Source organism: Thamnophis elegans, chromosome 1 (genome assembly GCF_009769535.1).
Source record: "Thamnophis elegans isolate rThaEle1 chromosome 1, rThaEle1.pri, whole genome shotgun sequence".
Classification (NCBI taxonomy): Eukaryota; Metazoa; Chordata; class Lepidosauria; order Squamata; family Colubridae; genus Thamnophis; species Thamnophis elegans.
The window spans coordinates 166790249-166851196 of record NC_045541.1 but is presented as its reverse complement, the minus strand read 5'-3'; the positions used below and the strand labels follow the sequence as shown (position 1 = coordinate 166851196).

Sequence of the window (60948 nt, the reverse complement as noted above, 5' to 3'; positions counted from 1 at the left end):
GTCCCTTCCAGCTCTTATTATTCTATTCTATTCACAGGGCTCACTTCTTCCGCTCCCGAGAGTATCTTTTAATTGTCCCAGGATCCACGGAGAAATTTAGCTAATAGTTTTTAGGTTTTGTCCGGAGTTGTAGCAGGCTTTGATTCCTTGCATGTTGTCGTCTTTGGATGCTTTTTTTTTTTTTTGCGTTAACTACTGTAGGAAGTTATCATCACCCAGCCCTCTCCCAGAAAAATGAAATATCCTAGGAAATATTGAAAAGGCAGAATATTTCTCTGGATGTGAAAAGGAAGAAACATGTTTTAAAAGACAGAATAGCTGCCTGCAGCTTCCTGCCTTTGTCAATGAGCCATTAAAGCCTGAGCTAGTCCACTTTACATAATAAAGAGTTCTCCCCTTCAGCTCCAGAGTAATGGGATTAAGGCATGATAATATTGGCCCTTTACCCAACTCGCCACATGGCATCTGAGAACTCAACCAAACCTGGATTCAAAACGCAGCCTAGAGAGTTGCCCCTGCATGGGCCCATGGGAGTCTGGCAACCAATCAGAATACAAAATCAAGATCAAAGGCCAGAGAGGGCATAAAACCAGGGTCTCAGCTTCTCTTCCTCCCTTCCCTTCCCTTCTCTCCACCAACATTGAAGCATGTGATCACCTTTTTCTGTTCAGGACTCAAGCCATGCGGCCCTGTCCACCAATAAACCATCTTTCCAAGCAGCCTCCATGTCTCCAGTGTCTTTTTCCCCACTTGGAGCCGAACAAAGAAGGACATTTCTTCCGACACTACTAAGTGTGAAATAATATAATGCTAGTCTAATAATAATTGAACAATTTGCCCTGAGGTTGCTAACTCCTGACCTCCTTGTGGTCTCTTGGGTTTCCCCCCCTTTTCCCCGAAGTTTACATTGCTGCCCTGAAATAGCTGAGGTTGTTGTTAGTTGCGAAGTTGTGTCCCACCCATCGCGACCCCATGGACAACGTTCCTCCAGGCCCTTCTGTCCTCTATCATCCTCTGGAGTCCATTTAAGCTCACACCTCTTCTCACCTTACCCGAGATTAAGTTTATATAATGTTTTCTCCTGGTTCAACCATAAACAAAGGGTTGATTTTGCGGTTCCACCACAAAAGCGCGTAGGATAAAATCGCGCTCGACAAAAGCGCGCTGTGACGTCATCACAGCGCGACGAAAAAGTTCGAAAAATGTAAAAATAAAGCGAAAACCTTACCCTAAGCCCCCCAAACCTAACCCTAACCCTAACCCTAACCCTTAACCTAACCCTAAACCTAACCCTAAACCTAACCGTTAAAGTAACGAAAAACGTAACGCTAACCCTTAACCTAACCCTAACGCTAACGCGAACGCTCTAAAGCTAACCCTAACCCTTAACCTAACCCTAACCCTAAACCTAAACCTAACCCTTACCTTTATGTGAATCGGCTTGCTTTAATTTAATTTTTATTAATTTTTATTTGAATTTTTCGATCTTTTTCGTCGCGCTGTGATGACGTCAAAGGCGCGATTTTGTCGATCGCGCTTTTGTCGTCCGCGCTTTTGACGGGTCACGGATTTTGCTCTCATTGCGAAACGGTGTTTCTCAAACTTAGCAACTTTTAGATATGTGGACTTAAATCCTAGAATTGGCTGGGAAATTCTGGGAGTTAAAAGTCCACCTGCCTTAAATTTTTAAAAATATTTTTATCCCTCCTTTATTTTTTTATAGATATATCAAGGTGGCAAAAATTACTCCCTCCTCTTTTCCCCTGTGTAGGGCTGAGTTAGTGCGACTGTGCCAAAATCACAGTTAGCTGCCATGCCTAAGGCAGCTTTAGAATTCACAGCCTTCTGGTTATTAGCCTGGTGCCTTAACACCTGACCAAATTGACTCTTTTGCTAACAAGTTTGAGAAAGGTTGGGCTAAAATGTGGGGTAGTTAATTTGTAGCACACTGTTTAAGCCACAAACTAGTTAATTTGTCATGCAAAGTCAGCCATGAGGTTCATTTATGATTCAGGGTGAGATTCAGGGTGTCCTGTGAACACAGGCAATGAGCTGCCAACAAGCCAATTACATTACACTCACTACGTGCAAACCATTTATAGTAGTCTGTTGTACAAACCCACAGTGGGTGAGTAAACCAGGATGAAGCAAGCTATTCCATTGATTACTTGCTCTGGGAGAAAATTTCTCCTTGCTTTTAGGTTGTATATATCTGACAAGCTTCTACCCATTACTTTTTATTCTACCCCTGGGTGTCCTAGAGCAGTGGTCTATGCTGGCTGAGGAACTCTGGGAGTTGAAGTTCACAGGTCTTAAAGTTGCCAAGGTTGGAGACCACTGTCCTAGAGAATAAGACAATTCCCTCTTCTTTTGATGGTCCCTCAAGTACTGAAAGAACTAACAAGTCCCCTCCTTTATCCTTCTCTTTCATAGACTAGACCAGGGGTCAGCAACCCGCCGCTCTGAAGCAACATGTGGCTCTTTGATCCCTCTGCTGTGGCTCTCTGTCGCTTCAAATATGCATCACAACCGCCAATGTGCGACACCCACTGGCATGCAATTTATTGAGCTTTTCGACCCCGGTAGGTCAACCATGGATAAATCCAAGAAAAAGAAAAGTTTAATTTAACTACATATGCTAGTTTTGTGGCCATTCAGGAAATAGTCAGCCATGGGAAGGGTTTTGTGGCTCCCGGTGTTTTCTGTGGAAAATGGGTCCAAATGGCTCTTTTGAGTGTTTAAGATTGCTGACCCTTGGACTAGACAAACCTAGGTCCCTCAACTGTTCAACATAACAATTTTAGCCTCCAGACCCTTTATCAACTTTGTTGCTTTTCTTTGCACATTTTCCAGTGTTTCAATGTCTTTTTTGTTTCGTGCTGACCAGAACATGGGTAAACGTACTGTGCAGACATCTGCTTTTTTCCCCTGACCAAAAGGTGTGCTGTGCTTAATTTTTTCCTGCACCAAAGCAAGGTGTTTCAATTGGCAAAGAGTTAAACTGAATCAGGGGCAGGATCCTTTTGCAAAGAGGCCCCTGCTGGAACCTGACCTCAATGTGGGGGAGGGAGAGCAGTGCCCTCCACCCATCAGGCCAAGAGCCCATTCCAAGCTAGCAATGTCCACTCAAGGCAGTGAAAAACCTGCTACTGCCACAGCTGGCCTTGCTTTCCATTTAATTCTTTCCATTGCACGAATCATTGTTTTTAAGCTGCTAAAGTTACAATTTTAGGAAGGTGGTTGTCTTTGGCTGGGCATTGGCAGCTTTCATAGCTGCGGAACAGACAAAATACGAAGCCCAATAGCTAAAGGGACCTACCCTAACTTGGACTGGTGCCCGTTAAAAAGCAGAAGATCTCACAGTGAGAAGAAAGTCTGGAACTTGGGATCAGTCCATTCACAGGCGGCTAAAAGTGAATGGCAATAAAAGGTGACATGATTGGTCTTGCCCTTTAACAGGCCTGTGACTTGGCAACCTAAGCTGATGGATGGAGGGGGGGGGGTATTCAGGAGCCAAGGAAGGGCAGTGAGAAGCAATGTGGCTTCCACAAACAACTCTATGCCCTCCCTCCTTTCAGCAGTCGATTGAAACAGCATAGTAACTCAAGACTTTTGTTTAACCGTGGTGTATTAATTAATCCACAAGGGCTTTGTTTCTTAGAAGATACCAAGCCAATGTTTCTTATCTCAGCAACTTAAAGAGATGCGGACTTCAACTCCCAGAATTCCTCAGCCAGCCTTGGAATTCTGGGGATTGAAGTCTACATATCATAAATTAGCCAAGGCTGATAAACACTGCAGGCTGTATTAACTAGTTAGAATGCATTGATTCATATATAGTGATGCTTTAGTATTCATTGTTAATTGGTTAATAGGCAAAATGAGTACCCCAAAAGATGTGTACCATACACATTTTTTCCATAAGCAATAATAGTGAGTCACAAGGTAGCCAACACCGACAAGTTCTAGCTTTTGTGCATTGAGTACCAAACAAATGATGAGTGCTAGGATAAATTTTACATATCAAGATGCATTGAGTACCAAATTTAATGAGTTTCAAAGCAGTTGGGTACCAAGGTATCACTGTAACGTGCTAAGCCAACAGAAAACAAGGCACAAATGTCCACTCCTAACCACAATTTTACATGTAGATCAGAGGTGGCATTCTGCCACTTCGGACCAGTTTTAGAAATTGCTCTATTTTGTCCTATTTACGGATGTTTTTTGAGTAAAGTGCATGTGCTGAATGCCAGGCGCATGTGTGAATGCGCGCGCACACATTTGCGAATCAGTAGGGAAGGTAACTGAAAACCACCTGTGATGTAGATGCCCCCTTACACTCTTCCCATACCTTTAGCACAACATCTAAAGAAAACTGATTCTTTAAAAAAAAAAAAGCCTACATCTAGCATTAGCCAGTAAGATTCCTGCAACAGTATGTTGCTGTGTGTGTGCACATGAAACTATTTCATTGCAAATCCAACCACGACTTTATCTTGTCCAGAACTGTTTGTTCTGATGGGCAGAGATTGGTCAGCCATTGAGGGAGGCAAAACTTCCCATCTTCCACATGAGATGTTTTTAACAAAGGTTCGAGCATGGGAACTTGTGCCTGCCAAGCATGTGGTGATCGCAGGGCATTTATGCTGTTGCTCACCCAAACACATGTGCTAGCACACAGATCTCACTGCCGCTGTTCCTGTGTAGGAGGAGGAAGAGAGAAATTTTCCCCACTGAAAAGAACATGTGGTCTGAGTTTGGGGGAAATACAAAATCTCCTGGGGTTGAGTGGGTGGGTAGAGGGGGACGGGTGAATTTCCTGAAACCAGAGGTTCTCCAAATGCCACCTAATTGCACAACATAATTTCGCATCTAAACAGATCCTCCAGAAACATTCTCAGTGAAACTGAGCTACAGGATGAAGGAACACGGCAGAATATAATCTTCAGCATGCTGTATTTTTTTAGGTTATCTCTCTAGATTTTGGTTGGTTTGAATTAAGAAATATTCAAAAAGACATCCAAAACAGAAACATATATATTCTCTGGATGCCCACCCTGATTTCTTCCAAGGTAAGTAATCCTATCAATTTTTTTTCTCAGCAAGACTGTCCATGGTGCTAGAGACTGCTGCTCTTTGTCTCTGGACAAAAGCAATCAGTCCAGGATATCTTCTAATCAGTTCCATATGGGGCACCTGGTTTAAGCCTCCCCCCCTCCATCTACCAAATGTCATGTCTCTGCATGCTTCTGCCTTTTCTTTGTCTCAGCCAGGCATCTCCTGGTCTAAAGGGGAGCAGATGGTCCAGAAGAGAGGAGTTAGCGTCAAATGGGCCTACACAGATCATTTCTGTCCTTGTCTACTAGGCAAATTAAGGCAGTTTGAAAAACAGTCCTCCCAGTTTGTGGAATTCCACACCAAAAAAAAAAAGTTGCCAGAAACCATTTGACTCAATTGCTTTTAAAATAAAGGCTGGTTATGTTTGAACATATTTCTAGATCTGTGTTTAATTGGATGCATATTTAAAGGCAGGAAATTCAAGGTTTCATTTAAAAATGAAGTATCTAGTCCTGAAGAATGCAAAAACCAGTTCTACCAAGCACATCAAAATAATGTGTTGGAAGAATTATGATGAGCTGAGTAAGACCAATGCCAATTTTGAAGAAAAAGAATTAACTAGCAACCCAACCCCCTAGATAGAATCAGCAACAAGTTAACCACCTGTTCTGGAGTTTCTCTTTACAGCCCTAGTTCCCCTTTAAACCGTACCACTAAGTGTCAGTCACACTGGGTCTAGCTATTTTATTAATGTATTAGGTTTTTATTCCACTTTTATATAAATAACTCAAGATGGTGAACATTCTTAATACCCTTTAAGGTGAGAAACATGTTAAACACAGTTTAAATCCATTGATTTAAATGGCAAAAATATTTTTTTTCAAATAAAACAATGAAAATATGCCCATTTTGCATTGGCTCTCTCCAGCTTTCATCCAATTTAGTAAAGCTTCCAACTACTAAAAGGATGCCTACCCCCGTGATATCAATATTCTGCTTTCCAACAACCATCAGCTGATAACCTGGCAGTCCTGCCTCCCTCAGATGATAACGCTGGACTGAAACTCAGCAAATTTCTTGATTTAATATGAAGCAGGCTCTAGGAAACCTTTGGAGTTATTTTTAAACCGGAATGCAGTTTAGATATGGGACAATTTGACAAAAGTTTGTGTTGCTAGAGAGAAGAAAAACTTTTACCATTTCTTCCTACTTGCCAAAGTGCCATTTCTTAGTCTTCAACAAAATTGGGACAAAGGACGAAGATGCTAGGACAGTGATGGCGAACCTTCTTGGCACCAAGTGCCCACACTGCAATGTGTGTGATGTAGCCCTGGAAACTTGAAGACCAGCTGGCTGGCACATGCATGCGCACCGGCCAGGTGGTCTTTTGGTGTCTAGCATGCACTTGTGCATTGGCCAGCTGATAGTCATGAATGCTGGAGCCCTGGACCAGCTGAAGACGAGCTGGCCGGTGCGCATGCGTGTTCCAGTAGCTGGTCTTCAAGTTTCCAGGGCTCCAGCATGTGGGAAGATCAACTGGCCAGCCACATGCATGCACCGGAAACCAGAAGAGCAACTGGCAACGGAGTGCATGCCCACAGAGATGGCTCTGCATGCCACCTCTGGCACATGTGCCATAGGTTGGCCATCATGGTGGTAGGAGATACTATACAGAATTGGGGTTATAGGTATATAAAGAATGGAGGGGTATTTGCTTTCCCTATACCAATTTACCTACATTTTAAACCAGAAGTACTATCTTCACTACACGCCAGGGGTGGGTTCCTGCCAGTTCTAACCTCTTCTCTAGAAGAGGTTCCACAAATCTACAGTGCCGTTTACAACCAGTTCCAGCTCCCTCCACCCGCCCGTCCGGACATCATCAAGATGAAGAGCGAGAGGAGGAATTCTGGGAGTTGAAGTCCACAAGTCTTAAAGCTGTCAAGTTTGAACACAAGTTTTTTTTCTAAAGGGTTAGGGGTGCAAGGGTCTTGTAACTTGACAGCTTTACAACGTGTGTGCTTCAAATGCCAGTTTCTGAGCCAACATTTTGGTTGCTAAGCAAGAGCGTTTTTAAGTGAGTTTCACCACATTTTACAAGTTGGCCACACCCATCCAATCACATGGCCGGCAAGCCACTCCCACCTGGGCACATGGCTGGCAAGCCATTCCCACAAAGCAGGCCGCACCTACAGAAGAGGTTCTAAAAAATTTTGAAACCCACCACTGCTACACGCATGCTGTTATAGTAGTTATAGGGAAGGAATATGAGTAGTCCTTGTCACAATTTATGAGAATTTGGGGCACCTGCTACTTGTTTTAGCATGTTTCCTTCCATTCAGGCCAATCCTTCTTGGAAAGACCAAAAGCAGAGTTCCCCATTAATCCAACACTATCAGGTTATCTGAGCTGGTAGTCCTCAACATACCGTGTAGAACGGGATTCCATTAATGAATGATGCACTGTAAGGGAAAGTATACTTTTGTTTTCTGCTTTGAATTTTCTGCCAATTTAATCTGGTGATCTAAATTCTGTTGTTTTGAAAATGGCCATTAATGGTTACCTTGAGCCGTGATGTCTCAACCATGCAAAACGTTATAAACCACAATCTTTTGTCCCATGCTCAGGAAACATTCCACACCTCCCCAATAAAACTGGAAGATTTTCTCCAATGCGGGGAAGATGAGTTCTTCATTCCAAGTTGATCCATGAATTTCTTTGGACTCCAGGACACTGGGACAAATGGCATTTTAAATTCTGAACCTCTGGTGCAGTTGAGTGCGAGTGATTCACGTCTTCCTCTGGGGACAGTTCTAAAGTTTGTTTGGAGACGAGTGTTTTTCTACAATTCCCCACAAGACCTGGAGTTCTAGGAAAAGAAAACAGCCTGACATTAGGCAACTCTATTAACCCCTCTGGCCCCATCTATTTACTCAGAGCAGAACTGGGAGCCAATGTCTTATACGCCAGATAAAGCAGGATGACTCTCATCATTTATCCATAGGCTGAAATCCAGCAGAAGCCATTTTCTTCTCTGCCCCACAGAGAAGGAGCAAAGGAGCCAGCTTTTTTCTCCATCATACGGAACTAATTGTACCAGGACTGTTTTCCTTTCTGTGCTTTTGCCTAATGAATTCATAGCACAGAAGGGCTGACAGCTTTGACTCAAATTGCAAAAAAATGGGATCTCAGCCAAATGCTCACATCTGCTATGGGTTAACCCTCGCCTCCCCCCACCCACCCTACATCATTCAAGCCTTCCCAAGGGAACCCCTCCCTCTATACTGCTGGCCCTTCAGGGGTGGGGAAAATTGACTCCTCCAGTCTCTGTGATTTGTTTTCCACTTTCCCTTCTTAGTTTACATCTGACCCAACGTTAAATTTTTATGCTTTTCGTTAGCTAGCCTGAGAGGAGTATAGGCTGAAAATGTGGAATATTTAACTGCACTGAGGAGAATTTTCGATATTTTCCTAGTTTCTTACTTCTGCCTTAATTTAAATTTCTTTAAATCTAAAAAATGGCTTGCCATAAAGAGGTATCTGTTATTTTTAAGGATGTTTCTGGGCACCATGTGCATTCTAAGAAAATGGCAGGTGCTTTGTTAGAAACAGTCTTCTTTGCCAAGAAAAAAGAAGAAAGTAAAGCTGGCATCTTGAAGGGCTAAAGAGAGAGCTAGTTTAGTCTAATGGTTAAGGTGCTGGCCTAAAAAACAAGAGTCGTGAGTTCTAGTTCATCTTAGGTGATTATGGACCAATCTCTCTCTCTCTCTCTGACCAGCCCACTTCACAGGGTTGTTGTTGTGAAGAAAATAGGAGGAAGGGATAATGTATGTTTGCTGGCTTGAGTTACTTATAAATTTTATAAAGACAGGATAAAAATCTAATAAATAAGATTAGGCAGTCGCTAGGTGCTTTCACCTGCCATCTAGAGGATGTTCAGGTTATTGTAATCCAGATTTGGACCTCTACCATTCAATGGGCAGAGACCACCATTGTGTGAACAAGCAGACTGTCAGCCATTTTGTCACCCGGTTTTCAAAATTCCTAATGTGACCCTAAAGGATTGGGGACTCTTGTCTTGGGATCTGCTGTACTGATGAATCCTATTGACCTTCAAGAGCTAAAAATATAGACATCAAATATAGACTTTCTCCAGAGATGTTCATGGGCATTCATGCTTCCGTACCCCTAAAAGCACAGGGAACACCAGATATTTTTCAAGAACCAATTTAAATTAGGGCAATTCCAGTGAACTTTTGACTCTTCGTTTGGTTTTGATGACCACCCCTGGTAGCCAAGTGTTAGGGATATCAAAATTTTCAAAATGGGAGTTCACAATTGCAGAGTTCATTTTTGAGCCTTCCTCCAATAATGCTCCTGATTTTTACTACTTACGTAGTTGTTTTATTGAATACTGCAACACTGTGTTTGGTGAAGTGGTTAAGGCACCAGGCTAGTAAGAGAATCCGAGTTCAAGTTCCGTCTTGGCCAAGAAAGCCACTTAACAACAAAAGGTCCAATCCTAATTTTGGTTGTAATCCTGTAAAATTAGACAGACTTTGGTCATCCACCAATGAACACCTCCCACCTCTCCATATTTTATCTTGTTTTGTTTATATTTTGCTTTTATTTTTGATGTTTGTTTGCAATTTGAGTTAGGGACGATAATAAAAATTTCACTGTGAGTAGCCTGGAGCATACTGACCGGAGTAATGCTAAATATAAATTTGTGAAACAAAACAAGAAGAAGGAAGGGCGGAGGGGGAATAGCTGGAGCAGCAGAGGAAGGATGTTACAGGTCAAAGGGCATCAAGAATGGATGTGGGTTAAGGCCGTACAGCAACCTTTCCCCCTTCTGCCCTTCTCAACATGCTGGCTAGGAATTACAGTAGCCTAGCGTTGTCGCTGTGAAGAAAATAAGAGGAGAAAGAAGTATTGGGTGTGTTCATAGCCCTGCATTATTTATAAAGATAATAAAAATAAATAAATGGTTAAAGCAAAAAGCACCGTTCATGAAAAGTTGTGGTGGGAATAATGGTGTCTGTGTACTAATACTGCCCAATTTATGGCATGCTGTGGCACACCAATCTATCTTCTTGGGGTCTGATCTGATGAGATAGTATGTATGAGGTAAAGTAAAGGTTCCCCTTACACATCTGTGCTAGTTGTTCCCAACTCTAGGGGGCGGTGCGCATCTGTTTCAAAGCCGAAGAGCCAGTGCTGTTCAAAGACGTATCTGTGGTCATGTGGCCAGCATGACTAAACTTCAAAGGCACATGGAAGTTACCTTCCCATCAAAGGTGGTTCCTATTTTTTCTACTTGCATTTTACATACATTCAAACTGCTAGGTTGGCAGAAGCTCACTCCATTATACAGCGCTAGGGATTCGAACCGCCAAACTGCGGGCCTTTCTGATCAACACTGAGCCACCTTAATATGTATAAGCCACCCAATCCAAACGAACTTTGGATGACATCCATTTGTTGTTTATTTATATTTGCCTAACTCAAATAACTCAAAGTGGCAAACATATCACACAACTTCCTCCTCCTTATTTTCCCCACAACCACCACACCGTGAGTTGAGAGGGGGAGAGAGAGAGGGAAAGAGAGAGAGGCCCAGTCACCCAGTCCTTGGTCAAGGCGGAACTAGCCGTAAGTGTGAGCACCGGTCATAAATCTTTTTTTTCCAGCCATCTTAACTTTGAACATCACTAAACCAATAGATTCACGTCAAAGACTCCCTGTAACAAAATTCAGCTACTCAAGGAAACTGAATCATACTGATCTGAGAACAACCGTACCTAAAAAAAAAAGATCAGGAGTTATAAAGGCAAACTCCCCCCCCCCCACTCTCATACGCAAAGAAGGGGGGAATCAGCACTCGTGATATGCATATATGTAGCAATTCAAACATCCCAAGGGGAAGAGACAGAGAAACTGTGCTTTCGACGGTTACTCTTTTCTGTTTCTTGCGGTTATGAGTTTCGGTTTGCAAGTCTCTGCGGCTAGGGAACCTCTCTCCCCCTCCCCCCCACTCCTTTCTCTTCCTCCGTTCGTGCAGCTGCAAGAAAGCCGATCTGCATGGAGCTTGCAAAATTCACTTTCCAACCGAAAGGCCGAGGAGCAGAATCGCCGCACGAGCTCCCCCTTCTCCTTCCCCACCTCGAAGCAAGCGCCGCGTGCGTGGCCGGCCTCACGATGACATCAGCCCAAGAGGCCGCGCGCTGTTGTATGCAGTTTACGGGGCCGGTCGCCTCGGAGACGGGGCCTGCCAGGAGAGACGGAGGAGAGAAAAAAAGAGTGGGGGGGAGGAGGAGGCGGCGGCGGCTGGACGCAGTTCCACATACGCTCCACCCCTTCATGCAAAACAGCTATCCCAGACGTCATCTGCAGCCAATGGGAAGCGGTTACGGTGAGCTCATCGGGCCGGCGGAAACTATAAAGGGACCTCCCCGAGGAAGGCGAGCGTCTTGAATCCGCGCGGGGAGGAAGGTGGAGAGTGTCGGCTGTCGGTGGCGTCGTCTAACAAAGCGCCGTCCGGGAAGAAACCTGACGCTCCTCCTCTCACGTCGGGCGCGCAACTGGGGGCCCGTCCCACATTCCCCGAGCGCTGCGCTGCGGAGACCATAGGCGGCTACCTCCCCTCCGCGGCCTGCGGGGGGGAAGAGGATGGAAATACCTTTCTACCATGACGATGTGTTGATCGCTCTGGCGGCCTCGACGACAGCGCCTTCCTCTCGAAGAAGCAGCGACTTCCAGCAGCCTTTTTTCGACGGCACCATGATGAAAAAAGACGGCTTGGCCTTGGCCCTGAGCGATCAGGTGGTGTCAGGCCTGAAGGCGCCCTCCGGCCATGCCGCCCCTTCCGCGCAGCACCAGCACCAGCCGCCGCCGCCGCCAGGGGAAAACCAGACGCTTCTGGCTTCCCCGGATCTGGGCCTTCTTAAGTTGGCCTCGCCGGAGCTGGAGCGTCTGATCATCCAGTCGAACGGCTTGGTGACGACGACGCCGACCAGCGGCGGCACCCAGTTCCACTTTCCCAAAGCCGGCGGCGGAGGCGCCCCCGACGAGCAGGAGTTCGCTGCCGGCTTCGTGAAAGCCTTGGAGGACCTGCACAACCAGAACCAGCTGGGGAGCGCGGGCCCGGTCGTCGGGGAGCTGCCGCCCACGGCCAGCCTGGCCCAGCAGCAGCAGCAGCCACCGCCCGTGGAGCCTCCGGTCTACGCCAACCTGAGCACGTTCTCCGGCGCGGCCGCCTTTTCGTCCGAGGCGGCTTACCAGGCTCACCAGGCTCACCCTCGGCTGCAGCCGCCGCCGCCGCTCAAGGACGAGCCTCAGATCGTGCCGGAGGTGGCGAGCTTCGGCGACAGCCCGCCGCTGTCGCCCATCGACATGGACACGCAGGAGCGCATCAAGGCCGAGCGCAAGCGGCTGCGCAACCGCATCGCGGCCTCCAAGTGTCGGCGGCGGAAGCTGGAGCGCATCTCCCGCCTGGAAGAGAAAGTCAAGAGCCTCAAGAACCAGAACACCGAGCTGGCCTCGACGGCCAACCTCCTCCGGGAGCAGGTGGCGCAGCTCAAGCAGAAAGTGCTCAGCCACGTCAACAGCGGTTGCCAGCTCCTACCGCAGCAGCAGCAGCAGCCCCACCAGGTCCCGGCCTACTGAAGGGCCCCTCGGCAGGGAAAGGAGTGCGCTCCGGCCACTCGGGCACCCGAGGCCCTCCGCCGCCGACCCGCCAGAGGGAGGCACACACACCGCCGTCCTCGGCAGGCGCGCTCTCCGTGCTGGGGAGGCGTAGCGAACCGAGGAGACGCGTGGGAACTCCCCCTCCCCCGCGCCCTTTTGCTTCCACCCCGAAGTGCAACCTGCGAACTGCCGCTTCGAGGGGAATGTGCTCCGGTGCCTCTCGCGGGCTTCTCTCTCCACCTCCCTTCCGCTCCGGCACTCTCACATTGGACAGGAACTTCATGCGAGTTCGAGGGAAGGGAAAAGAAGGACGCTCCGGGGAGCCTTTTCACGGCCCTCCCAAGCTGGGCGCAGCAGCCTATATGGACGCAGGCCTAGTATCGCTCCTAGGACTTCCTGGGCTACGAAGGGAAGAAAGAATCGGGGTCTGAAAGGGGGCGGGGCATCGCTAGTCTTGTGCCTTTGAACTCTGGATACCCTTCCTTTATGGGAATTGTTTTTTTTTAAGTGACAGGATCTCCGAGGTGGAGTGGTTGGAGAGCCTAGACTGGCTCCTCCCAAGCTAGCCACAGATCTCAGTCCTTGGGATTTGCCATAGACTTTGGACTGAACTTTGCCCAGACAGGCTTCAAGTTCTCTCTTTCCTCTTCCCATGGCAGCATTTCCTTTTTCTCTCCCTTACCATATTTATGTTAATATTGGCTCCTACTCATCTCTTTGTTTTGAAGAGAGGGATTATTATGTCCCTTCTCTCTCTCTTTCCCTCTCCCCTCCCTCCCTCCCTTGATATAGCATCACATTCCACAGTGCAGTAAAATCCTGTGCAGGAGATGAAAACAAATACATGTCTTGCCTGTTTTTTGGGGGGATGGGTGGGGTTCACTTTGGGCTCTGACTCCTTTGAGGCAGCTGATCCCCAAAATGTGTGTAGTGAGTGCCCTCTGGTGCATGTCTGAGGAACGGGGCTGTTTTGGGCAGGTTCTTCCCCCCCCCCCCCAGTTTGTATTGAAATTCTGGTAGACTAGGAATTTTGGGATTAATAGTCCCAATTGATCCGCAGGACACAGGGGTTGCTGGGGGGACGGGGGCATTCAGGGCTACTTTTTGTTGGTTACAGGGTTTAGTCACTTATAATCTTGTAAACGCACACCCGTCATTCCAAGTTACTTGTTTCTGTTAATTCTGAGTATCTTTTAATTTACGTTAATGTTTGGGGAGGTGTGGGAGGTTAGCTGCTGAAAAAAAAAAAGGAAAGTTAGATTTCCCTGAGGTTTTTAGCAGGATATGGTATCTTAAGTGAAAACAGCAGTATCAGCTCTCATGAGGATGAATGAAAGTTCCCAGAAATCCACCAGCAGGGCCAATTAGGGAAGCTGAGTGCTTTAATTCAGCAATGCTGGAGTTCCCTGCTTCTGTAGATGGCCTTCCAAAATGAAATTGGATAGGTACTATTTTGCTTAATTTGATTTTTTTAAAAAACATCTGTTTAAAAATTAGTAGCTCTCCAGATGTTGCTGGATTTCAGTTCTTTGTCATAAAATATGACAGGAGGCAACTTATAAAGTATTCCAGATTCTTAGCTCTTAATGTGCATTAGAAGAGACTGAGTGATTCCATCAGTCCTGCATTAGGAAGAGCCAAAACTATTGCAACTGCCTGTCTTTCAGCAGAGAAATGGCTACTGGAAAGGGACATTAATGAGTAGTTGTGAAAAACATCTAAATATTTTGCCTTGTTCTGATAGATAGTTGAAATATTTGAAGAGAATCTGAGATTGCACCTAAGCCAATCTAGACAGCATTTCTCTTTCATGGGCTGCGCATGAGATACATTTAGGAAGGCCACAAGTAAAGAAGGTTCAAGGCAACCTTTTTCCATTCTTGCTCCCATGCACTTGGTGCTGAGAGGTAGATTGTTGTGCTTGGAGAAGCAACCAGACCTAATTGCGGGTAACTATTGATATTCCTGTCCTCTAGGCCAGTAGTCCCCAACCCCTGGTCTGTGGACTAGCATCAGGCAACAGCATGCCGGAAACGGCTGCACAAGCAAGTGAAGCCACATCTGTGGGATGCAGGCAGCATGCAAAATCACACTCCCTCTGGTCCACAGAAAAATATCTCTTCACAGAACTGGTCCCTGGTGCCCTAAAGGTTGAGCCGCTGCTCTAGGCATTTATTTAGTCCCTTTTCGAAGTAATGCAGATGACACCATACTTGTGGTAGCATGCAGGTAGTCCTCGACTTAGGATCACAACTGAGACATTGCTAAGTGAGGCAGTTATGTGAGTTGGGCCCAATTTTACAACCTCTATTTTCATGGTGAAGGGAATCACTGCTGTGGTAAAACAAAACTGGCTTCTCCCATTGACTTTGGTAGTCCAAATAGCAATAACAATAGCACTTACGCTTTACAGTGTTTTTACAGCCCTCTAAACGATTTACAGAATCAGTCTATTGTCCCCAACAATCTGGGTCCTCATTTTACCCATCTCGGAAGGATGGAAGACTGAGTCAACCTTGACCCTGGTGAGTTCTGAACTGCCAAATGGCAGGCGGACGGCAGTTAGCAGAAGTAGCCTGCAGTACTGCACTCTAACCATTGCACCGCCGTGCCTCATCAAATACAAATGTTGGTCACATGACCCTGGGATGCTGTAAATGGCATGTCATAAATACATACCATTTACCAAGCAATTGATTTTTGATCACGTGACTGGGGGGTGCTGTGATGGTAGTAAGTGTGAGTCGTAAGTTACTTTTCATTGGTGGTGTAACTTTGAACAGTTGCTAAACAAATGATTGTAAGCTGAGGACTACCTATATTCTACAGCTCAATTGGCTTTAGATTTGCTAGTCAAGTTTCATTGTGTGGTTTCTAGTCGTAGTATGGAAGACGAGAAAAACTTGCCCATTCTTTGTTTACCAGATATAATTTCATAAGTTTGAATGATACTTCCTCATATCTTCTGCTAAGCTAAAAAACTCCCATCTGTTGCTAGCTGTCAAATCTCCTGGCACTGGGAATTTCGGCATTCGACTTTTCAGATGCCTTCCCTGAGTCTTATTCCCATTCCACATGAGAAGCTACAATTTAAAAAAAGGATGACAACCGTCTCTATGGAAGCTTCCCCAGTAATTTGGCTCACGCTAGCATTTTTTAAAGTTCCTAGTTCCAGTCAACATGCCAAAAAACACAGATGTATTTGGAAAACTACTTCAACCCTGTTTCTTAACCATGGCAACTTGAAGATTGTCTAAATTTCAAGTCTCACGATTCCCAGTCATGGTGGATGGGGAATTCTGGGACTTGAAGTCCAGAAAAACTCAGAATAAGAAACTGAGGTCTGACTTTTGCCAGAACGGTTGTGAGCCTTGCATTGGCGTTTGGTTTTATGGACTGGGGCTATTAAGTAGCTGTGTTAACACAACCCACTGACCTGTGCATCAATCGCATTTAAGCCAGGTTGTTATTTGACTTCACCAATTGTTGGTTTACTATGTGGAAGGAATCAAGAAAATGGGCCAATTTTGTAAAAAATGGGAGAGAACTGCATAAGCATCCTATGCAGTTTTAAACTTGTATGCTGTTCTTTAGAATTGAAAGCTACCATACTTTTTGGAGTATAAGACGAAGATTTTGAAGAGGCAAATTTTTAAAAAAAGGTTTTGCACTCTGCAGACCTCCCAAAAATGGCCTATTTTTGTGAAAAATGGGCCCGTTTTTTGTCAAAAAAGGGCATGCATATCCTTTAGGAGGCTTGTAGAGTGCTCCTGGGGGCTGGGGGTGGGAACGAGCAAAAAACAGCCCATTTTTCACTCATTTCTGCCCTTCCCAGCTCCCAGGAGCACTCTGGAAGCCTAAAGGATATGCATGGCCATTTTTGCAAAACTGGGCAGGGTTTCAGGAGGCCAAACATGCTGTATTCAGTGTATAAGATGCACCCAGATTTTCACCCTCTTTTGGGGGGGGGAAAGGTGCATCTTATACTCCAAAAAATACTGTAATCCTCGACTTAAAAACCATTCATTTAAGTAATCAGAATTACAATGGCACTAAAAAAAATGACTGACAACCATTTCTCACACAACTCTTACCGCATCCCCACAGCCATGTGATCAAACTTTGTGTCCTGGTACAACAATCGCAGTGACCTTCCCAAGTCGCTCCCACAAAGCAAAGGTTAATACATGAAGGCAGTTTCACTTAACAATGGCAGTGATTCACTTAACTGGGACAACAAAAAGGACCTGAAATCAGGCATGACTCACTTAACAACTTACTTGCTTAGCAATGGAACGTTTGGTCCCTGTAGTGGTCATAAGTCAAGGACTTCCTGTACTGATTCGTCAACATAGGGTGATGGACAGAGTCTGACACACTCAATGTTGAAGGAACCTTAGCAGTCATGTAGACCAGGGATAGTCAACCTTTTTATACCTACCGCCCACTTTTGTATCTCTGTTAGTAGTAAAATTTTCTAACCGCCCACCGGTTCCACAGAAATGGTGATTCATAAAGTAGGGAAGTAACTTTACTTTATAAAATTTATAAAGCAGAGTTACAACAAACCCCTATTGCCCACCATGAAAGCTGGAACGCCCAGTAGAGTGGGCGGTAGGGACCAGGTTGACTGCCACTGATGTAGACCAACCATTTAGTCAGTGCAGGGATCTACTACACCACCTCTACAGGTAGTCCTTGACTTACAATGGTTCATTTAGTGACCGTTCAAAGTTACAGCGGCATTGAAAAAAGTGAGTTATGACCATTTTTCACTCTTACGACCATTGCGGCATCCCCATGGTCACATGATCAAAATTCAGATGCTTGGCAACGAACTCACAACGGGGTCATGCGATTTTCTTTTGTGACCTGACAAAGTCAATGGGAAAGCCAGATTCACTTAACAACTGTGTTACCAACTTAACAGTTGCAGTGATTCACTTAACAACTGTGGCAAGAAAGGTTGTAAAATGGGGCAAAATTCACTTAGCGAATGTCTCAGCGACAGAAGTGTTGGGCTCAATCGTGGTCGTAAGTCGAGGAGGACTGCCTGTATTTGGGGATCACCCAACTCCTGTTCAAAAACCTTCATGAGTGGGCAGTCGTCATGAGCTCTTATTCTCAAGAAATTCTTCTAGATGTTCAGCCTCAAACTTTTTCCTTTTAACTCCTACTTAATTGGCCCTTATCCTGCCTTCAGTTTCAATAGAGATCTGCCTTCCCCCTCTTGCACGGCACAACCTTCTAGATCAGGCGTCCCCAAGCATGGCTGATTGAAGAATTCTGGGAGTTGAAGTCCACAAGTCTTAAAGTTGCCATGTTTGGAGACCTCTGTTCTAGATATTTATAGACCACTATATCTCCTGTTCTGCCTTTTGGAGAAAGTAAATATGTCCAGCTCTTCTAACCATACCTCAAAGAGCTTGGCTTCCACACTAGTTGTTCAACAGCTCTTCTCTTAAATCCACTTGAGTTTTGTATCCCTTTTGATGTTTGCTATATATACCGTATTTTTCGGCGTATAAGATGCACCAAGATTTTGAAGAGGCAAATTTTTAAAAAAGTTTTTGCACTCTGCAGACTTTCCAAAAATGGGCCGTTTTTCGCGAAAATGGGCCCATTTTTCGTCAAAATAAAAAGGGCATGCATAGCCTTTAGGAGGCTTATAGAGTGCTCCTGGGGGCTGGAGGGGCAAAAACAAGCAAAAAACAGCCCATTTGTCATTCATTTTTGCTCTCCCCAGCCCCCAGAAGCACTCTGGAAGCCTCCTAAAGGCTATGCACGGCCATTTTTGCAAAGGGTGCGGGGTTTCGGGAGGCCAAAAATGCTGTATTCAGTTTGTAAGACGCACCCAGATTTTCACCCTCTTTTTTGAGGGAAAAAGGTGCATCTTATACTCTGAACAACACAGTAGACATGTGCATGAACTGCCCAGTGCTTTTTAAACAACATTTAACTTTCAGTTTTACAACCAGCGTGGAACATTTTAAGGGCATTCTCTGTCACACACATCCTGGTGAGTTCAGGCGCCTGGAAGATACTTCCTTAAAATCTTACCGAGCAAATGTACTCTTTTAAGTGCTTGATAATTATTTATTCAAACTTTGCCATGTTAGACCCCACCCCTCCAATATCCCCTCTGCCTGATCTTTACACAGAACACAACAATTAACAAGAGAACAGACAACCAAGGGTATAATGTGCTTCCAAGAATGTGGCTCCCCTTAAGAGGAGGGAGATTGGTTAGAAGGAGCAAAGATTTAAGCTGTGTGCACTCCATACTGTGAACTACGTACCTCTGGCCACCAGCGTTTTAAACCTAAATACATTGTGCAAACTTGGTGTGCATCTGGTTTACAATTCAGGCTATTATTTAATGTTAATTCCATAAACCGTGACAAACGTGTTGCATGAACACACGGAAAGGTTTTTAAGAACTAAAGGCCCAGAATGTTGAACTCTGTGGATGTTGTGTCTTAAATTCTTAAGAAATTGCGTATCCTGGCAGGGACCTGCAGTCCAACAACATTTGGAAGCTGGAGGAGCCAAAGCTGCCAGTGATAGAAGGGACTTGATTGAATTATTGCCTAAAGCTTGCCTGTGGTTTTGTACCAAAACAATCTCTTCGGTGCCAATTTTCTTCCTTTTGTTGTTGACATTCAGTTGTCCTACAGCTGGCGGCCTGGGACTATGAGGCTGCTTATCAGGTTGGATGCAGAAGCCCGCAGCCTTTTGTGATTTCTAATTTAAGAGAGATTTTTTCCCCCTCTTCTCTAAAACTCAAGGAGTAAAATGTGCTAAAACATGCATGGGACCTCAGTTTTTCTAAATGCTTTTAACAGCCTTACAGATTTGCTGCTAATCTGAATATTTTGAGTCATTCTAGTTTGGAGAAAAATTACCTTCAACCTCTTCCTGTTTTTCTCTCATCACTTAACTTTCTCTTTCATAATATAAGGTTGATGGCAGGCTATATATACATTTTTATGCACGTGTAATTTGATTACCAGGCTGTTTTTCTGATCCCAATTTCTCTAAAGTGGCCTGCCAAAAAACAAAATGAAACCCTCAAATTTAGTAATAACAATATGCAAATTTCAAGGACCAAAAAAATAAATAAATGAAAGACAAGATTGGGTACAATAAACCTTTTTAGAGCCACAAAGGAAATCTTGATAGTGGTAGATATTTTGTTTCAAACTTGGCATGAAAATCCAATCTAAAATTAATATGAGCCAACTCCCAAGCTTTCAAGTGAGTTCCTCTATTAAAATAACAGATATTTTAAAAAATTGTGGCAGGCTATGGAACAGAAACAGAAAAGTTAGGAGGAGAAACATAGCTGATGGAACAGAATGACTTGAACAGGTTTCATTTTTAGATAACAGGATTTGAAAGGCTTGCAAACGTACCCAATATTTTAGGGACTTTCAGGGGGTTATTTTAATTTTAAGTGACACACTGGAGACCAAAGAAGTGGGTGGAACTAGAAAAAAAATTGAATGCAAGCTAATTAATGCAGTTAGTACATTTCATCCTCATGCGTTTATTAATTTCACCTTTGGCCAGTTGAAAGTTACTGTTTGATAGCAATATCTAGAGGAGCTTTCATTGCAATGAAGATTTTGGGGTTAAGCCCATGTGACCCTGCAATAACTTGGTATGGTACAGCTAAGTCCTCGAGTTACAATAATTGTTTAGTAACGGTTCAAAGTTACAACAGCATAAAAAAAGTGACTTATGAACGGTTTTCATACTTAAAACCATTGCAGCATCCCCATGGTCAAGGGGTCAGAATTCGGGCACTTGGCAAATGACATGTATTTAAGGCAGTTGCATTGTCCTGGGGTCATGTGATCAGCATTTGTAACCTTCCCAGCTGTCTTCAAAGTCGATGGGGGGGGGAGCAAGGTTTGCTTAACAACCGCATGATTAACTTGATTGGCACAAAAGGTCATAAAATGGGGTTCAAACCACTTGCTTAGCAATGGAAAATTTGGGTTCAATTGTGGTCATAAGTCAAGGACTATTTGTACAATCCTGTTCTATGTATTAACAGTTGGAAGCTTAAATAAAGAAATATTTGCTTCTGCAAAAGATTCCCTGAAGCTTGTTAGAAAGAAGAAGATAAAGAAAATAGTGGTGTGTCCCCATATGGAATTATACAATCCAGCAGTTTAAAAATCAAAACTCTTTCCCATCTTTGTAAAATCTCAGGCTGTGACTGTATAACACACTGGATAAGCTGCCCTACGGGTGGCAAACTCAATTGCATCACATGACTTATCGTTATTTATTTTTTTTGCCTTTGTGGAGCTGGGGTGAATGTGGCCCAGGGATGGGCTGCTACAGGTTCACCAGGGTTTGGGAGAACCCATAGCTAATGTTACGGCCGGTTCGGAGAACCTCCAAATCCCACCCCAGCTGGCTCCGCCCACCCCTCCTGTCCCAGGAGTCTCCACACGCTCCGTTTTGGATGCGAGGTAAGTGCAGGGCCCATGCAGAGGCTCGGGGAGGGAGGAAATGGACCTCTGGAGGAGTTCTGCAGCCTGGGAAAGGCAAAAATGCCCCCCCCCAACCTGCCGTGATGCAGGAGGCTGACTAGGCCACATCCCCCCATGGCCATGCCTACCCAGCAACCAGGCAGAGAATCTGTTGCTGAAATTTTTGAAGCCCACCCCTGGTGTGGCCTGCGCATGGCACATCTGGCCCATGGGTCGCCAGTTTGACAGGCCTGAGCTATCAAGACATAATACAAAACAATAGGAGAGTTGGAAGGGACCTTGGAGGTCTTCTAGTCTAACCCCATGCCTGGGCAGGAAACCCTATATCGTTTCAGACAAATGGCTATCCAACATCTCTTAGTGTGCATGCTAAGTGAATCTAGTTGACATGACTGGCTTATGAGTCAATGTGTCAAGTAAATTTTAAACATTAAGTTACTAAGAACTGGCAGAGATTGAGGTCTGTTAAGCAGTGTTCATGGGAATAAAGCTGGAAGAATTTTAAGATTACTAGGGGGAAAAAGTTCATCCAAAGCTCATCAGTGAATTAACTATTTCCCCAAAGGTATGTACAGGTACTTCTCCACTTAACAACCATTTGTTTAGTAATAGTTTAAAGTTACAACAGTACTGGAAAAAGTGACTTATGTCTAGTTTTCAATCATTGTAGCATCCCCTTGGTCATATGATCAAAATTAGGGCCTTTGATAAATGGCATTTATTAATGACAGAATCATGTGATCATCTTTTGCGGCCTTCTGACAAACAAAGTCAATGGGGAAGCCAGATTCACTTAACAACTGTGGCAAGCACGGTCCTAAAATGGGCAAAACTCACTTAAGAACACACTTGCTCAATGGCAGTTGTTAAGTCTGCAAACTTTGAACCATTTTCTGCAGATGTGCTCAAGGACAGACACAGCACATTTTGTTCTTTCAGGTGGGACCTAATTTAAGAATGCCATGGCCTGTCACGTGACGATCTACTTCCAGAAATGGGTATGGTTGGTTAAAGAAGCTCTGCATTAATGTGAATTAATCCAATATCTTGGGTTCAGATGACACACTGAATTAAACTAACTCCTCCGGGTGCCATCTACCAGCCAATGCCACCTGGCTATTACCCAGGGGAGGGCCTTCTCTGTGGCAGCTCCGGCCCTTTGGAATGAACTCCCCGCAGGGATTCGGACCCTCACCTCTCTCCAGGCCTTCCGAAAAGCCGTTAAAACCTGGCTTTGCCGGCAGGCCTGGGGGTGATGAGTTCCCTCCCCTCTTGACATGTATGGTTGTGCGACTGTTGTTTACTTTTATTATTTGTATTTTGTTTTTTTATGTTCCCCTTTTTCCCCCTTGAATTGTTCGCCGCTCTGAGTCCTCCCGGAGAAGGGCGGCATACAAATAATAAAATTCTATTCTATTCTATTCTAACTACATGCTAGGCTAAAATGTGATGGGGGGGAGGGGGACTGTGAACACCAAGCCCATAAAAGTATTGGATTTACCATATCAATTCATCCCAGTGTGTTTCTCAACCTTAGCAACTTGAAGATACAGTATGTGAATTCCCAGAATTCTTAGTAATAGCTATTATCTTCCCTCCCATTAAAGTAGGTTTTGGCAAACTTGGCAAACTTTAAGACTGGTGGACTCCAGACCCCAGAATTCCCCACCAGCATGGAGTTGAAGGGAATTTTGGGAGTTAAAGTCCACACATCTTCAAGTTGCCAAGGTTAGACTCTCCCGCTGTAGACAAAATCTGTAAGGAGGAAAACAGGTATCTTTTTTCAAATATGTATACGGAAACCAGGAAGGGGGCATCTGAAATCCTGCCCAGGCCTAGAGAGTGCAACCTCACCATTGGGCTGATTGCCTTCACTGGGCACTAACAAAGCTTTGCCCAGGCCAAGTCTTAAAACAAAACCAGAGGGAGACTCTGCCAATTTCTTGAGGAAGGAGGACAAGGAAGAAACAGATTTTATGGATATCAGCCAAAAACAAGGCAGGGAAAGGAAGGGAATACAAGACAAACAAAGGGATTCTTTTTTTGCTGCTAAGAAGCTAGAGACGTTTAAATCACTGAGCAGAATATTTCTTGTTGGGACGGGGGAAAAATCAGCTTGGAAAATCAGACAATAGATCCTGCCAATTACTATTTAGCCAGTAAATCATGATTGAGCTATAGTAAAGATAAAGGTTCCCCTCGCACGTATGCGCTAGTCATTCCTGACTCTAGGGGGCAGTACTCATCTCTGTTTCAAAGCCGAAGAGCCAGTGGTGTCTGAAGACATCTCCGTGGTCATGTGGCCACGCATGACTAAATGCCGAAAGCGCACGGAACGCTGTTACCTCCCCAAAAAGGTGTTTCCTATTTTTCTACTTGCACTTTTACATGCTTTCAAACTGCTAGGTTGGCAGAAGCTGGGACAAGTAACGGGGAGCTCACTCCGTTACACGGCGCTAGGGATTCGAACGAACAACCTTTCTGATCGACAAGCTCAGCATCTTAACCACTGAGCTACCACATCCTTGATTGAACTATAAAGGGTCATAAATATAACAAACCATAGCATTGAGAAAATGGACAAGAGAGAAATACAAAATGGATCATCATTGATTCAGGACTTAAAAAAGAAAGTCCCTCTTCTGCCAAGGCAGGATTAATGTGTGGAATTTAATCCCTCCAACAAGATGTGATGATGGCCGCAGACTTGAGCATGGAGTTCATTTGTGGAATAGGAGAGACCTATTTTTAATCATCATAGCTAAATTGAACGTCTATAGCTAGTAGTAGTCTTTCTCAATACCACTTGGATACCAAAGGCCTTGAATCTTAGCTGTGGCCTTAATTGTGGCCAGCATTGCTTGATAACTGACCATCTCCATGCTTCAGATGGAGCCTTCCTAATAGAATCCTTTTTTATAAGAGGGGGAAATGATGGAGAATGGCAGGGGAAATACATATGGAGGGTCAGGTTAACAGAGTTGGAGGGGACGTTGGAGATCTTCTGATCCAACCTGCTCAAGCAGGAGACCCTATATCAGTGTTGGTGAACCTTTCGGGCACCTAGTGTCAAAATGGGAGCGTGTATATGCATGCGCGTGAGCCCCAGAAACTGGAAGAGCAGTTCCCCAGCGCACGAAGCTGAGCTTCCAGTTCCTGGCGTGCGCATGCGCACCAGTCACCTGGTCTTCCAGTTTCTGGCATGCATGCATGTCCAAAGATCAGCTGGCTGGTGTGCATGTGTGTGCCGAAAACCAGATGCTCAGCTTCCTGGTGTGCGCCTGTGCACCGGGCAACTGCTCTTGTAGTTTCTGGCGCTCCACGCTCCATGCACATATGTGCGGCGGAACCCAGAAGAGCAATGGGTGACAGCTGGCATGCCCGGAGACATGTCTCTGCATGTCACTTCCAGCATGCGTGCCATAGGTTCACCATCACGGCCCTATATCATTCCAGTCAAGTGAATGTCCAGTTTCTTCTTAAAAACTTCTAGTGATGAAGCCCCCACAACTTCTGAAGGCAAGCTGTTCCACTGGTTAATTGTTCTCACTGTCAGGATTTTTTTCCTTGATTCTAGGTTACTTCTCTCTTTGATTAGTTTACATCCATTATTTTTTGTCCTGCCTTCTGGTGTTTTGGAGAATAGTTTGACCCCCCCTTTACTTTGTGGCAACCCCTCAGATATTGGAAGATTGCTATCATGTCACCTCTGGTCTCTCTTTTCATTAAACTAAACTAACCCAATTCCTGCAACCGTTCTACATATGTTTTAGCCTCCAGACTTCTAATCATCTTTGTTGCTCTTCCCTGCACTCTTTATTACATTACATTTATAATTATTGCATTTATGTTATACATTTATATCTATCATTACATCAGTGTTATAGCTGGTGAAGAAGTGAGAAATGTCCTTCTGGGTTCGGCTCCAAGTGGGGAAAAAGACACTGGAGACATGGAGGCTGCTTGGAAAGATGGTTTATTGGTGGACAGGACCACATGGCTTGAGCCCTGAACAGAAAAGGTGACCACATGCTTCAATGTTGGTGGAGAAGAAGAGAAGGGCTGAGGGAGGGGCTTGCTAGGCTTTTTATAACCTGTTCAGCCCCACCTCTCTGTTTCATGTTCCTGTATGTATTCTGATTGGTTGTCAGATTCCCATGGGGCCATGCAGGGGCAACTCTCTAAGCTGTGTTTTGAATCCAGGTTTGGTTGAGTTCTCAGATGCCATGTGGTGAGTTGGGGCCAATATTATCATTCTTTAATCCCATCCCCCCTGGAGCTGAAGTGGAGAAGTCTTTATTATATAAAGGGACTAACTTGGCCTTAATGGCCCATTGACAAAGTGGGGATGGGCAGGAAGCTACAGGCAGCTATTCTGTCTTTTAAAACATGTTTCTTTCTTTTCACATCCAGAGAAATATTCTGCCTTTTCAATATTTCCTAGGATATTTCATTTTTCTGGGAGAGGGCTGGGTGATAACTTCCTACAGAAGGCCATGTGGTATGACACTAGGATTCATCTTTCCTCATAAAAAGTGCCTCTGTTGGTTTTTACATTTGCTTCGCTTTCTGGTGAGCTTAAGAATGTTAAAGCCATCAACTTTCCTTGTATGGGAGTCACCACCTGACAGTTTTCTATTTCTACAGTGCAAACTTTACTCCAAATATAGCTATTGCTCATTTCCTATTTCTCCATACGCATACGGACTAAAAATCCCTAAAACCTTTAGTCTGCCAGTAACAAGCTCCAAAGCTACAGTTTATTTTGACTTTACTGATTTCCTATGGCAGATTTAGTTGTTGGCTTGTAAGGCTCCCTTCTGGAAATAAACTTTTCCAAAAATTAAATTGGAAGAATGACATGAAAGATGTTAGGAGGAAAAAATGTAGAGGCACAATTGCCAATGTTTACAATGCTTAACAAGCCTTCATCCATCTAATTTAAAAAAAAAATAGTTATCAAACAATTTACTTCCATGTTCTAATTCAAGAAGGAGGTATGAGTTTTATTGACATGCAGACATAAGAAACCAAAAGCTAAATCATAAAAGTATAGAAATAATTTTTGGCCTCTTACCCCTATCAAAATCAGCTTCTCTCCATTGACTCCTGATGAATTGGACTTTAACACCCATAATCATCTCCTAGCATAATGACCAAAGATGTATTGCCGTGTTTCCCAACCTCAGCAACTTTAAGATGTGCGGACTTCAATTCCCAGAATTCCCTGGAAGTTGAAGTCCATACATCTTTAAGTTGCCAGGATTGGGAGAGACACTGATGTATTGATTTGATCTGGCATAATTGTCAATAATATGATTTGGAGCAGGGGCAAACCTTTGTAGCCTCCAGCTTCAAGTAAACTATATCTATTATATTGTAATTTTCAGATCATCTCAGTTTTGGAGGCTTGGGAGTTTCACCGATTTTCAACATTTTCTCCATGATTTCCAATGGATAACTCATACCACAGAATGTATGATTGTAAAACTAGTATAGGTATCTAGTATAGGCATCTAGTCCAATCTGTTGCTCAGTGCAGGAATCTAGTAAACCATATTCATAGGTAGCAACCCACCTCTTTTTTGGAAACTTCTATCAAAGGGGAATCTATCGCTATTCTAGGTGGTTACACTGTTTGGCAATTCTGATTGTCAGAAAATTCCTCCTAATATTCAATCTCCATCCTTTGATCCTACAATACTCCTTTTTCTTGGTTCTGACAGTGAGCCCCTCTTGCACATGATAGCCCTTAGATATTTGTAGACCCCCATCATATTTCCAATTCTGGGAGTTGAAGTTCAGACATCTTCAAGTTGCCAAGGTAGAGAAATACTGATTGTTAGGCATTCTTTCTATTACATTCTCTAGATAAGGGGTCCCAACCTCTGGGCTGCGGCCCACTACTAGGCCTCAGCCCACTTGGAACCAGACCACAAAAATGATGGGCAAATGTGCACAAAGCTCCACTTGTGCGAATGGCAGGTATACGCACCCATTTGTGTGTTGGAAGAAATGTCCTTCTGGGTTTAGTTCCAAATGGGGAAAAAGTCACTGGAAACATGGAGACTGCTTGGAAAGATGGTTTAATGGTGGACAGCATTGAGATCCTGGGGAAAAAGGTGATCACATGCTTCCAGATGCTGGTGAAGAGGAAAACAGGGGCTTGCTGAGAGTTCCTGAGTTTTTTATACTCTCTGATCTTTGATCTTGATCTTGTATTCTAATTGGTTGTCAGACTCCCATGGGGCCACGCAGGAGCAACTCTGTAGGCTGTGAGTCTAAGTTTGGTTGAGCATTGCTTCTTCCCAGATGCCCTGTGGAGAGATGGGTAAAGGGCAAAAACTAGCATGCCTTAACTCCATCACACTGGAGCTGAAGGGGGATATCTTTGTTATGTAGAATAGACTGGCCCAGGCTTTTAAAATGGCCCATTGACAAAAGTGGGAGCTATTAAGGGTGAGTCTGTTTCCTGCCTAAAAACGTGTCTCTCCATTTCTTATCCAGGGAAATATAATATTCTGCCTTTTCAATATTTCCCAGGATATTTCATTTTCCTAGCAGAGGGGTAGGTTTTAACTTCCTACATGTGCAAATGGACTTGCGCACTCTTGCGTGCACACCTACCATTCACACGGAACCATCCCCTCCCACCCCGGCCAGGCTGCCAAGCCAGAAAAGCTGGGGACCGTTGCTGTAGAATCCGTTGCTGTAGCGGGCCGTGGGCCAGATGCGTTACATGCAGGCCACGCCCATCCCGGCTCCGCAAAGGCGAAAAACCATTGCGATACATCACTATACGTCATGTGACGCGATCCAGTTTGACACCTGTGCTATAGATCATTCATTAAGAAATATTGAACAGCACTAGGCTAGAATCCTAGGGAAGCCTCCATATTTTTCTTCCAGGCAATTTAGACCCACATGCAGATGGTGTTTGGGTGCAATGTTTGAAACAGATGCACATTCATTTGACCCCAGTACTATCTAGTCCATGTTTATCCATCTTATCTATCATATCATAAGAACCTTATCAAACACTTTGCTGATTTCCAAGTACCCTCTATCTATTAAGGTTAAAAAAGAGATCAGGTTAGTTTGATATGACTTCTTGTCAACCCAAACTAGTTCCCAATAATGATAACATTCTTTCCTAAGCACTCCAATCTGTTTTCTTTTCTTGGACAGATTAAAGTAATTGTGTGGTCCTTTTCCAGTCCTCCTTCTTCTGATATATGAGTATTGCAATGACGTTTGCCCTTTTCCAGTTGTCTGGAACCTTTCCAGTTGTCCAAGAATTTTCAAGAGTTACAATGTGAGATCAGTTTACATCAAGAATTTCAACCTCCTGGAATGTAATTTGTCTGGCTTGGAGACTTGAACTCATTTAAGGTAGCAAGATGAATTCTTATCATTTTTTAAAATAAATCCCGAGCTGCATTCCTTTCTTTTCCTCCTGTACAACTGAGTACGGCTTATTCCTTCTGAGTGAAAATAGAGAAAAAAGAACTTAAACAGCTCTGCCTTCTTTCTGTTCCCCGTTCTTGCAGTGTTTTTTAACTTTCCCTTTGCAACAAACTGACAGTCTCTTGACTTTTCATTTATTTTTGATATTTTTCCCTCAAACCCTTCACATTATATTTTGTCTTCCTTACTACCCCTATTTCATTCTCAACTTTAGCCTACTGATGAAAGAAATGTCCTTCTGGGTTCGGCTCCAAGTGGGGAAAAAGACACTGGAGACATGGAGGCTGCTTGGAAAGATGGTTTATTGGTGGACAGGATCACGTGGCTTGAGGTCCTGAACAGAAAAGATGATCACATGCTTCAGTGTTGCCGGAGAAAAGAGAAGGAAGAACTGAGATGCTGAGTCCCTGGTTTTATGCCTCTCTGACCTTTGATCTTCAGCTTGTATTCTGATTGGTTGTCAGACTCCCATAGGGCCATGCAGGGGCAACTCTCTAGGCTGCGTTTTGAATCCAGGTTTGGTTGAGCTCTCAGATGCCATGTGGTGAGTTGGTAAAGTGCCAATATTATCATTCTTTAATCCCATGCCCCTTGTAGCTGAGGTGGAGACATCTTTATTATGTAAAAGGATTAGTTTGGCCTTCTTAATGGCCCATTGACAAGGTGGGGATGGGCAGGAAGCTACAGGCAGCTATTCTGTCTTTTAAAACATGTTTCTTCCTTTTCACATCCAGAGAAATATTCTGCCTTTTCAATATTTCTTAGGATATTTCATTTTTCTGGGAGAGGGCTGGGTGATAACTTCCTACACTACCACCGCAGGTTCGAGTTAGTTTAGAAACATAGAAACTTTAAAACATAGAATCATAGAGCTGAAAGGTACCTTGGAGGTCTTCTACCCCAAACCTCTCTGCCCAAGGCAGGAGACCTCCCAGTTAAATTGATGTCCAATCTTTTCTTGAAAACCTAGATCAATGGAGCATCCACAACACTGGAAAGCAAACTGTTCCACTGATCTTACTGTCAGGAAATTTCTCCTTAGTTCCAGGAGCTTTTTAATGAGCTTCGACCCATTGCTTCTTGCCCTGCCTTCAGGTGCTTTAGGGCAGTGGTCTCCAACCTTGGCAACATTAAGACTTGTGGACTTCAACTCCCAGACCCAGCTTTGCTGGCTGAGGAACTCTGGGAGTTGAAGTCCACAGGTCTTAAAGTTGCCAAGGATGGAGGCCACTGCTTTAGAGAATAGGACCACCCCCTTTTCTCTGTGATTGCCCCTCAAGTACTGGAAGATAGCTATCTTGACACCCATAATGGTTATTTTCATTAGGCTAGACACACCTAGTCCCCTTAACCATTCATCATGTGGTTAAGGCTCCACGCCCTTTATCCTCTTTGTTGCTCTTCTCTTTACTCTTCTTATAGTCTCAGCATCTCTTTTGTACCACGGTATCCAGAACTGGATGCAGTCTTCCATGTGTAGCCTACCTCTTGAAGTAGAACGTGGTGGTACCATCACTTCTCGTGATCTTGATGCTATCCCTCTCTTGAACCATCCTAGGAAAATTGGCTTTTTTGGGGGGGGCAGCTGTAGCACATTGCAGGCTCATACATAAGCTGTGGTCCATTGGGACACCTAAATCCCTCTTGCAGTTACTACTGTTGAACCAGGTATCACTTATTCTGCATTTAGTTATTTGAATTTTTCCAGCAGGACCTTCCTTTTCTCACCACTAAATCACTTCTTGTTAAATAGGAGCCAGATTCAAGTCTGTCAAAATCTTTCTGGATCTTGAGCCTATCTTCCAAAGTGTTAGCATTTAACAGAATAACAGAGTTGGAAGGGACCCCCCCACCCAAGCAGGAGACCCCACGCTCATGATAGCGAACCTATGGCACACGTGCCAGAGGTGGCACGTGGAGCCATTTGTTAGGGCACGCGAGGTTGAGAATCGGCCCTACGGACAAACCGGAAGTTACCATTCCCAAACTTCCAGGTTCCCCGTAGGTCCATTTTTCACCCTCCGGAGCCTTTATGAGCCTTCCCTGAAGCCTCCGGAGGGCAAAAAACGGACCTATAGGGAACCCGGAAGTTTGGGAATGGTGACTTCCAGTTTGTCCATAGGTTTGTTTTTTGCCCTCTGGATCCTTCAGGGAAGCCTCCCTAAGGCTCCAGAGGTCGCAAATTGGCCCTATGGACAAACCTGAAGTCACCATTCCCAAACTTCCGGGTTCCCTGTAGGTCCGTTTTTTGCCCTCCGGAGGCTTCAGGGAAGTTCCTGAAGCCTCCGGAGGGCCTCCTGGGGGGCTGTTTTCACCCTCCCCAGGCTCCTAGAAAGCCTCTGCAGCCTGGGGAGGGTGAAAAAACTGCACCAAAAGTGGGAGGGGGGGTTGTTGGTCGCGCATGTATGCGCGCATGGGGTGGTAGTATAGTGTGCATAGCATTAGATCCCACAGATTAGGCCTCCTCCGGATTCCATCAGCTAACCAGTGTCGACGGTCGACCCCCCGTGGGAGGGCCTTCTCTGTGGCTGCTCCGGCCCTCTGGAACGATCTCCCTGTGGAGATTCGGACCCTCACCACCCTTCAGACTTTCCGCAAAGCCATTAAGACCTGGCTGTTCCGGCAGGCCTGGGGCTGCTGAGTTCCCAGCCCCACTCGAATGGTTGCGGCTGTTGAGGAGTTTTAATCTGTTTTTTGTAATTCTTTTGTCTTGTCTGTTTTCGTTGTATTACCCCCTTTCCCTATGAGTTTGTTAGTCGCCCTGAGTCCCTCTGGGAATAGGGCGGCATACAAGTTTAATAAACCATAAACCATAACCAACCATTATGGGCGTGGCACACCTGTGTACAACCCCCCTGCGCTCCCCCTGCTTTTGGCATCACTACCCTACGCCATTTCTGACAGATGGCAGTCAGTCTCTTAGAACAGAATAACAGAGTTGGAAGAGTGCTTCTTCCAGTGAAAACGGAGCTCGGCAGAGGTTTGCAAGAGGCGGTGGCAGCTGAAAACGGAGCTCAGGAGCCTGGCAGAGTGCCCCTGACATGAGTGACATCAAGCTGACCACGCCCCACTCTGGCCACACCCACCCCGACCCACCAAGATCAAACCCAACCCTGATGTGGCCCTCAATGAAACTGAGTTTGAGACTTCCTGGGAGGAGCCTACTGGTGGAAGCAGCAAAAAATCAGCTGCCTCCGAATTCCTGGCTACGTACCTGTTTAGAGGATCTTCCATCTGACGTCTTATCAGGTTTTCTTATCCTTCAGGCAAGAAGGAAAGAAGAAACTGTTTTGCTGGCAAATGCTCTTCGATTTTTGCAGCTTTTGTGCTTGCAAGGAAAGGGGGGCTAGCCCAAGGCAGAACGGCTGTCCGTGCTGGGAACTTCAAACTGCCTTGTGCAGGACAAAGTAGGTCTCTCCCACTCTGATCAAAGTTTTGTTTGATTTATTCTTATCACGAGCTGGATCCGTTCACTGTGGACATTAATTGCTTATCAACATTTTAGCTTCTTTTCTTTTTCTCCTCCGAAAAATTATTTACTCAGAGGCTTCTAAAATGGCGCCGAGCAGCCTGGTTTCTCCGGTAATAACGAACACTTTTTGCTAGACAATGCAAATCCTCAAAAGAATTCAAAACAAAAGAGATTGCTTATCATTTGTTTTGGTTTCACAATAGAAGAATTTTACTCCTTTATTAACCTTGCTTATTTGGAAGTTAAATGGTGATGAATCTGCTGAATGGTCTTGTTACAATGTTTTCTCACTGAAAGTTTTGCCAAGCCTTAAACTTCAAAATAAAAGCCTCTTTTTTTAAAGCTGCATATTTAGGCAATAGAGTTTTATTAACTGCAGGCAGATAAATTTTGAAATGGCCTCAAAACCAAATATTAACTTGAAGTCGTCACCCTCTACTTCCAGGGGCACATCCTCAGTGCCTGGCACAAAGCTGCAGCCTCCGCTTCCTACGCCCCCTGCTGGGGATGTGTTAACGAAAGAATTTTTTCTGAGTAATCTAAGTGAGGCTCTTAATGCACAGACAATTAAAATGGAAGATAAATTTAGAGATAATAGAGAGGAGAGAAAAGAGGAAATAAAAGAAATGAAAGAAGAAATTAAAAGTGAAATTAAAAGTGAAATAAAAGGACTTAAACAGGAGTTGTATGAGAAATTTGAGGCTAAGGTTGATAAAATTAGAGACGACATGCTGAGTCTTGTAACTGTATTAACAGAACATATTTCTGGAGTGGAAGATACTTTAGAGGTTCTTAATGATGCCAATGCTAACTTGACATTGAAAACAGAGGTGGTGGAACAAAAAGTGGAAAATGCTGAAAAAGAAATTATTATGATACAGTACCGACAAATGGAGTTCGCATTAAGAGTAAGGGGGCTGCGTGAGGAGAAACAGGAGAACCTGAAACAGATCCTATCGGAAGCTTTTGACCGCCTGATGGGAAGACCAGGGACCAATCAAGGCTGGCAAATTGACAAAGCTTACCGCGTCAACTCCTGGCTGGCAAAGCAGAAGCAGCTTCCTCGAGACATCGTTATATATTTTACTACAAGAGAGTTTAGAAATATGGTACTGCAAGCATCTTATAACACTAAGCTTCAAATTGGCGGTCAAGACCTGGTTGTTTTGAAAGAGATACCACCTCCAATGTTAAGAGCCAGGAGAGACTACGCTTTTTTGGTCGAAGAACTCAGAAATCGTCAGATACAGTATAGATGGGATGCACCATTTGGCATCATATTTACATTTGATAAGCAAAGGTACCGCCTCAACTCTGTATGGAAAGCCCGAGATTTTTATTATAATATATTGAAGGCCGGACACCCTGCACCATCTGGACCCAGAGAAAGACCACAAGAAAGACAAGATAGACAGCAAACTTCACAACCATCAGACAAGATGGAGCATCTTTCTTCTCTAGAAGCGCAAGGTGCTATGGAACCAAGACCTAGCCGCATGACTACTAGACGTATGGAGAAACAAGCTAAAAAGCAACAGCATCAACAATCATCGGCCATCGATCAAGGATCTACAACAACAAATCTGGAAGCAATGGGAGGAGCTAGACCTAAGGTTAAACAGGCCGTGCAGGAAGCTCTAAAAATGCTTCAACCAACCAAAAATGACAACTAAGATTTTAACATGGAATGTCAATGGACTGAACTCTCCACAGAAGAGGAAGAAAATATTTCATTATCTCAAACAGTTTAAGAACGATGTAATTTGTTTGCAAGAAACTCATATCAAGTCAACTGATCAAAAATATTTGATCAACTCAAAACTTGGTCAACATTTTGCAGCTTCTGCTATGGAAAAGAAGAATGGTATAGTTGTATACTTAAGAAAAGATATGAAAGCTGAATTAATAGAAGCAGACCCCTTCGGAAGATATATTGCTTTAGACTTAATCTTAGAAGGGAAAAAGACATTACTTTTGGGAATTTATGCTCCCAATCAACAGCAAGATAGATTCTATAGAAATCTTCATGCTAAATTAGTACAGTGGGACTATAGTTCCTGTATACTATTGGGTGACTGGAATGGAGTGATAGACACTAAGAGAGATAAGAAGATTTCCCGCCTAAATACCAAGATGCGAGCAAAGTTACCCAAATCTTTCTTTGACATTATGGATGATTTTGAATTAAGAGATATTTGGCGAGAAAGAAATGCAGAGGAATATGACTTCACTTTCTTCTCGGACAGGCATCAATCCCTTTCAAGGATTGATTTTATCCTAACCACTAACGATTTGCTTTCTAGGGTCAAGAAAACAAAGATTGCAGTTAGGGTCCTTTCTGACCATAATCCAGTTTGGATGGAGTTGGGAAGGGTAGTGCAGGCAAGAAGGTCTTGGAGATTGAATGAAAACTTATTTAGATATGAAAAGTATATTAATGATTGTAAAAAATTACTATCTGAATATTTTGTTTTGAATATGAATAAGGGTACATCTATGGAATTTGTATGGGACGCAAGCAAAGCGTATATGAGAGGAGTTTTGATGAATATAAATAAAACACATAGAAATAAGCAAGGGTTAAAACGAACAGAATTGGAAGAGGAAATTAAGAGAAAAGAGCTGGAGTTAACAATGAACCCAGACGATACAAAGGTTAAGGAAGCTATTAACATATTAAAATCTCAATTTGACATGTTGATCTCTGACCAGGTGGCTACTAATCTATTATATGCAAAACACAATACTTTTTGTAATGCAAACAAACCTGGCAGATGGTTAGCTTATCAGATTAGGAAAAAAAGGAAAACTCGAAATATATCTAAACTGTTTTACAGAGGGAAGGAGGTGTTTCAACAGGAAGAGATTCAAAAGGCTTTCTGGGAATTTTTTACAGAACTGTATAAAGGGGATAAAATTAATGGTTTAGACATAGACAAATATTTAGACAAAGAGAAAATACCTTCAGTTAGAGAAGAACACAGGCAAAAATTGAATCAACCAATAACCTCGGGGGAAATCCTGCAGGTAATTAAGCAATTAAAGTTAGGGAAAGCACCAGGTACAGATGGCTTGACAGCGGTTTACTATAAAAACTTACAGTTAGAAATGGTAGAACCTCTTAGAGAATTATTTAATATGATTCAAACGGAAGGTAAAGTCCCTCCATCTTGGAAGACAGCGTTTATATCTTTGATACCCAAAGAAGAACAAGATACTACTCAACCCAAAAATTATAGACCTATTTCATTACTGAATGTAGATTATAAAATTTTTACTAAAATATTAGCAAATAGGTTAATGTTGGTCATTCAACAATTGATACATACGGACCAAACAGGTTTTATACAAGGGAGACAGATGAAAAGTAATGTTAGATTAATTATTAATGCATTAGAATATTTGGGAAAGAACAACCAGATCCCTGCTGCGTTTATATTTTTGGATGCTGAGAAGGCCTTTGATCGAGTTAACTGGCAATTTCTGTTGAAGATACTGCAAAAAATGCAGATAGGAGATAATTTTCTACAGTCAATTAAAGCAATATACCAACAGCAAACAGCACAAATTATAGTCAATGGAAGTCTAACAGACTCTTTTCAAATTGGAAAAGGTACAAGACAGGGCTGTCCTTTGTCCCCATTATTGTTTATTATAACTTTGGAAGTATTGTTGAATAAAATACGGGGCTTGGATGGTTTAAAAGGGATCAAGATTAGGCAGCAAGAATATAGAGTCCGCGCTTTTGCGGATGATTTGGTCATAATATTGGAACAACCGCAGGAATCTAGTATGGTTTTAATGAATATGATTAATCAATATGGTCAAGTGTCGGGCTTTAAAATAAACTTAGGAAAAACCAAAATATTAGCTATAAATATGAATATTAAACAAAAGGAAGAATTAGGAGTGATGCTAGGATGTGAGGTAGTTAAAAAAGTTAAATATCTTGGAGTTAACATTTTAACTTCAAATGGGAAATTATATAAGCATAATTATGAACCACTTTGGCATAGCATACAGACAGAGATGAAAAAATGGGAGAAATTGCACTTATCTTTGCTGGGTAGGATAGCGGCAGTGAAAATGAACATTTTACCAAAATTTTTATTTCTCTTCCAAATGTTACCTATACTTAAAAAAGATGCGAACCTTTTAGAATGGCAGAAGGGTATCAACAAATTTGTGTGGGCAGGAAAGAAGCCGAGGGTAAAGATGAAAATAATGCAAGATGTACGTGAGAGAGGAGGATTGAAACTACCTAATTTAAAAATATATTATGATGCAGTGGTATTATCTGTAATTAGTGACTGGATTCACTTAACCAATGATAGAATATTGAACATTGAGGGACACGATCTGGTATTTGGTTGGCATGCTTACCTGTTATTCAACAAAAAATTGGATAAGAACTTTAAAAGTCATATTTTAAGAAATGCTTTATTGCGGGTCTGGAAGAAATATCAATATAAATTAAATGACAAGATACCCATGTGGGCAATTCCTAGACACGCAATTGAAAATATGAATACAGCACAAAAACAGGACAGAATTACCTACAGACAGCTTCTTACCTCGGAAAGGGGGGTATTACAATTAAAATCTTTAGAGGTATTAAAAGAGGAGAAGGTAGTTCAAACATGGTTCCAGTATGGGCAATTACAGGCTAGGTGGAAAATAGATCAAAAAATTGGTTTTATTCAAGTTGAGGATAATTTGTTTAAACAAATAAGAGATCAAAGCTTAATGCATATAAAGAGGATATATAATGTATTAATACAGATGGATTCGGAAACAGAATTAGTTAAAGATTGTATGATAAAATGGGCTCAAAATATTGAGGAACCAATAATGTTGGATACATGGGAAAGAATCTGGGTAAGAAATGTGAAATTTACACAAGCTCAAAATCTGAGAGAAAATTTTTACAAGATGTTCTATAGATGGCATTTAGATCCTAAAAAGTTGGCTTCTATGTATCCGAATGTACAGCCTAAATGTTGGAGATGTGGTTCTCTCGATGCTACATATTATCATATATGGTGGACCTGCCAAAAGGTTAAAGCATTTTGGATAAAAATATGGTGGGTCATGCAAAATGTTTTTAAAAGAAGGATAAAGTTTAGTCCTCAGTTATTTTTACTAGGTATATGTACTGACTTTACAGTGGTAGAGACCAATTTGACTCTGCACCTGATAACTGCAGCAAGACTGTTGGTGGCGCAATATTGGAAGAAGGAAGACTTGCCTACAATTCAAGAATGGACATTGAAAGTAACAAACTTAGCTGAAATGGCTAAAATATTGGCATATCTCAAAGATCATTCAAATGAGAGATATAAACGAGACTGGAAAAAATGGATTGACTATATACAAAATAAATACGGGACTAAGAAATTCCAGTTAGCCTATGCTTAAGATCAGAAATGATTTAAATTGTTTAAAGTTAGTTCAGTAAGAAGAAGCTAAGGTCAATCTAGAATGTCATTAATTTCTTTATTTCTTTTTTCTCAATAGATTTTAGACTGTGTTAGTTAAAATTCTATACCGTGTACGGGTTCTGGGAAGTCGGCGGGGGGGAAGGAGGAGGGGGGGTGGGGGGGTGGAGGGAGGGAGGGGTACACACACAAAAAAAAATTGTACTTCAATGTTTTAATGATTGACAAATGATGACATATTTGTGTTTTTTTTTTAAAGAAAAATAAAAAAGTTCTGTTAAAAAAAAAAAAAAAAAAAAAAGAAACTGAGTTTGACACCCCTGGGATAGACAATGGCTAAAATGATGATGAGATGCAGTTCCATGGAGAACGATACATATGCGAAAGGCGACCTTTTCCGTTCTTGAAATCGTCCTATCTAGGGCTGCAATAATAAGTTGGTTCACTTTTTAAACATTTATTTAATCAACTAAAAACATGATTGATTGATTTGATTTGATTTGATTTGATTATATTTATATGCTGCCCTTTTCCCCCGAAGGGGACTCAGGGCGGCTCACAATTCAAATCAGGGAAGGAGGGTACAGACAAAAAATAAAAACGAAACATAACAATGCATAATTTAAAAACACACAACAGTCATACCATTCAAGACGGGGGCAACAGCTCTTTAGCCCCAGGCCTGTCGGAACAGCCAGGTTTTAAGGGCTTTGCGGAAGGCCTGGAGGGTGGTGAGGGTTCGAATCTCCACGGGGAGTTCGTTCCAGAGGGTCGGAGCAGCCACAGAGAAGGCTCTCCTCCGGCTAGTCGCCAGTCAACACTGGCCGGCGGATGGAATTCGGAGGAAGCCTAATCTGTGGGATCTAATCGGTCTAATGGAGGTGATTGGCAGCAGGCGGTCTCTCAAGTACCCAGGTCCAATACCATGAAGGGCTTTATAAGTGACGACCAGCGCCTTGAAGCGTATCCGGAGACCAATAGGCAGCCAGTGCAGCTCGCGGAGGATAGGTGTTATGTGGGTGAACCGTGGTGCACCCACGATCGCTCGTGCGGCTGCATTCTGGACAAGCTGAAGTCTCCGAATGCTCTTCAAGGGCTGCCCCATGTAGAGCACGTTGCAGTAGTCCAGTCTAGAGGTCACAAGGGCGCGAGTGACTGTTGTGAGGGCCTCCCGGTTTAGGTAGGGACGCAACTGGTGCACCAGGCGAACCTGGGCAATTATTCAGATTATCTGGATAATCTTCTATAAACAAGGCAAATTTCTTATCAACATTCTGCATGCATAGAGAACATACCCATTGTGCTGCTCCCTTTCAGGAAATCGGTGTTGAAATTACCCTCATTCTTTAGCACTTGAGGATCTATGGGCCATACCGAGACTGTAGGATGTGAAGTTTACCTTATGTATATTTTTGGCCATCACTTTCCCTGTTCTTTGTTTAAGAAATTGAAAAACTGAGGTCATATCCTTCTACCTTTGTTCATGGGCAGGCAGCTGTAGCCTCTTTCTGATTCTTTTTCTGATAAAATGAGGTTAGCTAAATGCTAGGTGTAGTCTACCTTCATAATGTACTTCCTGTAAATAAATCTCCTGCCTGCTATTGTTATAGAATTTGGTTCAGTATTCTGTGCTCAAGTGAGATTCCTGCTGTTAGGAATGCTCACAAGCACACTCAGAACACCTTCCAACCATGCAAAGCTCAGAAAATGAGTAAGAAGTAATTTTAAAAAATATTCCTAAATTTTAAAAATAAATGAATAAATTTTAAATTATTAAATATTTTAAAAATTCCTAAAACAAGAAAAAGAAAAGGAATCAGTTAAAGCTGGTTTAAATGAACAATCGTTCATTCTGTTTTACCTTTCTGCCACAATAGACTGGAGGCCCCTGAGACATTAATTGTGACGTCCATACAGGTAGCCCTTGACTTACAACCATTCGTTTAGCACCTGTTCAAAGTTACAACGGCTCTGGAAAAAAATGACTGATAACTGGTCCTTGTATTTATAACTTTCATAGCATCCCCATATTTTTTTAATCTTTTAATGACCCCCATAATCCCTTACATCGGGGTGGAGTCGGGGCAACTGAATGAAGCTGAGTGTTACTGGCCAGATGCCCTTCCTGTCACCAATGCAGAGTTCGCAGCAGATAATTACTCATTGTGCCCAAAGAGAGAAATAACTGCCGCTACCTAGGATAGAACTCACGGCCTCCGAAGGCGCAGTCATCTTGGTGAGGTACTGACGTTTAGTACTATAAGGAGCCCGAGATCCTCCTGAGTGAAGGAGTGGAACGTCTGCCAGTTTGAACTGAGATAATGGAATGTGTGGCAAGTGGTAGTTGGAACGGAGTTCTTTTCAGGTGGGAAGGGAGAGTAGAACTCCTTAGCATCAGAGTGTGTTAATTACTGTATATGAAATACTAATGATCTGATGGTCATTTCGACAAATCCTTTCTTAGCGAGCACCTAGAAGCCAAGAAGAACATACATGCCAAATTTCAAGTTTGTAGGCAGTTTGTACAGTTCTGCAGATTTTGTGATGAATGAGTGGTATTTGCCTTATATATAGAGATATAGCTTCCCCATAATTACGTGGTCAAAATGTGGGTGTTTGGCAACCGGCCAGTACCTATGATGACTGCAGCATCCCAAGGCCATGTGACTGCTATCTGCAACTTTCCCAGCCAGCTTCTGACAAGTGAAGTCAATGGGGCAAGCTGGAGTCATGGAATGACAATATGATTCATCTAACAACTGCAGTGATTTGCTGACTAATCATGGCAAACGAGGTTGTAAAATTGGACATGACTTACTTAACAACCACCTTGCTTAGCAATGGAAATTCTGGTCCCAAAGGTGGTGGTAAACCTATGATCTCTAATCCCCAGTCTGTGGACCAGCACTGGGCCACTGCAGACGTGGGTTTCTACCGGTTCAAACTGGTTTGGCCAAGTAGGTAATAACTTGGCTGGCCATGCCCCTGAATTGGTTCTATCATTTTTTTGCTTCTGCGCATGCACAGAAGCATTTTTTATTACTGTGCATGCACACATGTAGCACACATCAAGCATGTGCACGCACGTGAAGCGCATCCCTGAGCGCATGGGCAGTAACAGAAGCCGGAACCCACCCCTGGGCCACTGCATGCAGAGACTGGTCTGCACATACAAGCAAACTTCCATCCACGGGATACAAGCAGCACGCAAAACTACGTCCTCTCCAATCCACAGAAAAAACCTTTCTCCATGGAACCAGTCCCTAGTGGCCAAAAGGCCGCTGTCATTAACTGAGGACTACCTGTACTGCTCATAGGATCAGGGGTGGGTTTCTCGCCCCGTTCCAACCGGTGCGCGCATGCACGCGCGCGGCACGCACATGCGTACTAGCGTCTGTGCGATGCTCCAGCTGCTCCTGGAGGATCGCGCAGGCGCTGTATGCGTCCTGCGCATGCGTGGAAGCGCAGAATTCGGCAAAACCGGGTAAGGAGCGGGTGCGGGCGCGCGCGGGCGCGGGGGGGGGGGCTTCACCGTTCCCGGAAGTTACTTACTTCCGGGTTCGGCGACCAACCGGATCGCGGGGACCGCCGCGAACCGGTTGAAACCCACCCCTGCATAGTATCCATCTAGCAGGTCTCAGCAACATGGCATAACCTGCATATAAAAGTACACGGGCTTTACCTCCCCATCAGGGGTGGGTTCCTGCCAGTTCTAACCTCTTCTATAGAAGAGGTTCCACAAATCTACAGTGCCGTTTAGAACCGGTTCCAGCTCCCTCCCTCCGCCCATCCGCACATCATCAAGTTGAAGAGCGAGAAGAGGAATTCTGGGGGTTGAAATCCACAAGTCTTAAAGCTGCCAAGTTTGAACACCCCTGGGGTTTTTTTCTAAAGGGTTAGGGGTGGAAGGGTCTTGTAACTTGACAGCTTTAAGACTTGCGTGCTTCAAATGCCAGAGTTTCTGAGCCAACATTTTGGTTGCTAAGCAAGAGCGTTGTTAAGTGAGTTTCACCACATTTTACAAGTTGGCCATGCCCACCCAGTCACATGACTGCCAAGCCACTCTTACTCAGTCACATGGCTAGCAAGCCACTCCCACCCGGTCACATGGCCAACAAGCCACTCCCACAAAGCAGGCCACACCTACAGAAGAGGTTCTAAAAATATTTGAAACCCACCACTGGTGGACAGGATCACATGGCTTGAGCTCCTGAAGAGAAAAGGGGGATCACATGCTTCCAGATGTTGGGTGAAGAAGAAAACAGAGAGAGATGCTGAAAGTTCCTGGCTTTATGTCTCTCTGGGCTTTCATCTTGAGCTTGTATTCTGATTGGTTGTCAGATTCCCATGGGGCCATGCAGGGGCAACTCATTAGGTTGTGCTTTGAGTCCAAGTTTGGTTCAGCATTGCTTCTTCCCATGTGCCCTGTGGTGAGTCTCTGTAGAAGGTTAACCCTACCTTTGTTATGTAGAGTAGACTAGCTCAGGCTTTTTAAATAGCCCACTGACAAAGGTGGGGGCTATTAAGAGTGAGTCTGTTTTCTGATTAAAAACATGTTTCTCCATTTCTTATCCAGGGAAATATAATATTCTGCCTTTTCAATATTTCCCAGGATATTTCATTTTTCTCGGAGAGGGGTAGGTGCTAACTTCCTACAGCTGACTGGAGAATTCTGGGAATTGAAGTCCACACATCTTAAAAGCTGCTGGCATTGAGAAATACTGTTCCATAGTATACAGTTGCCCCTTCTTCCTTGTGCATTCCTCTTTTATGCTTCTGCCCTGTCATAGCTATTTTTGGATATGACTTTAAGCATTCAGAAGCAATTTACTTGGACAGCTAGACAGATGGCTAAGACGGCCATTCTAAGCACCCTTCTACTCTTGCCCATCCCTATCCCACCCCAAATTAAAGACAGTGATTGATGGCTGTTCTTCCTGCGAGTAGGTGATGCTCACTAAGGATGGAAAAGAATTCCAGGGAGCCCTCTAAATTTGTCTCTCATTTAAAAGAGTAAAGGCAACACCATTCACTGGCCTCATTAGTCTGCTGTGAGTCTAGAGCAGTGTTTCTCAACCGTGACGACTTTAAGTCCTGTGGACTTCAACTCCCAGAATCCCCCAGGCAGCTGTGCTGGCTGGGGGATTCTGGGAGTTGAAGTCCACAGGACTTAAATGAAAGAATAGAGGTAAGGCTACGTAAAGACATGCTACCGGTGATCTCAGTAGCTGGTTATCTCGGATACCTACAAGCTCACCTAATTAGCAGAACCAGATGTAGGAAAAGAGGAAAGGTTACGTACCAAGTGGCCGTTTATCTTTCAGCCCATGATCTCACCGAGCAGAGACAGGCCGTATCAGGGAGTTATGTGAGATTCAACCTTGGCTGGGATAGCCTTCTGGATTCACCAGGGGAAAAGGAGGGAGTAAACCAGAAACAATACTGTTGCTTTCTGTGCTCTATTCTGCTGATTGGAACTGTAAAAAAGCCAAATAAACTCTGCGTGAGACAGACAGACATTTTGGGCACCAGTGCTTGATGGATTTCTGAAAACCTACACTTAAAAGTCGCCAAGGTTGAGAAACACTGGGCTAGAGTAACGGTAACATACATATTTGCCAGCTCAGACTGGAGCCTATGACTTTAACGTGGCCATCTGGCTGTGCCCATGTTTCGCCCATGCCTAAGGTGACCAGATTTTAACATTGGTAAAGAGGGACACAATTAACCCGGGGGGGAGGGGTGTCTTGATTTAAAAAATTTAAAAAATTGGGACTTTTTTAAAACGCCGCGGGACAAATTGTTCAAAAGCGGGACTGTCCCACCAAAAGCGGGACGTCTGGTCAACTTAATTTAGATGCCCCTCAAAGGCAAAACTCAGGGGGCTGAATTCTACAGGGGAAGGAGTAAAGGGGGGGGATTTGAGGGGCAGCCCAAAGCACCGTCTGTCTAAATTTGCATCAGGCAGGCAGTAACATTTTCATAGACCATGATCAGAGGAGCAGCTGATGGAGAGACTCCTCCTGCATTCAGTCCCAGGCCTACAAGTGGAAGTACCCCTTCCTTCCTTCCTCCTTTCACCTTCCTTTCTTCCCTCTCTCCCTCCCTCTTTCTTCCTTCTAGCCTTCCTCCCTTTCCATTCTTTCTCCTTCCTTCCTTCCTCTTGCCTATCTACCTTCTGTCTTTCTGCTCTTTCATGCGACATATAGGTAGAACGGGTTCATTTTGCACCCATTCAAAGTTTAAATGCCTTTGAAAAAAGGGACTTGTGACTATTTTCATATTTACGACCATTGCAGCATCCCCATGGTCACGTGATCAAAATTCAGAAACATGGCAACTGACTCCTATTTATGACGGTCGCAGTGTCCCGGGGTAATGTAACCACCTTTTGTGACCTTCTGACAAGCAAAAGTCCAATGGGGAAGTCAGATTCACTTAACAACTGGGTTACTAACTTAAGAATTGCAGCGATTCACTGTGGCAAGGAAGGTTGTAAAATGGGGCAGAATCCTCTTAACGATTGCCTCGCTTAGCAACAGAAATTTTGGGCTCAATTGTGGTCATAAGTCGAGGGCTACCAATAGAACACTCCAATGGTGAATTTTTTTTATTGCCAGTTCTGTAGGTGTGGCTTGGTGGGAGTGGCAGGGGAAGGATACTGCAAAATCTCCATTCCCTCCCCACTCTGGAGCCAGCCAGAGGTGGTATTTGCCGGTTCTCCAAACTACTCAAAATTTTGGCTAACGCTTCTCCAGAACCTGCTCAATTTCACCCTTGGAACACTCCCAACTAATGGTGAGGATTATCAATAGAATAGAAGAACTCTGGAGTTCTTAGGCTGGGTTACTTTCTTGCAGATGTTTCATTACCCAACTAGATAAAAACTTCTTTGCTAAAAGTGACTGGGGTTTGCTCTGTTTATCTGTAGTAGTTTACTCTATCAGTGTTGGTGGGAGTTTTGTTTTCTTTGGATAGGTCTCCTTGTTTACTATTTAATTGTCTGAGTTGATAGTTCCTTGATTTGGATATTGTTTACTGCTTGATTGTATATCTGGTATTAATCCTAGTGTTAATCCCTGCTTATCTGTGTGCTGATTGCTGGCAAGGATGTGTCCTATCCTGGTCTTTTTGTTTTTGTTTCCTCCTTAGCTTTTTCCTTCTCTCTTTTGAATGCTGTGTAAATATTATAATGGTGTGGAAATGTTTACATTTGCTGTAGCTGACATTCTGATGGCACCTAGAGATACATAACTAACCTTTTACACAATTCAAAAGAAACAAGGAAAAAGCTAACAAGACAAAAAGATCTGAACTCCTACGTATAAACACCAGGAACTCCACAGTAAGGACTATATCACATTTGGGGCAAATTTGGCCAGTGAGCCACAGGCACAAGACTAGCCCAGTTTGAGCCCAGGTGTGCTTTCCCAATTCTATGCAAGTTAGAATCTCCAATCTAGAAACCTTCTTGCAAGCTAACATACCATTGCCCATATCCACCAGTTTAGAGGTTATGTACATTGCAGTGACACATACTCCGGGATAAAAATTATCTGTGAAGTCAATTCTTTACAAGATTCTCTGTAGAATGGATGGCTTGGTTTTCAGATGTTGTTTGTTATGACCAAAGACCATTCTCAGAATCAAAGTTTGTTTCAGGCATTCAAATTCCCATTGGTTTTGTTTTTGTTTTGTTCTTGATAGGCAATCATTTGATGAATGAATTAGAACTACTGCAAGCGGTAGAAGGGCTTTTTATAAGGTGAGTTCAGTCCTGGCTTTCCCTCACCTGTCCTGAAGAGGGCAGTGGTGTGCCATGGATCTTGCTTGTAAGGTTTTGCTAAGAAAACCAGGCTTGGATCTTTGCCTAGATGCCAGCCCCTTTGGGAGTTGGCACAGATGGATTGCATCCTGTTTGCAGTTGAGACAAGCTTTTTCCAGCAGCTGCTTTTCCTCCAATCCCCTCAGGAGAATCGGAGCCAGCTAGCATGGCCCTCGGGGTGCTGTTTTTACTGGTGGCATTTACTCAAGGTAGGTAACCAGGGCAGAGAGATGCTCCTGGGAGTTTGAATTCCTGGGGCAGCTGCACAGGGCAAAAATCAGCATGGCTGATGGTTATCCACTTATGGCTGTTCAAGAAATAATCTGGAATATTGGGCTGCTACCTAATGAGAAGGAAGGACTCACTGGAGAAGAGCCTAATGCTGGGAATGATTGAGGGCAAAAGCAGAATGGGATGGCAGAGAATGAGGTGGATGGATGGAGTCACCAAAGCAGTCGGCGTGAGCTTAAATGGACTCCAGAGGATGGTAGAGGACAGGAAGGACTGGAGGAACATTGTCCATGGGGTCGCAATGGGTCGGACACGACTTCACAACTAACAGCAAATCTAGAGCAGTGGTCTCTGATCTTTCCAGCTTTGCTGACCGGCAGAGGGGGAAAGGGGATGGCTCCATGCGAGTGGTGGGTGAGCAGACGCAGCTCCATTTGTGTGAGTAGTAGACACCCACATTCACACCACTCCCACAAATGGAGCTGGATGTCTGCCACTTCTGCAGCCTGGTTTTAAACAGGCCAGTAGTGTGCTAGGGCCCGGGGGTTGGGGACAGTGGTGGGATTCAGCCAGTTTGCACCACTTTGGGAGAACTGGTTAACTTTCTCAGCGGTTTGGTGAATTGGTTGTTGGAAGAAATCATTAGGGCAGAGATCCGGTTGTTAAATTATTTGAATCCCACCACTGGTTGGGGACCCCTGGCCTAGAGGATCTCAATTCTGCAGGAAAGCCAGTTTAACCTGCCAAGGTGAGTTGAGTGGCCAGTTTTACAAGACACTGCAGTAATTGTGGCTTTTAACAAAGCATTCAAAGAATGTCTAAGATTTATTCAAACGTTCTGAAAACTTTCCCCTTACCTGAGATTTGTAAAACACTTCTAGGAAGACGAAGGTTTCATAGCATGAACTGTGGCTGCTGTTTCAGTGCTGAGTTTTAACTTGATAACAGATTGGTTTCAATCACCCCTCCTGACACAAAACCTGGTGAAAAAGAGGATGTAAAATTTTGTTTCCTGTTGCTCAGCGAGATGAGGAAATAAGCACTTCTGTTTATTTGCAGGAGAGGCAGAGAGGAGCATGGAGGAACTAGAAAATAATTCTCAAAGGTTTGGATAATAAATAGAAATCTGGCTGACCAATTCTCTCTATTATGCACAATGATCTCTAATAAGCATTAGGATTGTACAGCCTTAAGGCATGAAACATTTTGTTTGATCTACTCCAAAGGCGTCTCCCTCAGCTCTTCACTGGAATTCTAATGGGACTATTTTAGTTAATTATTTAACAAACACCAATAGTTACGTTTTAATGTAGATAAGTGTTAATGTGCTTTAGTCTAGGGCTGTAATCTTCTATCAAATATATTTCAATACAATACAATAGCAGAGTTGGAAGGGACCTTGGAGGTCTTCTAGTCCAACCCCCTACCTAGGCAGGAAACCATATACGGTTCCAGACAAATGGCTATCCAACATCTTCTTAAAGACTTCCAGTGTTAGGGCATTCACAATTTCTGGAGGCAAGCTGTTCTACTGATTAATTGTTCTAACTGTCAGGAAATTTCTCCTCAGTTCTAAGTTGCTTCTCTCCTTGATAAGTTTCCACCCACTGCTTTTTGTTCTACCCTCAGGTGCCCTGGAGAATGACTCCCTCTTCTTTGTGGCAACCCCTGAGATATTGGAACACTGCTATCATGTCTCCCCTAGTCCTTCTTTTCAATTAGACATACCCAGTTCCTGCAACTATTCCTCATATGTTTTAGTCTCCAGTCCCCTAATCATCTTTGTTGCTCTTCTCTGCACTCTTTCTAGAGTCTCCACATCTTTTCTACATCATGGCGACCAAAACTGAATGCAGTATTCCAAGTGTGGGCTTACCAAGGCATTATAAAATAGTATTATAAACTGTGTTGGCTTTTTTGGCAGCTGCTGCACACTGCTGGCTCATATTTAAATGGTTGTCCACTAGGACTCCAAGATCCCTCTCACAGTTACTACTATTGAGCAAGGTACCACCTATAACGTACCTGTGCATTTCATTTTTGTTGCCTAAATGTAGAATCTTACTCTTTTCACCATTGAATTTCATTTTATTAGATAGTGCCCAATGTTCAAGTTTGTCAAGATCCTTCTGTATCTTTAGCCGACCTTCTAGAGTGTTGGCTATTCCTGCCAGCTTGGTGTCATCTGCAAATTTGATGAGTTCCCCATTTATTCCCTCATCCAAGTCATTGATGAAGATGTTGAAGAGTACTGGGCCTAAAACAGAGCCTTGGGGTACTCCACTGCATACTTCCCTCCATGAAGATGCAGTTCCATTGAGGACTACACGTTGACTGCGGTTGGTCAGCCAGTTACGAATCCATCTGTTGGTAATGCTGTCCAACCCACATTCTTCTACTTTATCTAGTAGTAGGTTATGGTCTACCTTATCAAATGCCTTACTGAAGTCCAAGTAAACTATATCAACGGCATTCCTCTGGTCCACTAATTTTGTCACATTATCAAAGAATGCAATAAGATTAGTCTGGCATGATCTGTTTTTGACAAACCCATGTTGGCTTTTGGCTATTACTTTGTTTACTTCTAGGTGTTCGCTAATTCGTTGCTTGATTATCTTTTCCAGAATCTTGATTTGATTTTGATTTGATTTTATTAAACTTGTATGCTATTCCCCAAGGGGACTTTCCTGGTATTGAGGTCAGGCTGATAGGTCTGTAGGTTCCTGGATCTATTTTTTTTTTCCTTTTTTGAATATGGGAACCACATCAGCTCTTTTCCAGTCCTCTGGTAGTTCCCCGGTGGCTTCAGGATCTCTGAAAGATAAAGGTCAGTGGTTCTGAGATCTCGTCTGCCAGTTCCTTCAGAACCCTGGGGTGCAATCCATCCGGTCCTGGTGACCGGACAGATTCCAGGACTGGACGGATTACACCCCAGGGTTGCTAGACTTCCAGGTGAGGCTACAATTTGGATAAATATATTTATTTGGATAAATCTATATTTGTTGGATGAGCACCCTGTGAATGGTTCTTCAAGAGTACAGGAAACGCCACATTGGGAAATACCCTTACTTAGCAATAGGCATCACTGAATCCTTCTTTCAAATTCAAACCGGAGTTTAAAGAATGAATAACAGAATAAAGGGGCCGTTATTTGAAGGGACCTTGGAAGTCTTCTAGTCCAAACTCCTGCTGAAGCAGGAAACCCTATACCAGTGATGGTGAATCTTTAGACACTGAGTGCCCAAATCGGAACCCCTGTGTGCGTGTCCACCAGTGGTGGGATTCAAATAATTTAACAACTGGTTCTCTGCCCTAATGACCAGTTGGGTAGGCATGGCTCGGTGGTCAGGTGACTGGGTCGGTGTGGCCAATTCAACGTCACTCACATCAATGGACGCTTTGCATCAACTGTTACAATGTAATAAGGGTTAACCGGAGGGAGTTTCTGTAAGCAGGGCAATAAAGATGAGGCTAGAAACAACACCAGAATATTTCCTTCCTGCCTTCCTTTACAGGGATCAGCCCTGTAAAGTGGAAAAAAACAAAAGGAGATTTCTTCCATCAACCGGTTCTCCGAATTGCTTAGAAAGTGAACAACCGGTTCTCCTGAATAGGTGCGAACTGGCTGAATCCCACCACTGGTGTGCACGCATGTATGCCTCAGCCCCGGAAACTCAAAGACCAGCTGGCCAGTGCCCATGTGCACACTGGCCAGCTGGTCTTCTGGTTTTGGTGCGCACATGCACATTGGCCAGTTGATCTTTTGAGTTTCCGGAGCACATGCGAAGATCAGCTGGCAGGCACACACCGGAAACCAGAAGACGGCACACCACAGAGAGGGCTCTGCATGCCACCTCTGGCGCACGTGCCAGAGGTTCATCATCATGGCCCTATACCATTCCAGACAAACAGTTGTCCAATCTCTCCTTAAAAAGCCACAGTGTTGGAGCACCCACAACTTCTGGAGGCAAGTCTTTTCATTGATTAATTGTTCTAACTGTCAGGAAATTTCTCCATAGTTCTAAGTTGGGTTTTTTCCTTGATTAATTTCCTTCCATTGCTTCTTGTACAGTAATAAAATAAATATAACTCATGCAATAATTCCAAAAGCTCATGATATCAGTAGAATAAACCTGCTTCAAATACAGGTAGTACTCAACTTGCAACCATTCATTTGAAGATCATTCAAAGTTACGATGGTACTGAAAAATGTGACTTACGATCATTGTTCATACTTAAGGCCATTGCAGCTTCCTCCCTCATGGTCCCGTGGTCCAAATTCAGAGGCTTGGCAACTGGCATGTACTTATGATGGTTGCGGTGTCCCCCCGGGGTCATGTGATCTCCTTTTGGGACTTCCGATAAACCAAATCAATGGAGAAGCCAGATTCACTTAATAATCATGTTACTAATTTAACATCTGCAGTGATTCACTTAACAAAGGTGGCAAGAAAGGTCGTAAAATGGGGGAAAGTCATTTAACAATTGTCTTGTTTAATAACAGAAATCTTGGACTCTATTGTGATTGTAAGTCAAGGACTACCTGTATAATATATTGATCAGTCAGAAGAATATTGGTTCATGGAGTTTTCAGGATTTTGAGCTTGGTAGTAATAAAAACACTAGACTACCAGTAGATTGATACTGTAGAACAGGGGTGTCAAACTTGATTTCATTGAGGGCCGCATCAGGGTTGTGTTTGACCTCGGGGTGTGTGTGCATGTGTGCGTGGCCAGGGTGGGCGTGGCCAGCTCCACATCACTTGTGTCGGGGGTGCTTGGGGTGGCCCGAGCGCTTTGCCAATGAAAATGGGCTCCCATGCGCCGTTTTAAGCTGTGATGCCCTCCTGCAACCCTCTGCCAGTGAAAATGGAGTTCGGGAGGGGCCGGTCCTTCGCTGTTTCCAGGGTGGCCCCGTGGGCCAGATCTAAGCACCCCGCAGGCTGGATATTGGTTGCTGCCGGAGGTGGGTTGCTGCCAGTGCAGCCCGGATCGGGCGAACCAGTAGTGGCAGCGATGAGAGGCTCCGTCCACCCGCCCAGATGCTTCTGCGCATGTGTAGAAAGGTTGCACACGTGCGTGAGCGAACTGGTGATAAAAATAATGGAAACCCACCACTGGCCTGCGGGCCTTGAGTTTGACACCCGTACTGTAGAAGGACTACCATGCAGTTTCTGAATTATACCTGTTAAGTCTATCCCCGTTAGGAGACTAAAGTTGTGCAGCAGAAGTTATGAACGAATAAGCCACTGAATAGTCACTCACAGCCACCGAAACAAATAATAGCTTTACTTGCGTAACAAAAATAGGATAAGTAGTCTCCAAACAGACTATAAGCAGTCTTGAAGTATATACACAGTCTATTTACACCATGTTGAAGTTACAGTTGCTCAACTCACAATTCACCATGTAGACAGGTAACTACTATACAGACTAGCCACCATCCAATATACGGTCTTCTCTCCAAATACTAAGCTCATACAGGAATAGTCAGTAACAATCAGGAACAACAACCAGTAGAATCAGTAAAACTCAGGAAACATCAGGAGCATCAGGGAGGACTCCATACTAGTTCCTACTTCCTTATATGGCTGCTCAAAGCAATAGCGTCCAATTACCTCTCTCTTACATTTAAAGTGACAGATACATTTGCTACAATCATAGCTTATATACATTGTCAAGCCAAGACTAGGGTTACATCACTAACAATATCAGGAGTGTTTTGTACAAGTGTACAACATGTTATCCAACAAACTGTTTCCAAATCGTATTATATCCATCTACCTAGTTTAAGCAAAACTTTCAGCTTGTCAGAAAGCAAGCTTTTGGGAAGCGAATTAAACTGTGTCCTAAAGAACTGAAGAAGCTTTTTGGATGAGAAGTGAAATGTCTTCAAGGAAAGCAAAGAAAATCCAGTTGCCTCTTGGAAAAAAGCACTTTTGGGACACCCATGTGTTAAATGACTGAGAATCTCTATAGATTCTAATTAAACTCTGCTTTCTTCATGCTCGGAAGTCAGAGTGCTGCTATTTGATCTCCAGCATAAATGTATTATTTGTACAGTAAGGGCAGATGAGGAAAGTTTATTTGCCCTTTTAGATTAGTAGGTACTTTCTGCCCTAACGCAATGCACACTTTTAATTTTCATTTTCCCTGCTTGTTGCACTGCAGGGCACTGGAGAAAAAAAACTGCAGGCTCCAACCTTACAAAGAATTTTGAGTGACTTTAGGGGCAAACTTTTGCATCATAGGGTTAAAGGTTGTAGACTACTGCTGCACTTATTCATTATGTTGTTGTTGTTAGTTGCAAAGTCGTGTCCCCATCGTGACCCCATGGACAACATTCCTCCAGACCTTCCTGTCCTGTACCATCCTCTGGAGTTCATTTAAGCTCATGCCAACTGCTTTGGTGACTCCATCCATCCACCTCATTAGGGGTGGGTTCCTGCCAGTTCTAACCTCTTCTATAGAAGAGGTTCCACAAATCTACAGAACCGGTTCCAGCTCCTTCCCCCCCGCCTGTCCGCACATCATCAAGATGAAGAGCGAGAGGAGGAATTCTGGGAGTTGAAGTCCACAAATCTTAAAGCTGTCAAGTTTGAACACCCCTGGGGGTTTTTTTTTCTAAAGGGTTAGGGGTGCAAGGGTCTTGTAACTTGACAACTTTAAGATTTGTGTGCTTCAAATGCCAGTTTCTGAGCCAACGTTTTGGTTGCTAAGCAAGAGCGTTGTTAAGTGAGTTTCACCACGTTTTACAAGTTGGCCATGCCCACCCAGTCACATGGCTTCCAAGTCACTCCCACTCAGTCACATGGATGGCAAGCCACTCCCACCCAGTCTCATGGCCGGCAAGTCACTCCCACAAAGCAGGCCACACCATACAGAAGAGGTTCTAAAAAAATTTGAAACCCACCACTGCACCTCATTCTCTGTCGTCCCCTTCTTCTTTTGCCCTCAGTCTTTCCCAGCATTAGGCTGTTCTCCAGTGAGTCCTTTCTTCTCATTAGGTGGCAAAAGTATTTGAATTTCATCTTCGGGATCTGGCCTTCTAAAGAGCAGTTCACTATGCTGACATTCAAAGTCCTATTTTGTGCCACTAACATATTAATTAATGCTAATTTTGTTTTATGCCAATGGCTTCCAGGCTGGTAAGTCTATGGGCTGGTATTCTCCAGTCAAATCCCATTGCATCTAACTGTGCCTGATACTGGACCTTTTGCTAGCATTTTTGTCGCCCTCTTCCCAATCCATGTATTCAACCAGAGTTCTTTGGAATATAGTTACCATATTTTTGGAGTATAAGACGCACCAAAGTTTTAAAGAGGCAAATTAAAAAAAAAATTGCACTCTGCAAACCTCCCAAAAGCGGCCTGTTTTTCACAAAAACGGGCCTGTTTCCCCCCCCCCCCAAAAGGGCATGAATAGCCCTTAGGAGGCTTGTCAAGTGTTCCTGGGGAATGGGTAAGGGACAAAAATGAGCAAAAAATGGCCCGTTTTTTGCAAAAATGGACCCATTTTTGGTCAAAAAAGAGCATTAGGAAGCTTATAGAGTGCTCCTGTGGGCTGGGGGGGGGTGCAAAATTGAGCACCTTTTTTTGCTCATTTCTGCTCTCCCCAGCCCACAGGAACACTCTGGAAGCCTCCTAAAGTCTATGCATGGCCATTTTGGTGAAGGGGGCTGGGTTTTAGGGGGCAATTTTTTTTTGCTGTATTCAGTGTATAAGACGCACCCAGATTTTCAGCCTCTTTTTTGAGGGAGAAAGGTGCGTCTTATACTCTGAAAAATACGGTAGTTAGGAAAGCAAGCGGCCTCCTGAATAGATGGATTTCCTGCAGGACAGAAACCATGTAGATCACGGGTGTCAAACTCGCAGTGTCATGTTTCCGTCATGTGACATTTTGTGATGTTTTTTCCATTCATGGAGCTGGCGTGGGCGTTACCTGCGCGTGACACCTCTGACCCGCAGGCCGCCGGTTTGACACCGTGCATGCTACCTGGGGATTTCTGGGAGTTGAAGTTCCCACAACTTAAAAGTTGCCAAGTTTGAAAAACACTGGCGTAGAGTATATTCACATGACATGCTATGGTTAACTAAACAGTGGTTCCCCGAATTAATCCAGGAGTGTTTATGCGGTGGGAATTTTAAAAAAATTAGGTTGTCAGCCACAAAAGTTAGGATGTCAGCCATGTGTCTGAAGCCTCACCCTTTTGTCATAAGCTGCATAAATATTTTAAAATGATTTATTGTCAAAAAACATGCTACTTTTTATTTTTTTGCGACCCTAAACTAACATAGCTCTCCTTCTGTGATATCCTGATGTACAAAACCCTACCCACTGAAATCAATGTTCACAGACCCACACCCCAACTGGAAGCACTCATTCCAGCAGTAAAACAAGCCAGAAATTTTAGCCTCAAGCTGTTGTTTATTCTTGAGAAACACTTTAGAACACATTTAGAGCACATTCTGTAGCGAAAAGGGAATGTGATACTTTCAAAAAGCTCTGAAGGGCACAAATATGTTGATTTATGTTGTTATGTAAGAAGATTTGAGTGGACTTGGACTCTAGTAGCTAAGACTACCAGGAAACCCAAATGTCAAGGAAAGCAATATTATTTGTCCTTGGTGTCTGCATGCGATAGACTGCCTCTCCACAGGAAGGTTCTATTACTTTGAATGCACACAATCAAGTCCCTGCCTTTTTATGCAGGTAGTCCTCAACGTACAACAGTTCATTTAGTGACCATTCAAAGTTACAATGACGCTGAATAAACTAACTTAGTACGGTTTTCACACATATGACCATTGCAGCATCCCCATGGTCATGTGATCAAAATTCAGACAACTGGCAACTGATTCATATTTATGACGGTTGCAGTGTCCCGGGGTCAGGTGATCACCTTTTGCGACCTTCTGACAAACAAAGCAAACGGGGAAGACAGATTCATTTAACAACCGTGTTACTGCAGTGATTCATTAAAGATTTGTGGCAAATAAGGGGGCAAAACTCACTTAACGTCTGAGTACTCTTCCTTAGCAACAGAAACTTTGGGCTCAGTTGTGGTCGTAAGTCGAGGACTACCTGTGTTTCTAAGAGCCTCCCTAATATCTTTAAAAGAACAGGTGAAAGCTGACTTCTTCCACTGAGGCAAAGAAACATACACTGATGTTTGGATCAGTAGTGGGATTCAGCCAGTTCGCACCTATTTGGGAGAACCGGTTGTTAACTTTCTAAGCAGTCCGGAGAACCGGTTGTTGGAAGAAATTTCCCTTTGTTTTTTCCCACTTGAAAGGGCTAATCCTGTAAGGAAGGCAGGAAGGAAACATTCTGGTGTTGTTTCTAGCCTAATCTTTATTGCCCTGCTTACAGAAACTGCCTCTCTGGTTAATCATTACATTGTCACAGCTAAGGCGAAGCGCCTATTGACCTGAGTGAAGTTGAGTTGGCCATGGCCACCCAGTCACATGACCACCGAGCCCCGCCTACCCTGCTGGTCATTAGGGCAGAGAACCGGTTGTCAAATTATTTGAATCCCACCACTGATTTGGTTGGCCCTATTTGTTGTGCTTGCAGCAGTGGTGGGCTGCTGACTGTTTGGACTGGTTCAGACGAGCTGGTAGTTGCAACCTGGGCGCAATCCTGTCCTATATCGTTGTGTTTTTGATGGTGCATGCATGCATGGAAGGCTCGTGCACACGTTTCTGGTGCTGGGCGAACCCGTTGTTACAGTATATGACGCCCACCTCTGGCTTGCAGACTGTTTTTTGTTAGCATTTTTAAGATGCATTTGATGGGTGTGACAGGGTTTTATTGCTATAACTCGCACACAGAGTTGAAAATTGAGGTGGCTTACAAGTGCTTTTAGATCGGGTGAATGGATGAGGCAGACTCAGGCTTCATCAACAACAGCTCTTTATTAAGTGACAACTATGTACAATCCAGCAAAGACTCTGTCTGGCAGCAGCCCTTTTATAGGGAGTTGTCAGACCCTTCGACCAATCAGATTTGAGTACCGTTCCCGCCGGAACTGAGGGCCTTGGTGGAAACTATTATACTGATTATCAGTATGTAACACCCCTCCCCTCTTAGTTGGGTTCGTCCAGCTTGTGACGTAGTCACGCAGGTAGGCGGGCTTTCTGGTGGCTCACCCAGACCTGTGCAGTTCAGTCAGCGCTAAATCTTCGGTCAGGTCGGATAGACCTGTTGTCTCCTCAGTTTCGCCTGGTGGAAGCTCCTGGAACTTTCCACAAGGCGCGGCTGGAGTTTTTGGAGCCAGTTTGCTCGGAACTCGCTGCGGCCCTACAACCTCATCAGGTAAGTACCCCGGTACCTTCGGGCTTGAGTCGGCTGTGGAAGGAGTTAATTCATGCTCCTTTTGGGTAGGGTTTTGGCTAACATGTGCAGGAGTTATCTCTGGTTGCCTAAGGTTAGATTGGGAGAGGCGGCCACGGAGGTGGTCAATATAGCACCTCCAAGTTCGACCGTCCTCAAACTCCAATTGATACGAGCGAGGTTCAGTAATGCCTGTAACCGTGGCAGGAATCCAGAGGGCCTCCCCCCAGTGTAATTGTGGGCGTAAACTGATCCCCTACGCTAAAATGTCTAAGTTTGCCGGTTGAATCTGGGGGCATCGTGGCAGAGTAGTTTGGGTGTAGCCGGTCTAAGGGTGATCTTAGCCAGCGACCCATAAGAAGCTCGGAGCGGCTTCTCCCGGTGGTAGCACTTGGCGTGATGTGCTGAATGAGGAGGAATTGATCAACCCATGTTTGCCAATCTCCCAGCCCCATCCTAGATAGGGCTTCTTTAGCAGATCGCACCATTCTCTCCGCCTGTCCATTACTGGTTGGGAGGAATGGAGCGACCAGGGAATGCCTGATTCCCTGCAATGCTAGGAAGGTCTCAAATTGCATGGCCGTAAATTGGGGCCTGTTGTCAGAGACCAAGACATTGGGCAGGCCGTGGGTGGAGAAAAATCTTTGTAGTGCCTTGATGACCGCTTCTGTCTTGGTAGTGCCATGAGGACTATCTCTAACTATTTTGAGTAGGCGTCCACAACTACCATGAATACTTGGCCATGAACTGGGCCAGCAAAGTCAACGTGCATCTTAGACCACGGTACTTGAGGTTGCTCCCACTCCTTAGCGGGCGCCTCTGAGGGAGCTGGCACAGTGTGCAGGTAGCCACCCATTCCTCAATCTCCCTATCCATGTTAGGCCACCACATGTAACTCCTGGCCAAAGATTTTATCTGGACACCCCCTCCACACCCAGTTCAAAACCTATCTAAGAGTCCAGTCTTTTGCTGAGTGGTGGGCGACCTCGCTGGAGGAGATAGGACCCGCATCAAGGCAGTCTATGAGCAGGACTGGTGCCTCAGGAGTCAGATCAGCAAGCAGTTCTGGTAGAGGCCACCAGCTGAGGGTGTCAGCATGTCCCAAAGTGGTGCCTGGTTGATGAATGAGGTGGTAGCTGTAGGCCACGAGGAAAATAGTTCAACAAGTCATCTGTGGTGACAACAAAGCAGGGTAGGCCGGTCCCCAGCCAGCAAGTCCAAAAGTGGCTTATGGTCCGTGATGATCTCGAAATCACGGCCATACAAGTACTCATGGAACTCAGAGCTTTCATCATGAACAGCATTGATTCCGGTCACCCCAAAGTCCAGGGATTCGAACTAGTCCAAGCCTAGGAGGCTCTGCATGGCTCCGCCGACTATTGTCACAGGAAGCAGTCTGTTGGTGATGGTTGCCATGCCCCTCATCCCTGCGGTTTCGGGCATGCAGGTTGGCTCTTTGGTTGTCTGGTTGCTGCGGGGAATTTGCTCCTGCACACTCTGGCGATGTGCCCCTTTTGTTCACAGCGCTGACAGATGGCGTCCCGGAGGTTGTTGGCTTTGAGGAAGCATTCGTACCTCATCATGTCGGAGTCCCAGTGCTCGGTGGCTGGGTTGTACAGAGCTGGTGGGGCGTACGTAGTCATCTTGTCTTGGCAAGTGGATTTGAATTTGCCGCTTTAAGATGGCTGCTCAATGCTGTGCTTCGCTCTGGGCTGGATTGACTTGCTGGATTGTTTCTGCTCTTTTTGGTGCCTAGTTGCCTTCCAATCCCATCCTCATCGCCAGTGTTAGATCGGGTGAATGGATGAGGCAGACTCAGGCTTCAGAAACAACAGCTCTTTATTAAGTGACAACTATGTACAATCCAGCAAAGACTCTGTCTGACAGCAGCCCTTTTATAGGGAGCTGTCAGACCCTTCGACCAATCAGATTTGAGTACTGTTCCCGCCGGAACAGAGGACCTTGGTGGAAACTATTCTACTGATTACCAGTATGTAACAAGTGCTGTAAAACAGGTAGCCTGAAGCAGGGTAAAGATCTCCCTGTCTATTCCCTTATTTTAGACAGCGGCAAGGGTAATATGTTTCAAAAAGCCAACTAGCAGGTCAGAAACGCAGTAAACAATGTCTCCTTCAATCTTTAATAATTGAAGATAGACTGCGGTTGAAGCTGGAGGCTCCATTAAACCATAAGGGGTAAGAACGGGTAATGGAACCGAATTTGGTACACTTTGTCTGTCTGATTGTTCGGTCTTTCTGCAGACAGCTTTTCTGCTTCAAATAACACAAGCACACCCAGTCCCCTGGAGACATCGACGACAGTTACATCCATTACAGCAGCTCTAACAGTCTCAGATACAACCCCGAGTAGAGCAAATGTCACCTCAAAAGCAGCCAGCTCACCTATGCCCCAATCCACCGGAGCCATAAGCAGCACCACAAAAACAAATGACTCGACCACCAACTGGAGCCCCGTGACTTCTCCTACTGGATCCAAAGAGCCTCTCACTACCCACATGGCTGAGTCCATCAACGGCAGCACTCAGGCAGGTAAGAGGAAATTTTTGTAACTCGCTTAATGAATTAATTAAATGGCTATGCCACCCATCTCATTCTGCAAAGTGGGGGCTGCCCTTGAAGAGTATCAGGAAGCTCCAGTTGGTGCAAAATGCAGCGGCCCATGTGGTTTTGTGCAGACCTCGATGTGCATCACCTCTCCTGTGGGAGCTGCATTGGTTGTTGATTTGCTTCCGGGTAAAATTCAAGGTGCTGGTTGTCACCTTTAAAGCCCTACATGGCTTGGGACCAGGTTATCTGAGGGACTGTCTCTTGCCGATCACATCTACCTAACCCATCAGGGCGGGGAGGCAGGGAATGTTGCGGGTTCCATCTCCTAGGGAGATACACCCAGTGGGGCCCAGAAGAAGGGCCTTCTCCATGGTGGCTCCCTCTCTCTGGAGCATTATTCCCCCAGTGGGTGTGGCCATGGTGGGCATGGCCTAGTCGGACTCCTGCACCACATCGGGAGGGTTTCACCCTCCCCAGGCTCCGGAGGTTTTCTTTGAGCCTCCGGGATGGCGAAAACTGCCTTCCCTGGGCTTCAGAGGCCCTCTGGAGGCCAAAAACATGCCTGTTTCTGGACTTCCGGAACCTCCAGTAGGCCCGTTTCCCACCTCCCCGAGCCTCCGTGCGGGCCTGCACTTACCTGGCATGATGAATGGGCCATGTGGAGACTCCTAGGAGGGGTGAGGTGGGAGGGGGTGTGAGGGGCAGGTGTGGCCAGCCAGGGGTGGCATTTGGAGGTTCGCCAAACTGGGCAGAATCCTAGCTAGAGGATCGGCCGAACCCGTGCGAACTCCCAGCAGCCCACGCCTGTATTTTCCCCACAACAAGAACCCTGTGAAGCGAGTTGGACTGAGAGACAGTGACTGGGCCAAAATCACTCTACTGGCATTCATGTATAAGGCAGGAATAGAACTTACAATCTCTTGATATTTGGCTCAAAGCCACCCAGCCAGCTTTCATGCTTAAGGCGGGATAAGAACTCACAGTCTCCTAGTGATTGGTCCAAAGTCACCCAGCCACTTTTCATGCCTAAGCAGGGACTCGAACTCATATTCCCCTGGTAATCAACTCAAGAGTCACTCAGCCGGCTTTCATGACTAATGTGAGACAGTCTCCTGGTTTGTCACCTGTGCCTTGAATCCCCACCCTGTTATTTTTATAGAGAGATAAAGCACTGGGCATGACCGCCACACATCTTAGTAAATAGCACTACTCATACTTGCTGGAGCACCACCAGAAACACACCTACGTGGCACATACTATATGTAATTACTGACTTTCTTTTCAACTGGCTTCCTTATATTTCTCAAATTTTCCCTTCCTGTCAAACTTTTCTTTCATTCCAGTTTATTAGGGCTAACATATTTAAACTACAAACATCTGGATGGTTACTAGATGGTTGCAATGTAAGGAGAATCCCCTCCCCTTTTTATATAAGAAAGACCCCATATTAGCAAAGAAATGCCCCCACCCCAGAGGTGGTATTCAGCCAATTCTAACAGGTTTTGGAGAACCGGTAGTGCAAATATTGAGAGTTGGGAGGGAAACAGGGATTTTGCAGTATCCTTCCCCTGCCACACCCACAAAGCCACACCCGAAGAACCAGTAGTAAAAATATATTGAATCCCACCACTGCCCCACCCCCGTACCCGGAAGAGAAAAAGTCTTCCCTGAAGTAAAACCACTCACGCAGCCCCTGTGAATGGCTATTTAGTTTCATAAATTATTCTATTCATAAACAAAACGCCTTCACCTACAGCTCCATAGAAGGTTGGGATTGATCAGATTAAAAAAGCAGAGAGACAAAGACACCTAAAATCTACATTCCCCACCCAGCTCCAAGGACAGGGATAGGGTTAGGGTTGTGACCTCCCAGCCACAATGGGAGTCAGACAACAATGAGAATACTAAAAGGACACACTCAAGCACAAATTAAAATACATTTCACAAGGAACCTGCCACAAAGCCCTAGAACCACATACACATCAGACAGTTTTGTCAGCTGTCACAGAACTGATGCTGTGTCACCTCGGTTCTGATTCCTACGTAAATGGAGACCTCCTTTCCTGCACCTTGCCTCCAAATTCATTTTCTCCTACGTCTCTCTCCCAGCTTGGAACTGGACCAGATTTTACTTCCAACAGCAGTAAAGGGGAAAAATTCTCTGTAATGCCAAATAGCAGTGGATCTGGATTTTTGGCACTTAGCAATACTAGCACTAATTTCTTTTACAGTACTACTTGCCATTTGATTGATCAATGTGTGGATCAGTATGTCAGTGAGGGGCAAATTATCTATCTCTCTATATCTATCTATCTATCTATCTATCTATCTATCTATCTATCTATCTATCTATCTATCTA

The 60948-nt window shown here is 44.3% G+C and overlaps 2 protein-coding genes across 2 annotated transcripts in view; both read left to right on the top strand.

Annotated features, from left to right (window-relative positions):
• Positions 1-11509: 11509 nt before the first annotated feature.
• Positions 11510-13588, top strand: JUND (JunD proto-oncogene, AP-1 transcription factor subunit). The gene has a single exon (XM_032238661.1). The coding sequence runs from the start codon at positions 11731-11733 to the stop codon at positions 12724-12726; it is 996 nt and encodes a 331-aa protein (XP_032094552.1). The 5' UTR covers positions 11510-11730; the 3' UTR covers positions 12727-13588.
• A 31953-nt stretch (positions 13589-45541) lies between these two features.
• Positions 45542-60948, top strand: part of LOC116515174 (uncharacterized protein F26C11.3-like) — a 17437-nt gene continuing 2030 nt past the window's right edge. Inside the window, exons 1-2 of the mRNA XM_032227474.1 lie at positions 45542-45665; positions 58283-58570. Of these exons, the coding sequence (XP_032083365.1) occupies positions 45623-45665; positions 58283-58570 (331 nt within the window). The 5' untranslated portion in view covers positions 45542-45622. The remainder of the gene's footprint in view (positions 45666-58282; positions 58571-60948) is intronic.

What these genes read in the sequence shown, in the direction of transcription:
- JUND (XM_032238661.1), top strand. Translation starts at nt 11,731, where the DNA reads ATGGAAATACCTTTCTACCATGACGATGTGTTGATCGCTCTGGCGGCC.